We start from the raw sequence: 60,948 nt of genomic DNA on the forward strand, positions 1-60,948 counted from the left end.
AACAAACAAAAGATTCAAAACCTATACACTGGAAAAAGAAAGTATCTTCAACAAATGTTGCTGATCTAACTGGATTTCTGTATGTAGAAGGATGCAAAAAGATACGTATTTATCACCTTGTGTAAAACTCACAACCAAGTGGATGAAAGACCTCAAAGTAAAACTAGATACACAAAATCTAATAGAACAGAAATTATGGGATATCCTTGAACTCGTTGTTACAAGATGCAAGTTTTTGAACAAAACACCTATAATTCAGGCTCAGAGACCAACAATGAGCAAATGGGATCTCATTAAACTGAAAAATTTTGCAAGGCAAAGGACACCATCAGTAGGACAAAATGGCAGCCTACAGAATGGGGAAAGATCTTCACCATAGCTACAACTAACTGAGGACTAATATCAAGAATATATAAACAACTCAAGAATCTACACACCAACAAATCAAATAACCCAATTAAAATTGGGTACAGATAATTCTCAACACAGGATTCTCTAATGGACAAGAAACCCTTAATGGCTCAGATCAAAACCTCAAGTGACAGCACATGCTGAAAAGGATGTGGAGCAAAGGGAACACTACTTCATTGCTGGTGAAATATCAAACTTGTGCAACCAATAAGGAAATCAAGCAGGCAGTTTCTCAAAAAAAAATACAAATAGGTCTACCTCATGACCCAGGTATAATACTCCTGGGCATATGCCCAAAAGATTCTCTGAAATACCACAATGACACATGCTCCACCATTTTCATAGCACGATTATAGGTAATAGCCAGAACTTGAAACAACCTCGATGTCTCTCAATTGAAGAATGGATAAAGAAAATATGGTTCATTTACTATTTGCTATAAAAAATGAGGATATCATAAAATTTTCAGGCAAATGGATAGAACTAGAAACCATCATCCTGAGTGAGGTAACCCAGGGCAAAAAGGAGATGAATGGTGCGTATTGACTTACATGTGTATATTAGTCATAAAGTGCAGGATACCCTTGGTATAGTCCACAAACCCAAAGAACCTAAATAACAAGGAAGGCCCAACAATGGATGCTATAATCTCACACAGAAGGGTAAATAAAATAGTCATTGGAGTGGATCCAAGGATAGAACTTGGTGAGAAAGGAGAAGGGGATAGGAATGAGGAGGCATCAGGTGTGTGACAAGAGGGCCAGGAAAATAAATGGAAATAGTCAGCTGAGGGTAGCAGAACTATGTCTAGGACTTGCCAGAGGCCTGTGTTGTGGGATGCTGCAGGGAATCTGTGAGGGTGACTCTAGCTGAGAGCCCTAGCATTGTTGGCTGTGGAGCATGAAGTGGCATCTCCTGTAATCAGGCAGGAGGCATCTCAATGGAGGGATGTTCAGGATACAGTCTCACCCACAAAACCTTTGATCCAAAATGTGTCCTGCCTACAGGAGGTTCAGGGACAAAGACTGGGTAGAGACTGAGGGAATTGTCTACCAATAATTGGCCCAATTGAGACCCACCCATGAATAAGAAACAATCTGTGAGAATATTAATCATACTCTGTTATGCTTGCAGACAGGAGTTTAGCGCAACAACCCTCTGTGAGGCTCTACCTGGTAGCTTACTGAAAAAAACGAAAACATCCACAGTAAAATATTGAAAGTTCAGGAAGTCTTGTGGTAGAGTTGGAGGAATAATATATGGATCTGGGTGGAAAAGGAACATAATAAGACGGAGGAACAATATAGGAACCTGGAGGGCAAAGGAACTGCATAATAAGACCAACAGAATCAACAAACCTGGATACCTGGGGACTCCCAAAGACTGAACCAACAACCAAAGAGCATCTATGGGCTGGACCTAGGCTCCCAACAAATGTAGCAATATGCCAATTGGTCTTCATGTAGGTCCCCTAAGAACTGGATAGGGTGTTGTTTCTAACTCTGTTGCCTGCTTGGGATGTCTTGTCTGACCCCAGTCATAGAGGATGTGCCCAGTCTGTCAATGATTTGGTGTATCTGGGTAGATGGATACCCGGGGCATGTGCCACTTCCTCAGAGGAGAGTGGGAGAAGGAATGGGAGGAAGGGACTGTGTGAGAAGGGAATGGAGAGGATAACTTTGATTGGGATTTAAAGTGAATAAATAAATAATTTTTTAAATCTTCAATAAATGAAGGAATATAATATACATTCTCCTTCAAAAGGACAGGAATTAAGGTATAGTAAGGAGGGATCAAGCCACAGCAAGGTCCAGAACCTGTAGTTTTCCGCCAGTCCATCTCTGGCATCTAAGACTTGAAATCCTCCATGTTCCAAAGGCGTAGGCAGCCCCACTCCTCCAGCTTGGCTGCCTGTAGCACACATAGACTCTGCCTTGGGCTGCTCCTCACCACGTGCACACATTTCCTTGGCAGATGTCCCACAGTCCTGCGTCCCCAACATCCTGGGGTCTCCACTGCAAACTAGGCTTCACCTTCACACCTTCCTGCAGGGACTTGGACCCAGCCACACACTTCCTGACCTCAGCTGCTCTCCATGCCCCACCCCCAGTCCTTCATCCTTCAGGCCTTCAAATAGAGTGGATAATTCTGCCACAGTTTGATGCCAGCTTGGCAAGGAGCCTGCCCACTGGGTCTCCCACCTGACCAGAGACGCATCAGTTCTGACTCTGGGGAAGCATCTCCTAGGTGGTTGCTGTCAAGGAGCAAAGACTCAGTCCAGCCTTTCTTGTTTCCTGTAAACTTGCATCTTTACACATTGGAGCCTTTGATGGGTAGGGTTTTGACATCAAGTTGCTTTCTCCATTGTCACAGTACCAAGCACTAAGTTTCATGCACTAACCTCTTCAACAACTACAGGTGCTTCCCTGTGTATACACTGTCTAAACTTTAAACTTGCTCTCACCCCTATACTCTGCCAAGCCAATTAGTCTACTATTCTTACATCTGACATCACTCAAGTTCTCAGCACATAGGTATAATGAATCGAGTTTCTTGGTCCAAATACCACGCGAATGGCTGGGTTCTATCTACTTCCAAGTTGTTTTCCTCTGACATGTCATAAGCTAGGTGTCCAATGCCCACATTTCTCTCAATGTTCCGTACTCTGAGCTTCTAAGAAGTGGTGCACTAGGTTTTGCTTCTAACACATTGGAGATTTTCTATCCTAAAAGACTAAATTCTCTATTCTAACCATAGTCACTTCTGTAATGATATGAAACACATTCATTTTACCACAGCATGGTCAGGTTTTTCCCAGCAATGGATTTGCTAGTGGGTACCAATTTCTGGACTAGGCTCTTTTTTGGTGCTGTGATAAACTACCTTGAAGAAAGCACCTTGAGAAACATCCTTGGTTTGCAGTCCCAGAGGAATATGGCCAGAAAGATCGTGGAGAGGTTGCAGTAGACATGGTGGATTGAAAAGGGAGACTGATTCATCACATTCTAGATGCACTATAGAAGTAGACCACAGGACAGGAAGTCAGGCCAGGGTCCACAACCTCAAGACCCACCCTAGTGACCCACATCACCATGGCTCCATACCATGAAGGTTCAAAATCTTCCCAAACACCATTGCCACTGGGGACTGAGGATTCAAATACAGGATCTGTAGGGACAGATCATTCTCAAATCACAGAAATGGGGGTGGGGGGGCACATGAGGTAAGAGTATTGAAAACACTTAGCAACCTCAGTCTTTCAATTTAGAGTAAATTTATGGATTACATTGACAGAAAAAAACTAAAGAGCAAAAGCAAGCCATTTGTGGAGGATGCAACTGTTATTTTTTTACTTTCATTTTATCTGTGTTGGTGTGAGTGTGCAAATATCTTTCAAGTAAAGTTACAGGCAATTGTGAGCTATGATCTGATGCTGAATATTGAACCCAGACCCTTTGGAAGAACAGATAGTGCTGTTAACCACTGAGCCTTCTCTCTAGTGACAGACATGGTGTTTTCTCACAGAATATAAAACTAAGACAGTTTGAGGGAGGAATCCTATGCCTGACACTTAGATTTCTATTAAATAACTCATGCCTTTTGCAAGCATGATTTTTCTCCTCTGTAGGGTATCCCTGGCTTTGTTCCCTTTCACTATAAATTTTTACTGTATTTTACTGTATTTCCCTTTACTCCCCCAAACTGCATCCACATTTCTCATGTTCCATTTAATAGCCTCCTTCTGTTATTATTGTTACAGATGTATATGCATTCATATCTAGCATATGAAATATATATAATAAATTACATAAACTATTGTGTGCACACACAACAGGTGACATACATTCTTTTTTCCATTTATTTATTCATTTTACATCCAGACTATTCCCCCCTCTTTTTCCCCCTCACAAATCCCTCCAATATTCCCTTCTTCTTCTCTCCTGGGAGTGTGCAAGTTCCCTGGTTATCATCCTGGTGTACAAACTCTATGCAGGGCCAGGTGTTTCCTTCCCCACTGAGGCAGGGCAAGGTAGCCCAGCTAGGGAAATGGAATACCACAGGCAGGCAACAGATGAAACTCATTTTTGTTAGTGCCAGAACAGGTGTTTCTATGTGTTGCTAAATTTATCACTCTAATTATTGGCACCAATTACAAATAAGCAACAAGGCATCTCTAAAATATTCCACAACACTTATTATTACTATTTTATTTAAGTATAAGTGTGGGTATGGATGTGGATATATGCAGTAGTGCGAGTAATGGCATGCCACTACTCTTGCCCTCACAACATTTATTTTTTTTAATTAACTTGAGTATTTCTTATTTACATTTCGAATGTTATTCCCTTTCCCTGTTTCCGGGCAAATATCCCTAGCCCTCCCCCCCTTCCCCCCTATATGTATTCCTCCCATCCTCCCCCATTACCACCTCACCCCCAACAATTACATTCACTCAGGGTTCAGTCTTGGCGGGACCAAGGCTTCCCCCCTTCCACTGGTGCTCTTACTGGGCCATTCATTGCTACCTATGAGGTTGGAGCCCAGGGTCAGTCCATGTATAGTCTTTGGGTAGTGGCTTGGTCCCTGGAAGCTCTGGTTGGTTGGCATTGTTGTTCGTATGGGGTCTCGAACCTCTTCAAGCTCTTTCAGTCCTTTCTCTGATTCCTTCAACAGGGGTCCCATTCTCAGTTCAGTGGATTGCTGCTGGAATTCGCCTATGTATTTGCTGTATTCTTGCTGTGTCTCTCAGGAGAGATCTACATCTGGTTCCTGTTGGCCTGCACTTCTTTGCTTCATCCATCTTGTCTAATTGGGTGGCTGTATATGTATGGGCCAGATGTGGAGCAGGCTCTGAATGGGTGTTCCTTCTGTGTCTGTTTTAATCTTTGCCTCTCTATTTCCTGCCAAGGGTATTCTTGTTCCCCTTTTAAAGAAGGAGTGAAGCATTCACATTTTGATCCTCCGTCTTGAGTTTCATTTGTTCTAGGCATCTAGGGCAATTCAAGCATTTGGGCTAAGAGCGACTTATCAATGAGTGCATACCATGTGTGTTTTTCTGTGATTGGGTTACCTCACTCAGGATGATATTTTCCAGATCCATCCATTTGCCTATGAATTTCATAAAGTCATTGTTTTTGATAGCTGAGTAATATTCCATTGTGTAGATGTACCACATTTTCTGTATCCATTCCTCTGTTGAAGGGCATCTGGGTTCTTTCCAGCTTCTGGCTATTATAAATAAGGCTGCTATGAACATAGTGGAGCACGTGTCTTTTTTATATGTTGGGGCATCTTTTGGGTATATGCCTAAGAGAGGTATAGCTGGGTCCTCAGGTAGTTCAAACAACATTTATATTTTAATACTGAGAATTATGTATCATGTTACTTACACAACTCTTAGGTGCATAGAAGTTTTCATTCATTGGTTCTTGGACTACATGACAATGATTCATTATTTTGAGAATGCAGGGGCACTAAAAAGTTGGTTTAGCAGTTAAGAGCACCGACTGCTCCTCCACAGGACCTGTGTTTGATTCCCAGCATCCACATGGTGGCTCAAAAACATCTGTGACTCCAAATTACAACAAAAACAAAAGCTAGTAACTGCATTTAAAAAATCTGTGCATGCTGTCACACAACTTTAATCCTGACACTTGGTAGGCAGAGGGAAGAGAGCCTAAGTGAGTTTGAAACCCTTCTGGGACACATAGGGAGCTCCAGGCTAGCAAAAACTACATAAAATTCTATATACATACATACATACATACATATATACATAAATACATACATGCATACATACACTCTAACACACATGCACACATAGATATAATCTTGATCTTAAAAAGATATTCAAAATGTTTATTAAAAAACATTATTGCTCTCAGAATTTATTGTATATTAGCTATGAATAAAACACAGACACTGTGTGTAGATTTCTAAAGCAAAACCATTCTAGGTCTGTTGCTCTAAATGTCCTTATCATAAAAGTTAGCATGGGTGATCAATGTAAATTGAAACAGGGGAGATCAACATAAATGTGTTCATGGAGACAGGGTGCATACTGACAGACAGATCCATTGAGGTTTATTAAAGTCATTACTGAATTTTGGGGAAAGGTATTAATAAGGGAAGTCAGCAAGACATCTTTAAACAGCTTAGAACAGCTTGGAAATCTCTTTTATTGGCTATTTTATACATTTACATTTTAAATGTTATCCCCTTTTCAAGTTTCCCCTCTGGAAAACCCACATTACATTCTCCTCCCACTGTGTCTATAAGGGTGCTCCCCTCCAACCTTCCCACTCCCACCTTACCGCCCTGGCATTTCCACACACTGGGAAATTGTGCCTTCACAGGACCAATGGTCTCTCCCGTATTGATGCCAGATAATGTCATCCTGTGGTGCATATGTGAGTGGAGCCATGGGTTCCTCCATGTGTACTCTTTAGATAGTGGTTTAGTCCCTGAGAGCTGTGAGGGGCCTGGTTGATTGATATTGTTGTTCTTCCTATGGGGTTGAAAACCCCTTCAAGAGCTTGGAAATCTTATTGAGGTGACAATAGTCACACAAGCATCAAAGCAAGCATTAAATTGGCTCCCTCCCTATTTCAAAATTGTCATTAAATTATGTCACATTATAAAAACAGACCAACATTCTTATATAACTGATGTGCCTAAAAAGGAAAACCAATGAAATAGTCAGATTTATGTAAAATATTTACACAGATACAGCTGTACTCAAAAACTGCTGAAAGAACTTCCAGAGCAAGAGGGAGGCAAGTGCAGACCAAGCACCTGTATTGACTTCCACAGTCTGAGAAGCATGGAGCCTTGCATCAGAGCAGAAAGCTCTTTGGAAAGTCAACCCATCTTGACAGGCAGCCAGAGATGCTAGGTTCAGGAACAAAGTCCATCCATCTCCTGAGGAGCCAACATACATCTTCAACCCATCAGCTCAGTATGATACTATGTGGACAAAGGTTCATGTTCCTGTTCAGTCAATGAGACAAGGTAATGAGCATCCACCAGAATATCAATCCTGAAATCATCCGAGAGAGTGTCAAGACCAGCCTTTGGATCAGTCCACAAGGTGACCCACTTTCAGTATCTATATGCATCATCCCATATGTCTCCTCAGGGCCCCCATGACCTCCTTGTTCCTCAGGCTGTAGATGAACGGGTTCAGAACAGGGGTAACAATTGAGTAGAGCACAGCCACCACTTTGTCCCTCCCAGGAGAATGCAAGGAGTGTGGCTGGGTGTAGGTGCAGAGACCAGTGACATAGAACAGGCTGGCCATAGTCAGGTGGGAGGAGCAGGTGGATACAGCTCTACTCTGTCCCTTCCCTGAAGCCATCTGTAATACAACAACCAATACCTGAGCATAGGAAGGTAGGATGGCCAGGAAGGGTATCAGCACAAGGACAAGGACACTCATGACAATCATATGCTCATATCGGGATGTGTCTTCACATACCAATGGCAGAAGAGATGGAATCTCACAGAAAAAGTGGTTAACAATCCTAGATCCACAGAATGGAAGTTGAAATACATACACTGTGTGCACTAAAGCATTAATGGAGCTGCTACTCCAGGCACCGGCAACCATGGAGCAGCAGATCTTTCTGCTCATGAACACAGGGTAGTGCAAGGGCTGGAAGATGACTATATACCTGTCATAGGACATGAAACCCAGCAGGAGGGCTTCACAGCCAGCAAGAGTCAAAAACACAAAGACTTGGATCAGGCATCCTAGAAAGGAAATGGTCTTGGTGTCTGACAGGAAGTTAACTGCCATTTTGGGCACAGTGGTGGAGATGTACATCATGTCGATGATGGAGAGCTGGCTGAGGAGGAAGTACATGGGGGTGTGGAGTGTTCGGTCCAGCCTGATGAGATGGACCAGTGTGATGTTTCCTATGAGAGCCACTGCAAAGAGGAGGGTGATGACTGTAAAGAGGAAAGTGTCCATGTGTCCACAATGGAAAAGACCAACCAAGGTGAAGTCTGTCCCACAGCTCTGGTTTCCTGTCTCCATGACTTAGAAAGAACCATCAAAGCAGATAAAATCTGGAAAGGGCATGGCCTGGTGAGGACTGTCCTTGAGGATACATTTCTGGACTAGCTGTAGGGCACCCTCATCTATGCTTGTTTTAGACTTTAATCTATTAAAAAATAGTTCTTTCAGTTATTCTTATTTTTTCTAAAGTGACAAAATGGCTAAGAGCTACACATTCTAATGTAAGACTTTTCTGTTTCAGAGGGTGCATGAAGAATGCATGCATAAAATCATGGGATCCCCTTCTATATACCCTGCATTTCTCCTGGCTATTTTCTCTGCTTGATGTCTGCAAGCTCTTCCAGATCAAGGTCTTCATAAATACCAACACTCTGACCTCTTTCTAAGGGATTCATGTCACAATCACCTTTATTTTTAACCAGAGGAAGTTCTTGAAAAGGGCTTAGTTAATTGTTTTGACACAGTTATGTGTAGGTCGTGTTGGTTGTGTAACCAAGCATAAAATCACAATCTTGTTATCCTCCCTGCCTTTGCCTCCCACATGTTAGGATTATGAGTATGCATCATCACACACACTATATGCAATACTGGATCAAACATAGGTTGCTGCAGGATAGGGGACCACTCTTCTAGCTAAATTAAATCCTAGTCCTGCATAGATAACTTGAATACAACAGAGAATAAATTAACAACTTGACATTTGCCATGCAACAAGTCAACACACTTTACCTCAATGATAAGTAAATTATAATCAAAATGAGTTTTGTAAAAAAAACTGAGAAGCAGCTTCTCACGCCACATTAAATGTCATGCTAAGCCCATTGCAATGTCCTGGCCCCACATCTCTAGGGTGGTGATCCAGATCTATCTGCCTGTGAGGTCACAGCTAAGACAAGCAGCATAAGTTCAGCCATACATACATAGTCCTGTCCATTTGATCTTCACTGCTAGTCAATCCCAGACCTTACAGAGAGAGTGAGGTAATGCAGCATTTTCCTAATCATCACAGACACAGCATGGATTCCACTATCAACCTACTGAGCAGCAACTTGGAGATGTCCCCACTGCAGCACTGCCTTTTCTCACAGCCTCACTGGGATACAGGTCTGCACCAGTCACCTGCATGTTTAGTATGAATTTAAACACAGATGTGTCTGTCATTCTACCATGGAAAGGTTTAACCATATACAGTAACTTACCAATGCACCCAGGATCTGAACAAATGATGCAACTAGGGAAATAGCAATTTTCTCCCAGGAAAACTTAAAGGAAAATGAGTCAACAGTAGAATTAAATGTACCATGTATTATACAAATATTTATTATATTTTAGAAATGCCATAGGATCTCTTGCATATCAGGAATATGACAGACTCTAATTGTAGAATAACTTTAGTTTTAAAAACTGAAGTCAAAACAAGACAGATGTGTTTCCATACCCAAGAAGGAACCCTGTGAATCTGCCAGGTCCTGCTCCTTCAGGGGGAGATTTTGTTAGACTACCACACCTGTGCTCCCATGCCAGAACACTGAGACCCAGCTCTAATCCCCAAAACTGTGAGACAGTTACATTCTGCAGAGCCTGGGTAACTTGGCTATGCTCACTTTCACAATGCACATGTTTTTAAAGCAATACCTAGAAATGATTCTAGCCTGGAACAAATCTAAATCAGAACAGGAGGCAACAAGAAAAGGATGCAGTGTGCTGTACAAGGTGATGCCAGTCAGATGTACCTGATTCAGCAGGGTGGGGCCACTTGTGTCCTCTCATCAATTCTCACTCAGTTCTCTTCACTTGAGTGCTTCACTGGCTGCAGGATGCCTTGGCAGCTGAAGAAAGGAGCTGGAAACCAACCTTCTTTTCTCCACCCACCCCAGCCTTGCATATGGCAGAGAATGATGGGTACTTTCCTCTAGATGTCTAGGGATATGGGGTTTTGTGTTTTACCTAGGATAACCCATTCATTAATGGGTTATCATTAGTCATTCAATAATGACTATAGTCTATACAGACGTTTTGTTGTGGAAAAATCTCTCTAGGAAGTTTGCAGGGAGCAGACCTGCAAAGGCTGACTGACTGACAGTTCACCCCCAATGAGAGACAGTGAGTAGATAGTACACTTATGCCTTCCTCAATGGCCTTTTAAATGAAATTACCGTGTTTGTGGTCATTTAAAAAAAATTTAAAAGAGAGATTGAAAAGCAAAAGTGCTGCGATGTGATCTGAGAACGAAAACCCTTTGAGGCAGGTCATTTGATGTGGGAAGGCTATACTCCCATGGCCACCAATCTCCACTGTATTTTAGGAACTATGTCTACACTATTGTCGGGTCTGCACCGCCAGTGTATGAATATCGGGCGTAGGTCTGAGGGATTGAAATAAATCAAGTACACGGATCACCAGTTTTCAGCGAGTGCCAGCAAGGCTTTACTGAGATCTCCTTATATACCAGGTGAAAATCCCCAACCAGGAAAACAGGAAAAGTCTGTGAGGTGAAAATCTGGCCCAACCAGGAAAACAGGAAAAGTCTGTGTAGTAAAACTTCCAGCCCAATCAAGGGCATAAACAACTTCTTAACAACAACAAGCAGGAAGGCTCGGTGGGGAGGAAGGGTGCCATGGAGAATCCCAGCCCCAAATCAGGGGCTAAGAGCAGTTGCCAAGGGTGTAAACAATTTCTTGCTACAGCAGGCTAAAAAGGCTCAGCGAGGGGGGAGGGAAACACCAAGGTAGGGCCCAACAATTCCCCCTCTTTTATTTTTTTTTTAAGTAGCGCCTGTCTTAGGATCAATCTGGGGTTCCAAAACTCTTTCCCGTCTCTGAAAATCCTGCCAGCCTCAGGATTTTCTGTCTTAGGAGAGTATGGTCCCAGAAGATTGCCCGTCTTTGGCTAACTACTTGTCATACAAACTGAGCCTAATTTGGGCCAATGGATTATTCCTGGCCAATGAAAACCAAACCTGTTTGGTTTCAGCCTGAGACCGGATCTGTTGGTACTCTAGTACAACCCAAGGGTAGCTGCTAATAGCAAGCAATCAAGATAAGCATTCATCCCCAAGAGCCTTGCTGCTATTAAGGACCTTAACAGGGGTTACACACATAAAATGATAAAAGTCAGAACAAGATATAACATGGGTTTCACAGAGGAAGTCCAATTGAGAACAGTTCGTTGGTTGAGATGAAGAATGACCAACTGAATCTGAATATTAACGCTATTCTGCACAGCCAATGCCGTGGCAACTTCTCCAGAATGTATCCGTAGTCCCACAGTCCCAATGACAGCTGCCAATTGAGATATGGCCACACTGGCCACTGTAGCAACAGTGGCTGAAATGGTGATGGTAGCAATGACTGTCACAGTAATGCCAAAGTCTCTTTTATGTCTGTAGAGTACCACTGGGAATCAGCCTTTATCCAGAGGTATGGGGATCACACCAGGAACTCGAACAATCCATGTAGACTCCTTTTGTTCCCAGCAACTGGTCGGTAGGAATGGACCTGGAAGAACAATTGAGAATCTCCTCCCTTTACACTGTCCCAGCCCCATTCCGAACCAAAAAGGAAAAAGGGGTGCCAATACACATGGCACAGATTTTAGAAAATGTTTATTCTTCTCATTTGGGCAAAAATGTGAGGTTTCAAAAATATCAGATACACTTCAAGAGGCAGTACTTAGAGGTTTTAGGCCAGCACCTATGTGCTGGTCTAGGAGGCAGATAACTACCATTTCTAACAAGACTAATGGGGTACAAAATATCTCTCAAACCTATTAACACTAGAATTGGTAACAGTAATACTTAAAAATCAGCTATGGAAACATTACCAAAAGTAAACATGAATGAAAAAAGGAGCTATTTAAAGAGGCTTTATAAAAATCTTAACAAAACATAGACTAACCTTTAAGATAAAAAGTAAGGTTGAGAATCATTCGTTTTACCCTTGTGCGAGCTGCCATTTTACCTGCTGTGCGGTCTGTTGTGGTAACAGCGGGCTGTGTTCTGTTATGCATTCCCACTGGCATCAGGATTGGGAGATTCTTCATGAAGTTTTAGTATATCCCTGGGTGGACTGTCATCCACCGGACGCACACAACGCTCAGGAACCCAGACAGGGGCCTCAGCATCCTTGGGAAAGATGCAAGCTGAGCCTCTCACCCTGACTAGGATGGGGTCAGGCCCCTTCCAGGCTCCTGAAGCCAGATCTTTCCATTTAAGTAAACCATTATGTGCTCTGTCCTTCTTCCAGTGCCTGTCAGCTGCTGAGATACCAGTCTTGTCCACATTAAAAAATTTAAGATATAAAGAATAGTTGATAATTTAGTAGGAGGGGTTGTATACTCTCCCTATTTTAGTCTTCCAAGTTGTTTTTTTTTATGGTTAAATGGGCTCGCTCTACAATTGCTTGACCTTGAGAATTGTAAGGGATACTGGTTTTATGAAGGACATCGAAATAAGCACAAAATTGTTGAGATGTTTTGCTGGTATATGCTGGTCCATTATCAGGTTTTATTTGCCTAGGCACATTCATAAAGGCAAAGGCTAGTAAACAACGGCTTTTCATATCTTTGATCTTTTCTCCACTGTGAACAGAAGGAAAGATCAATCCTGAATAGGTATCTATGGACACATGGACATATTTCAATTTCCCAAAAGAAGGTACATGTGACATCCATTTGCCAAATATCATTGGGCATCAATCCTCTAGGATTGACACCCAGACTGAGTGAAGGCATTAACGGAGCACACGAAGGAGCTCCTTGGTGCATCCTGTCCGATGTTTTAAAGATTGTGAATTTATATGAAATTTTCTATGTAATTGAAGGGCCAAATCATAAGAATCAAGGGCTACAGCTATAAATTGTGGCCTACCACACAGCAGCAGCAGCAGCATTACCTTCTGCCAAGGGGCCAGGCAATCCAGAATGACCTCTGATATGCCCTACATAAATAGGCTCTCTGCGTCGCCACAATAACGCCTGCACTTGCAAAAGACAAGAGCAAATAGGAGACACAGGAGCAACATATGCAGCAGTTTCCAAAGGTAAAATAATATTAGATACATAAACACTATCAGTATAAATGTTGCACGGCTCTTCAGGAAACAAGGATAGCACCAAAATAAGGGCCTTTAATTCGGCCAATTGTGCTGAGGTGGAATCAAGCATCGTTTTCTCCACTTTGCCCTCTGAAAGAACCACAGCGTATCCCTTAGAAGAACCATCAGTGAAAACTAATCTAGCTTTACTTAAAGGCTGATTTTTTACTATAGAGGGAAAGATCACAGGATGTAACTTAAAAAAACTGACAAATTTTATTTTCAGGATAATGGTTATCCAATTGACTGGTAGTGGAACATGAAAAAATAGGCCAATCATCAAAAGTTCAAATTAAATTATTTACCTGTTCTTGATCGTAAGGTAGAATAATAAATTTAGGCTCTACCCCAAAGACCTGAATACTCATTTTTTGAGCCTTAAAAAGTAATTGCACCACTGCCTGGTAATAGGCCATCACCACCTTGGCTGGAGAGACCTGAGAATGGACCCATAATAGGGGACCATCCTGCCAAAAAAGTCCAGTTGGGGAATGTGAGGATGCAAAAATAATCAAGGAAAAGGGCTTGTTATAATCAATATAATTAAGATGAGCTTTCTCCAAAGCATCTTGTACTAGGTCTAAACACTTATGGCCTTTAGTTCTTAAGGAAGTTGGAGAAGATTCTCCCTTCAAAACTTCAAATAACGGTTTTAGCTGTTCTATACCAAGATGTAATGAGGGGCGAAGCCAATTTATATCTCCTAGTAATTTTTGGAAATCATTTAAGGTTTTCAATTTATCTAATCTAATTTGTAATCGTAATGATTTTATTCCCTTTTGCAGTAATTGATGTCCTAAATATTGATAAGGGAAATTCTTTTTTTTCTTTTCATTAACTTGAGTATTTCTTATTTACATTTCGAGTGTTATTCCCTTTCCAGGTTTCTGGGCAAACATCCCCCTAACCCCTCCCCCTTCCCCTTCTTTATTGGTGTTCCCCTCCCCATCCTCCCCCCATTGCCACCCTCCCCCCAACAATCTAGTTCACTGGGGGTTCAGTCTTAGCAGGACCCAGGGCTTGCCCTTCCACTGGTGATCTCTACTAGAATATTCATTGCTACCTATGAGGTCAGAGTCCAGGGTCAGTCCATGTATAGTCTTTAGGTAGTGGCTTAGTCCCTGGAAGCACTGGTTGCTTGGCATTATTGTTCATAAGGGGTCTCGAGCTCCTTCAAGCTGAAAAGGGAAATTCTGTTGTATTTTCTCAGGGGCAAGGACCAATCCTGCTGATTGCAAATCTTCCCGAAGGTCTGCAAAGGCCTCTAGTACCTCAGTTTTATTGGGCCCTGACAGTAAGATATCACCCATGTAATGAAAAATATACAACTGAGGACATCTATCCCTAAGGGGCCTTAGGGCAGCAGCAACATAAATTTGATAAAGGGTGGGGCTATTAGCCATACCCTGAGGTAAAACTACCCAATGAAAGCAATGGGCCAGTTCCTTGAAATTAGTTGAAGGCACACTGAAGGCAAATCTTTTACAATCTTTAGGGTGCAAAGGGATACTAAAAAAGCAATCTTTTAAATCAATAATTAACATGAACCAAGATTTAGGAATTGCTATAGGGGAGGGAAGGCCAGGTTGTGTGGCCCCCATAGGTTCCATAGTCTTGTTGACTTCTCTAAGATCTTGCAAAAGACGCCATTTTCCTGATTTTTTCTTGATCACAAAGATAGGAGTATACCAGGGAGATGTAGATGGAACTATATGTCCTGCTTCAAGTTGTTCCTGCACTAAAAAAATGAGCAGCCTCCAATTTCTCTTTGGATAAGGACCACTGCCTAACCCACACTGGTTTATTAGAATTCCATGTAATGGGTAAAGGTTGAATGCTTGGAGGCTGTTTAGCAGTGGCCCTTAAGATAAATTTCCCAGGCTACTCTTGTCCCAAGGATGGTGTATAATCTGTTTTTCCTCACTAATACTGTAGGATTTTTCCTGTAAAAAATTTTTTCCAGTCCGCTACCTGGGCTCTTCCCCACACTTTTCATCATTCTTTGAGCAGGTTGTGTAGTCAAGACAGCTCCCATATCATGAAGAACATCCCTTCCCCATAGATTAACAGGAATATCATCGATGATAAAGGGTTGAAAATATCCCATATGTCCTTCCTCGACTTTCCATTTAAGTATTTTACTACTCCTAAAGGGAGCTGGAGCAGTGCCAATTCCCTGCAGTAGTAACTGTGTAGTGTCCAATGGCCATGCCTTAGGCCAGAAACTCTTAGAAATGACTGTGGAGTCTGCTCCAGTATCTAATATTCCCTTGAAGGCCTTGCCTTCAATCCACAAGGTCAGTATGGGCCGCTCTGCCAAAGAGGAAGCCCAAAAGGCGCTAATACCAGTGGAGCCAAATCCTTGATTCCCTCTGCTGAATTTCCTTACTGGATTATCAGTGTTGAATTGAGGGAATAATATAAGCTGAGCTATATGGTCTCCCTGGGGGATAATCATCACACCCCTTTCGACAGAGACCATGATTTTAATTTCTCCTGTGTAATCGGCATCAACGACCCCGGACAGTATTCTGATTCCCTTCAAGAGGGCACTGCGTCCCTAAAGGCAGTGGCCCATAACTGCCCCCCACCCCACCCCAGTCCCTAAGGCTTGCAGACCCATTTGAGGTGTTAACACTGCCCTGCTGGAGGAACAGAGGTCTAATCCCGCACTTTCCGGGGTGCCTCTGATAAGGTCTAGGACATAAAGGGGTTGTTTTGAGGGGGGAAACGAATTTGATGTGAGGTGGCAGTATTCATGGCTCCATACACTCTGGTTTGGGGGCCCTGTCGCCCATTTCCCAACAGTGGGAGAGGGGGCCCCTCAACATCCATCTTGGAGTGGCATTTGTTCCTCCAATGATGACCTTTACGGCATTGCGGGCACAGTCCTGGTCCATTAATAACCTTATTCTTAGGACATTCTCTTCTAAAGTGCCCCACCTGCCCACAGGAGAAGCATGTCTTGCTTCTGTGATCCCCCTTTTGAATGGCAGCTGCCATCACCTGGCCCATATGATAAGCTCCGTCAATTTCCTTGCAAACCTTGATATAATCATTTAGGCTTTTAGATCTATGAGGCCAGATAGCCTCCTTGCAATACTTATTAGCATTCTCAAAAGCCAATTGTTTCACTACAGGCATAGCAGTATCTGCATCCCCAAAGAGCTTCCCTGCCAATTGTAACAATCTGTCTACAAATCCTTGGAAAGGTTCTGATGGCCCCTGAATAACCCTTGACAGCTGATCTGCTGCCTTATTGGGAAGGGACTTCCAAGCTCTGATGGCCGCTGTGGCAATTTGAAGATATACAGCGGGATCATAGTTAATCTGTATATGTAAAGGAGTATATTGACCTGTGCCAGTTAACATTTCCAAACTTCTATTGCCATGGCCAGCCTGGGCATTAAGCCTGCCAGTGGCAAGACATTGTTCTTGATATTCACTCCTCCACAATAGATAATCCCCACCACTGAGTACTGCGCGGCAAAGCTGTTGCCAATCACTAGGTGTCAAGTTGGAATTGGTGTAGGACTCGAGCATGGCCATAGTGAAGGGAGCTAGGGTCCCATAGGATGATACTGCTTCTTTAAGGGCCTTCAACTCCTTAAATGAGAGTGCAATGTGCTGTCGAACCATCTGATCTGGATGGCCAGGATTAGGGACCTCCATGACTGGATAAATATTTTTACTTCTTGAGGGTCGGAATATTACTCCCCTAAGGGAAGATTCAGAAGTTACAATTCTCCATTCCTCATCAAAGAGAAAATCATCATAAGCGGGGGGGGGGGTGAGGGCTCCAGCGGAGGGAATAACTCCTCTCTTCCCTTTTATCTTTGATTCCGACATTTTCTCAATTTCCCCCTCAATTTCTCAATCTCCCTCTCCAATGTTATCTCCTCATCTGCATCAGACTCATAGGAAGTTGAATCAGAGTCACTGCTGTCCCTACAAATTGACTCTTTAGTATGTTCATCCTGTGCAGTCCCAAATGTCCTTTCAATTTCCATCATCTGTTCTTTGACCCTCGCATTTTCACTAAGTAAAGCATCTTCACTAAACTACATAAGGAAAAGGTAGAAATTGGAATGCTCTCTGATCCCCCATCTTGGAGGGCCTTCTGTAAATCCCTTTTAACCTGTTTCCAATCTGGAATATTCAAACCGCCACTAGCTATAAACCAAGGACTGACTTGTTCTATAGTTTTAACAAAATCTTGGGCTATCTTTTCCTTAATGCCAGTACCTTGTTGTTTGAGTAAACTTACAAGCTGATCTACAACTAATAACGAGGAACTTGTAGTTCCCATGGCTAAGACAAAACCTTTGTAGCGCTACTTACTTCCAGTTTTGCCCCATGGTCGCCGCTTGTCCCCAATACGTTCCACTTCCTTGCCAGCCGGCCTTTTGGAACGATCCGGTCAGTTGGTTCTCTCTTTCCCGATCTCGGTGGAACCTCCAGATGTCGGCGCCTGCGCTGCCAGTGTATGAATATCGGGTGTAGGTCTGCGGGATTGAAATAAATCAAGTACACGGATCACCAGTTTTCAGCGAGTGCCAGCAAGGCTTTACTGAGATCTCCTTATATACCAGGTGAAAATCCCCAACCAGGAAAACAGGAAAAGTCTGTGTGGTATAAGTTCTGGCCCAATCAAGGGCATAAACAACTTCTTAACAACAACAAGCAGGAAGGCTTGGTGGGGAGGAAGGGTGCCATGGAGAATCCCAGCCCCATATCAGGGGCTAAGAGCAGCTCCCAGAGCAGCTCCCAAGGGTGTAAACAATTTCTTGCTATAGCAGGCTAAAAAGGCTCAGTGAGGGGGGAAGGAAACACCAAGGTAGGGCCCAACACACTATGAACTTGGAAGTTGTTGCTTTTGCCTTATATAAACAGACCTTCAGTCAGCACTACAAACTTGAGTGGAAAGTAGATTTGAAATAAAAACACGGTCTTCTTTTTTCATCCTGGCAAACGCTTAGAATGTCTCTAAGGATCTGGCTACCTGATGAAAGTTTGACTCACACGGATTCTATCTCATTCCCTTTGGGAAAACTAGTCTCTCATTCACAATTAAACACCCTGCATAGAACATGTGTTTCATTAGAGTTCATGTCAGCATTCCATTTCAGAAAAGCATTTAAAATAGAGTTCAGAATCAGTGCTCAAAATTTTGTTCAAATTAGCCACAATTGGAAGTTTGAAAACTCTGGTTCTAAGGTTCATGTGAGAGACACACAGTTACTCACAAGCAATGAACTGAGATGTATAGATAACCCAAAGCAACTGAATGATACTTTATGAGTTGAATAACCCAGGCTATTGTCTGTCCCAGCTATCACAACATCTATCCCTAAAACCATCTTGATAACTGAAGTAGATTCAAACTTCCCAGAGTTCCTGGTGCTGATACTTCATTGCATCCCATGGAGAATGAGTTGGGTTATTTCTAAGTGTCCACTTAATCTCTCCCCACTGAAACAGGTTGTTTAATTGAAGGTAGTTATTTTAAGACTGAATAACATGAATGTCCTTGCACACTGATGTCACATCAGTGACCCTTAACTCAGGTGGAAAGAGATTGAAGCAGGGCCTTGGCAGAGTGTTGACTGCTGTTGGGATCAAGAGAAAGTCACTATGGGTTCAGCCTGACTCATAGGCAGCTGGCTCCTATGTTCCTAGAAAATACACGTGATTTTAATCTCCTTTCCTTCACTATGAGATATACTACTATTAGTTTGGGCTATTTGTCTCTCTATGCTCTATACAACACTTTTCAACAGTGCCCATGGCAGGAATTTTCATTTTCAGTCAGTGCTAATGAAGGGTTTGGGTAGGAAATCCATGTTGAAGATATGTCTAGAATGTGGAAAAAAAACAGTAGATAATTTTGGGTCTTATCTTAAGAAGCAGAAAACAAAGTCAGGTACATTTTGAGAAGCACCTTAATCCATGTGAGAAGCCCTAGGGATTGCAGAGGGGCCTGGTAATGCTACAGATGACAATGTTCAGTAACAAAGCCATGGACTAGTGAGATGGATTAGCAGAGTGAGGGCAATCACAAGGACCAACACTGTTATCTCACCACCCATGTACCAAGCCTGGTATCCTGCTCGTACCTGTACCCTGGCTCCTAGCTGTGAGAGACAGGAGGATGACTGGTGCTTGCAAGGTTCCTGTGTACCTGAGAAAATATGATGCCCAGGGTCTGGGAGAGTCCCTGCCTCAAAGGCAGAAGAGGAAAGTGATAGAAAAGGAAATACGCACCTCATCTGTCCTCCATGTCTGTGCAGGAGTGTGGGGGTTTGTGTTTGTATCTCTGTGCCTTTGTGTGTGTGTGTGTGTGTGTGTGTGTGTGTGTGTGTGTGTGTTTATGGTTCCACATGCCTCTTCCCCAACATGTCTACATTCATACACACACACTTCATACACACACACACACACACACACACACACACACATACACACACACACACACACAGGCAAAAGTAAGTTATACCTCCACAAACAATAACCTATTGTGACAATAAACAATATCCCTAAAATAAAATGAAACCATTTGGAAAAAATACTGTTTCCAAAGAAATGATGGGTAGCCTGAGTCACTTGCCTCTTTCTTGCAAATACTCCAAATAAATTTTCTTCTCTTTTTTCTATTGGACATTATTTTTTACATTTCAAATTGTTATCCCCTTTTCCAGTTTCCCCTCCAGAAACCCATTATCACATCCTCCCACCCCCTGCTTCTATTAGGGTGCTCTCCCAGCCACCAACCCACTCCCTCCCATCTCCCTGCTCTGACATGCCCCTACCCTGGGGCATTGAGCCTTGACAGAACCAAGGACATCTCCTCCCACTGATGCCCAAGGCCATCTTCTGCTACATACGCAGCTAGATCCATAGGTCCTTCCCTGTGTACTCTTGGGATGATAGTTTAGTCCTTGGCAGCTCTGTGGTATCTGGTTGGTTTATATTGTTGTTCTTCTTATGAGGTGCCAAGCCCCTTCGGCTCCTTCATTCCTTTTTCTAACGGTTCCATTAGGGACCCTGTTCTCAGTTCAATGGTTGGCTGCAATCATCTGCATCTGTATTTGTCATGCTCTGGCAGAGCCTCTCAGGAGATAGCTATATCAGGTTCCTGTCAGGATGCACTTCTTAGCATCCACAATATCGTCTGGGTTTGGTAACTGTGTAGGGGATGGATGACCAGTTGGGGCAGTCTCTGGATGACTTTTCCTTCAGTCTCTGCTCTACATTTTGTCTCAATATTTCCTCCTGTGTGTATTTTTGTTCTCCCTTCTAAAAAGATCTGAAGCATCTGCATTTTGGTTTTCCTTCTTCTTGAGATTCATATGGTCTGTGAATTGAATCTTGGGTATCCTGAGCTTTTTGGCTAATATCCAATTATCAGTGAATACATAGCATGTGTGTTCTTATGTGATTGAGTAACCTCCATCAGGATGATATTTTCTACTTCCATCCATTTGCCTATAAATTTCATGAAGACATTGTTTTTTATGGCCGACTAGTATTACAATGTGTAAATGTACTACATTTTCTGTATCCCTTCCTCTGTGGAAGGACATCGGGGATCTAGCCACCTTCTGGCAGTTATAAGTAAGGCTGCTATGAACATAGTGGAGCATGTGTCCTTGTTTTGTGTTGGAATATTGTTGTAGTATATGCCCAGGTGTGTTATAGCTGGGTCCTCAGGTAGTACTATGTCCAATTTTCTGAGGAACCTCCAGACTGATATCCAGAGTGGTTATACCAGCTTATAATCCCACAACAGTATTCCTCTTTCTCCACATCCTCACCAGCATCTTCTGTCACTTGAGTTTTTTATCTTAGCCATGGTGACTGGTGTGAGGTGCAATCTCAGGGTTGTTTTGATTTACATTTCCCTGATGACTAAGGATGCTAACCATTTTTTGGGGTGCTTCTCCACCATTGGATATTTCTCAGTGGAGAATTCTTTGTTTAGTTCTGTACCCCATTTTTAACAGGTTTATTTGATTCTCTGGATTCTGACTTCTTCAGTTCTTTGTATATGTTGGATATTAACCCTCTATCAGACGTAGCATTGATAAAGATCTTTTCCCAATCTGTTGGTTACCATTTTGTCCTAATGACAGTGTCTTTTGCCTTACAGAAGCTTTGTAATTTTATGAGGTCCCATTTGTCAATTCTTGGTCTTAGAGCATAAGCCATTGATGTTCTGTTCAGGAAACTTTCCCCAGTGCCCACGTGTACTATACCCTTCCCCACTTTTTCTTCTATTAGTTTGAATTTATTTGGTTTGATGTGGAGGTCCTTGATTTACTTGGACTTGAGCTTTGTACAGGGTAATAAGAATGGATCAATTTGCATTCTTCTACATGTTGACCTCCAGTTGAACCAGCACCACTTGGTGAAAATGCTATCTTTCTTCCATTGAATAGTTTTAGCTCCTTTGTCAAAGATCAAGTGACCATAGATGAGTGGGTTCATTTCTGGGTCTTCAATTCTATTCCATTGATCTACCTGCTGGTCTGTGTACAAATACCACACAGTTTTTATCACCTTTGTTCTATAATACAGCTTGAGGTCAAGGTTGGTGATTCCCCCAGAAGTTCTTTCATTGTTAAGAATAGTTTTCACTCTCCTGGGTTTTTGTTATTCCAAATGAATTTTCAAATTGCTCTTTGTAACTATGAATAAGTGAGTTGGAATTTTGATGAGAATTGCATTGAATCTGCAGATTTATTTTGGCAAGATGGCCATTTTTACTATATTAATCCTGCCAATCCACGAGCATGGGAGATCTTTCCATCTTCTGAGATCATCTTCAATTTCTTTCTTCAGAGACTTGAAGTTCTTGCCATACAGATCTTTCACTTGCTTGGTTAGAATCACATCGTGGTATTTTATATTATTTGGGACTATTGTGAAGGGTGGGGTTTCCCTCATTTCTTTCTCAGCCTGCTTATCTTTGAGTAGAAGAAGGCTACTGATTTGTTTGAGTTAATTTTACACCCAGCCACTTTACTGAAGTTGTTTATCAGGCTTATTAGTTCTCTGGTGGAACTTTTGGGGTCACTTAAGTATACTATCATATCATCTGCAAATAGTGATATTTTGACTTCTTCCTTTCTAATTTGTATTCCTGTGACCTACTTTTCTTTTCTGAATGCTCTGGATAGGACTTCAAGTACTATATTGAATAAGTAGGGAGAGACATGTCTAGTCTCTGACTTTAGTGAAATTGTTTCAAGTTTCTCTCCATTTAGTTTGATGTTGGCTACTGTTTTGCTGTATATTGTTTTTACTATGTTTCAGCATGGGCCTTGAATTCCAAATCTTTCCAAGACTTTTAACATGAAGGAGTTTTGAATTTTGTCAAATGCTTTCTCAGCCTCTACTGAGACGATCATGTGTTTTTGTTCTTTAAGTTTGTTTATATAGTAGATTACATTGATGGATTTCCATATATTAAACCGTCCCTACATCCCTTGGATGAAATCTACTTGATCATGATGGATGATCATTTTGATGTGTTCTTGGATTCAGTTTGTGCGAATTTTATTGAGTGTTTGTGCATTGGTATTCATAAGGGAAATTGATCTGAAGCTCTCATTCTTTGTTGGGTCTTTGTGTGGTTTAGGTATAAGCATGATTGTGGCTTCATAGAAGGAATTGGGTAGTGTCCCTTTTGTGTCTATTTTGTGGAATGGTTTGGACAGTATTGGTTTTAGGTTTTCTATGAATATCTGATAGAATTCCTCACTAAACCCTTCTGTCCTGTTTTTTGTATGTCTGTTTGTTTGTTTGTTTTGTTGGGAGATTTTTTTTATTTTTGAGTATTTCTTGAATTTGGTGTTATTCCCTTTCCCGGTTCTGCAAACATATGGGTGAATTCCCCCAAACAGTCTAGTTCAGTCTTAAGGGCCCTTCCACTGGTGTTCTGATATTCATTTTCTGTAGGGTATGTATGTTTGCTTTTGTTTGTTTTGTTGGGAGATTTTTAATGACTGCTTCTATTTCTTTGGAAGTTATGGGACTAATTGGATGGTTTATCTGATTCTGATGTAATTTTCATACCTGGTATCTGTTTAGAAAATTGCCTATTTCATCCAGACTTTTCAGTTTTGTTCAGTATAAGCTTTTGTAGTAGGATCTGGTGATGATTTTTGAATTTCCTCAGGTCGAGAGTATTTTAGGTGAGTTGGTGTCCTTATCCCTCCACTGGGGATCATAGTTGGTTACTGCAGGTGGCCTCTTCACATTCCGTGTCCCCACAGTTAGGCTAAGATCACTTGCACTGGCTCCTGGAAGCGTCCTCTATCCCAAGTCTTTGACTTCTTCCTAGGGATTTCCCTCACCCCCCCAACACACACACACTACAGCTGCAGATTTCTATTCATTCTCCAGGCCCTCTGAGCCTATTTCCCTTCTCTCCCTGTACCCAATCCTGCCTTCTCATTTCCTAGGCACATATACACACCCAGTTCCCTCCCTCCCTCTGCCTCCTATGACCATTTTGTTTCCCTTTCTATGTGATTAAAATATCCTTGCTTGTGCCTTCTTCTTGTCTAACTTCTTTTGGTCTGTGGGATCTATCATGGGTATTCTGTACTTTATAGCTAATATCTTCTTATCAGGGAGAGTATACCACCATGCATGTCCTTTTGGGGTCTGAGTTACCTCATTCAGGATGATATTTTTCTAGTTCCATCCATTTGCCTACAAATTTCTTTATGTCCTTGTTTTTAATATCTGAATAGTATTTCATTATTCCATCATTGGTTGAAGGACATCTGGGTTGTTTCCAGTTTCTGGCTATCACAAATAAAGCTGCTATGAACATAGTGTAGCCTGTGTCCTTGTCATATGCTGGTGCATCTTTTGGGTATATGCCAAAGACTAGTATAGCTTGGTCTTCAGATAGAACGATTTCCAATTTTCTAAGAAACCAACAGGTTGATTTACAGAGTGGTTGTACAATCCCAGTAGTGATGAAGGAGCATTCCTCTTTCCCCACATCCTTACCAGCATGTGCTATCCCTTGAGTTTTTGATCTTAGGCATTATGGTTGGTGTAAGGTGTGTAATCTCAGGGTCATTTTGATTTGCATATCCCTGATGACATTCCCCTGTTGAGAACTATCTGTTTAGCTCTGTACCCCCATTTTTAAATTGCATTATTTGGGTTTTTGGGGTCTAACTTCTTGAGTTCTTTATATATTTTGAATATTAGCTCTCAATCAGATGTAAGGTGAATGAAGATCTTTTCACAATTTGTAGGCTGCTGTTTTGTCCTATTGACAGTGAATTTTGCCTTACAGAAGTTTCAAAAGGTCCCATTTATCAATTGCTGATCTTAGAGCATGCACCATTGGTGTTCTGTTCAGGAAATTTTGTCCTGTGCCAATTCATTCAAGGCTATTTCCCCACATTCTCTTCTATTAGATTCACTGTATCTGGTTTTATGCCGAGGTTCTTGATACATTTGGACTTTTGTCGTGTGCCCAACATCTTGCCAGTAAGAACGACGCGCGGCAACAGGATTCTTCTGCGAACAAGCCTTTACTGTACAGCTCTCTTGAACAGGGACAGGGGACCACGAGCGGCAAAGTCACTCGCCTTATATACTCAACAGTATGCTAATAATCTCTCAGGGATTGGTGGGGCACAGATCACCCCACTATCACCCCACTACTTGTCCTCCAGGGATTGGCGGAGAATGAATCACCTCACTAGCATGGTACCGCCCCTCATTAGCATATTAACAGCCAACTGACACCAGGTGCAAAAACCGCACATGTGCAGTACCGCTGTTCACCACTGGAGGGCACCCTACATCTCCCCCTATTTTGTTTAATAAAATGACTGGTCTAGATCTGGGTGTCACGTCAATCTTGTCATTGCTCCTGTCTTAGGTCGTTCTCATCCAAACTTGGCCTTACCCGTCGTAGAGTTACCCTATCGCCACCGGGCCCCATGTCTTAGGTTGGTCCAAGCTCGAGGAAAGTTGTCCGTTTCTGGATACAATGACTCCACATGACAGTGACAAAAATGATCTAGGGCGAACTCTTAATCTCTCAAAGAGGCCAGCCATATGTTGGGAGAAGCACCCTTTTTAATGGTGGTCATAGCCTGGTAAACAACCACTTTGTGTCTGGAATGTTCTCTTTTTGAATGGCCAATAAGCCAGAGACCTACTCCGCATCCCAGGAGGACAATAGCTCCCCAGGCAAACATGCCCGCCCACTCCTTAAAAAGGGAGAAAGCATTGGTAATCCATGAGGTAAAATCTTCAACTGTGATGGGGTCCAGCCTAGTGCTGTTGAGGACAGCAATCTGCATCAGCAACTGTCTTGATAGTTGCTCTGCTTTCATGGACCAGTTTCCTTTCAGATAATTCGAGATTTCTTCGCTCTGTTGAGAATGCTGAGAAAAGTTAGCTCGCAAAGGAGTAATGCATAAACCTCTAAGGGAGGAAACGCAAGACAGCTGTGTCATATGATACAGTGCTTCAATTTGTCCTTGAACTAAATCTATCCTTTTATTGGCTAATAGAAGGCCAGATGCCAAATGGGTATTAAATTCTTCTTGTATCTCTAGCGCCACTGCAGTTCTTTCTACAATCTGATTGACAGTCTCAGCCGTCTGTATTTGATTGGTCATAGTGATTGCAGCTGTGGTAGCTGCGTCAGCAGACAGCAAAATGGCTGAAATTATGGCTGCCGTAATTCCAAAATCTCTTTTGGCTCTCAGCAAATTAAGAATAGGAAAACTATCTGGGTTTGCCTCCACTGGGATTGGCACAAAGGAGGGAATCTTAACCATCACTGCGGTGTCATTGGTGCCATCCCAGCATTCAGCTAAATAGCAGACTACATCAGAACTATTACAATTTAAAACACCATTGCTGACATTAGTGCTTATCAGAAAGAAAAAAGGTGATCTAACACATACTGAAGTACTAGTGGCAGTATTATTTGCCAAGAGGTTATTATATTGAATATTGGTCAACCTGGTATCATTTTTTCTGGTAGCTGAAACATTATACAGCACGAAGTTCTCACCCATCAACCTAGCAAAGGGGGTCAGGGATGTATATGCCCCTTGCTCATTGGACAGCACCCATTGAAACCAAGGCCAGAGATTATGCTTGCCAGTCTTATTCTCAAAACAGTAGAATTGCTATGAACTGGCATGGGTACAACCAGGATCTGGCAATAGCCACAGGGTGAGTGAATTAACCTGTATTACCATTCCAGTAGTAATAGTAGGGTTCAGAAGTCTCATCTTCAGGAAGAGCAGAAGGCACTTTTTGAGTCAAGCGCTCAGGTACCCAAATTGGATTTTCTTGATTCTGCAGAAAAACATAAACAGCTCCCCTAGATCTTGAAATCACGGGATCTGGGCCACACCATTCATCAGTTAAGACATCCTTCCACTTTACTTCTGCATTAGTTATAGGTGTAGTAGCAGCATGGCGATCCGCAGCAGAGCGGCCATGCACATCCAAAATTAAGAAATTTAGAGTAAAAAGAGCTAAAGAAAGTTGTTCTTTTGGTGTTCGGCTGCTGGCAATTCCCTCTTTTTGTTTTTGTATAAGCTCTTTTAAGGTACAATGCACTCTTTTCACAATTCCTTGACCCTGAGGATTGTATGGTAATCCTGTAGTATGACCGACCTGTATTGTCTGGCAAAATGCCTGAAAGGACTTTGCAGTGTAGGTAGGCCCGTTGTCTGTCTTGAGACTATCAGGCTTTCCCCAGGCTACCCATGCCTCTAAGCAATGGCTAATGGCATTACGAGCCTTTTCACCAGTCATCAGAGTAGTGTGTATAATACCGGAACAGGTATCAACAAAAACATGAGCATATTTTAAATTTCCAAATTGAGATATGTGTGTGACATCCATCTGCCAAAGTTTTAGCGGGATCAGACCACAAGGGTTAATCCCCACATGAGGAGGGTGGTGAAATTGAACACAATTTTCGCAACGTAATACCACATCACGAGCTGCAGCTCTAGAGATTTTAAATTTTTGTTGAAGAGTAAAGGCAGGTACATGAAACTTTTGATGAAATTCTCTAGCGAGATCAACCAGAGCGGCATGAAAAATAAACTCTCTACGAGTACTAGCATCCACCAGGGCGTTATTACTGGTCATGGGACCAGGCAAATTAGTATGGGCTCGAATATGTTGTATAAAAAATTTATTTTTTCTGGCCCAAATCAAATTTTGTAATTCTAAAAGAATTTGACATACAGTACTAGTCGACCGAATTGGCCCTGCAATTTCAAGTGAGCGCACCACATTAACTACATAAGCAGAGTCAGAAATTAAATTAAAAGAATCATGAAATCTTTTGAAAACTTCCAATACAATTTTACATTCTGTAATTTGGGGGGTGCCTGGACTGTCCTACATATGAACGCATGATGGTGCGGTCTCTAATATCTAAACAAAGAGACATTGCCTTAAAATCTTATAGAAGCCCAGTTTCTAGGATAAGATTTCCATTGAAATATCATCCCAATTTAGACCTGTTTCCCTAGATTGGCTCATGCCACGTGTTGTCTAGAATGACTCCATCCAAATTAACAGTTTTATTTCAACTTTCTGTTACCAATGTTACATTTTTTTAACCATATCCAATAACTTAAAAGCCAATAGTCCATAACCAAGGCATGTAGAGAATATTTATACATTTAAAACCAATCAGAAACAAAATTGAAGTGGCTACACATACCTTTAATATTTAAATCAATCACCATTTTTACTTTTTCTAGCTGTAGTTTTAAGAGAAAAACCTTGTCATCTGTTGAGTCCAATAATCACAGTCAAAGATTTTTCTAAAAGAAACAGCCATCAGTTCCATTACCTTAGAAGCTGTGAAGCTCCTGGTGTCTTTAGGATCGGCTAGTATAAACATTTAGCCAGCCTCCTGGGGAGCTTGTCCAGCCGACTTAGGCTTCTAGCTACAGATGCAGGCTCCAAAAGCCAATTGAAACTTTTTATTTATTTGTTCCTTTCTTGAAAGGAGTTAAAGCTACATCAATGGGTGAATCAACCAGCATTTAAATTTTTAACCTTTTCTTTTAAACATGAAACATAAAACATTCAAGCAACGAGAAGCAAAGCCCAGACATAAATTGACATACATGGACAGCTTGGTGCACCAAGGACCAAGACAATAGACACAGAGGAAAAGAACTAGATGGTGTTCCACCAAAGGGACCCAGACATCCTACCTAAAGAACCCAGAACCAGAAATAAGCACTTCTCCAATAGGAGCCAGCAAGGAGGCAAGATGTCTCCCACCTCCTTCTGTTCCCAGGGAGCTCCAAAAAGTTTAAGCTCATTTCCTTCTTTTGCCAAAGCATCTGTGGAGAGTTCAGGAGGACTGTTTTTCTCAACCCCATTCTCTCTCTTGTCTAGGGTGTAAATTGTCTCTAGTCAGGGTCCAAAGACTAAAAGCATCTATGAGAATCAACTTTGCTTCTCTAGATTTTAACATAACTCTAAAAGAACACATATACAAAAACATTTTACCATTATTACCTTGTCACCTTTTGACCACTACCACTATCCCAAATCTTTATCTTTGCACATGCTTTCAATTTCTGAGATCCTTCTGAATTCTACTTACTGCAGCCTTTAAAATCTGTATCCACCACCTGAGTTCCCATTCGAGGGGTCAATATGAGTCTGGTGGTGGAACTGAGGTCGAGTCCTGCGCTTCCTTTTGTTGCACTGCGGGAGGCCCGGGACCCGATGGTTCTACCTTTAGTTTCACTTTCTCTAAGCTGTCGATTGTCTGACATTTCTAAGGTCAAGGCTTTTAAAGAATATATCTTATTTGTTTCCTGGTCCTGATTATCCTCTTTTTTTATCTCTGCCTTCTCTCTGTTCCTTTTATCTCCTTTTCTTTTCTTTTTTTCTTTCGAGACCTTTTCTCCCTCCAACATACTTTCTTGTTGCTCTGCAAGGACCCTCTGACCTGTTCTAACAGCTTCTTCACATCGTTTATCCTCTAAGCAGGCAGGGACCATTCGCCAAAGAGGTTTTGGTCCAGGCTTAAGCTTGCTGTCTGTGGCTTCTCTATCCCACACAAAGAAAAAAAGAAACAAAATTACCAGCCTTGCCCACAAAGGATCCATAACGTTCGGTTTCTTCACAGTGACTCTCCACCTAGGCCCATATCTTTCTTCCTCATATATGGCTGCCTCTTCCTCTAATTCCTCCTCCTCTGACTCTGACAACTCTTGCTCAGAGTCACTGCCAGCCAGTTCTAAGGCTTCTAATTCTTTTAATGGATACAAAGTATCCTCTCCGAATGACTTGTACTTCATCCTCCGGGGCACACCTATTTTTTCCTCCCGCAGCGTTTCTTCCGCCTTTTGTATCTCTTTCACTTTTGTTTTAGTAACCTTTTCCTTGACATGCTCTCTTCCAAAAAGGGGCATGACTCTCGAAGCTTACCTTTTAATTTACCTTCTCGCAGTTCTGAATCCTCTTCAGCACACTGAAGGGTCCCCTCGGCACCGGCGATGTTGGTTTCCGGGTTTCGGCACCACTTGTCGAGCACCCAATGTCTCGCCAGTAAGAACAACGCGCGGCAATAGGATTCTTCTGCGAACAAGCCTTTACTGTACAGCTCTCTTGAACAGGGACAGGGGACCACAAGCGGCAAAGTCGCTCGCCTTATATACACAACAGTATGCTAATAATCTCTCAGGGATTGGTGGGGCACGGATCACCCCACTATCACCCCACTACTTGTCGTCTAGGGATTGGCGGAGAATGAATCACCTCACTAGCATGGTACCGCCCCTCATTAGCATATTAACGGCCAACTGACACCAGGTGCAAAAACCGCACATGTGCAGTACCGTTGTTCACCACTGGAGGGCGCCCTACAGACTTTAGCTCTTTGCAGGGTGATAAATACAAACCAAGTTGCATTCTTCTACGTTCTGACTGCCAGCTTAGACCAGTACTATTGATTGAAGGTGATTTCTCTATTTCCACTGTATGGTTTTGGCTTCTTTATCAAAAATCAAGTATCCATAGGTGTGTGAGTTTATTTCTGGGTCTTTGATTCTATCCCATTAATCAACTTGTCTGTCTCTATACCAATTCCATTCAGTATATCACAATTGCTTTGTAGTACAGCTTGAAGTTACGGATGGTGATTCCCCTAGAAGATCTTTTATTGTTGGGTTGCAGAGAAATTTTCCCCTAATTGATTAAAATAATAAATACAAGAAGCCAATCACTGAGCAAGAAGGAGGTGGAACTTCCAGGTAGAGAGAGGAAAAGGGAAGGCAGGAGGAAGGGACTTCCTTTTGGACTGTGGGAGCAAGGCAGACACGATGTAGGCTGGAGGCTGTTAGTTCAGGGGATCTGCCACCAGAAAATTTCTAACATAGAACATTTGGTGAAACTAGGTTTCTAGATTTCTGACCCAGCAATTGTGTTGGTTGATTCTAAACTAGGATTACCTGATGTTTTCCTTCTCATGGATATTCAACTGAGCTCCAGGGAGGGTAATCCTGGCAGAGTGTGGGTTTGTGAGAGTGCACCCCAGCTAGCCTCTGGGATGCTGAGCAGATTTTGCAGAAGCCAGCCTCAGGGAAGGAAGCTATTTTGGGGCTGTGGAGAGACAGAGCCAACTTTGGTGGGACAGGCTTTGGCAAAAGGAAAAAATGAAGTCTCAGCCCATGTGCTGGGCTGGGAACAGACTAAGACCACCGACTGGTGCCCAGCAGGATTGTTTTCTAATATTACACGCTACCCTAGGTTTTTGTTTTTCCATATGAACTTGAAAATTACTCTTTCAAGGTCTGTAAACATTGTGTTGGAATTTTAATGAGAATTTCATGAAATCTGTAGATTGCTTTTGGCAAGTTGGCTGCTTTCACTATGATTTAAGCTTTAGGTTCATTTGTTTGTTTGTTTTTTACACAAATGTGGATGCCCTTCCATCTGGGGCATAGATGTTGAGAACTGAGATGTCCTCTTGTTGGATTTTTCCTTTGAGTATGAAGTGTCCTTCCCTGTCTCTTTTGATCACTATTGGTTGAAAGCTTATTTTATTAAATATTAGAATGATGACTTCAGCCTGTTTCTTGGGCCCATTTGCCTGGAAAATCTCTTTCTAGCACTTTATATGGAGAAAATGACTACCTTTGTTACTGAAATACGTTTCTTGAATACAGCAGAAAAATGGATTCTGTTTTCACATTCATTTTGTTAGCCTGTGTCTTTCTATTGGGGAGTTGAGTCCATTGATGTTGAGAGACAATAATGACCAATGATTGTTAGTTCCTGTTATTTTGATATTGGTGGTGTTGTGTGTGTGTGTGTGTGTGTGTGTGTGTGTGTGTGTGCATGCATGTGCACATTGGGTTGGAGTTTTCCTTCTGTAGAGGTGGGTTAGTGGAAAAGTACTGTTTAAATTTGATTTTGTTATGAGATATCTTGGTTTCTCCATCTACAGTGATTGAGAGTTTTGCTGGTTATCGTATCCGGGTCTGGAATTTGTGTTCTTTTAGGGTCTGGATGACATTTACCAAGGATCTTCTGGCTTTCACAGTCTCTGGTGAGAAGTTTGGTGTGATTCTGATAGGTCTGCCTTTATATGTTACTTGGCCCTTTTCCCTTGCAGCTTTTAAAATTCGTTCTTTATTCTATATATTTAGTGTTTTAATGATTATGCAGTGGGAGGATTTTCTGTAAGCTTGTACCTTTGTAGCCAACTTTTCCTTTATCTTAGGAAATTTTTCTTCTGTTGTTTTGTTGAAGATGTTTTTGAGGCCTTTTAACTAGGCTGCTGCCTCCTCCTCCTCCTCCTCCTCCTCCTCCTCCTCCTCCTCCTCCTCCTCCTCCTCTTATTCTTCTCCTTCTTTGATTCCTATTATCATTAGGTTTGGTCCTTTCATAGTATCCCAGATTTCCTGGATGTTTGTGTCATGAACTTTTTAGATTTTGCATTTTTTTCTGACTGATGTATTGATTTCAGTTATCATATCTTCTATACCTGAGATTCTCTCTTCCATCTTTTTTTTTTTTTCGGAGCTGGGGACCGAACCTAGGGCCTTGTGCTTGCTAGGCAAGCGCTCTACCACTGAGCTAAATCCACGACCCTCTCTTCCATCTCTTGTATTCTGTTGGTGACGATTGTGTTTGTAGTTCTTCTTCTCTTCCCTAGGTTTTCCATCTCCAGGATTGCCTCCGTTTGTTTTCTTTATTGCTTGAACAGTTTTATTCATATCCTTCACCTGTTTGATTGTGTTTTCCTGTATTTCTTTATATTTATTTGTTTCCTCTTTTAATGTTTCTACCTGTTTGAATGTATTTTCCTATATTTCTTTAAGGGATTTATTCATGCCCTATGTGGACCCTATTTTGCAAGCTGTGTCCCAGTGAGACCTTTTCTAAGGAGTATTTTTTTCATCTTACATCACAGAAAGTTCACTCTCTCATAATAGGAATTCTATTGTGTTTCATCCGAGTTTTCTATTCCTGAGATCCACTGAGCATCTTATGGAAGAGCTTGAGTCATGGTCCATATTAAGCAATGGGAACTGTAATGGGTGGTTTCTTTTGAACCTGGAAGTGTTGGTACATACACCACCATTTCAATACATTGGAATTTTGCCTTTGAAATTTCCCTGGGTAAATCTGAATGGGCAAACTAACTTTTGTATAGTAAGATGTTTATGTAAACATAGCTTAACCTTTAACAGTTAGTGATACTAAGAAATAGTTTAATACCTTGACTGTATTGACTAGCCCAATAACTTTATGAATATAGAGTCTTAAGCTAAATGTGAAAGTTAGTTAAGACCATCAGTTTACTGATCATGTGCTTGCAAACTAAGACCTTTGTTCTTTCCTCCTAGTATGACAGACAGAGGTGGAGCACATAAGAAGAAAAACACTAATTACCTGATGGAGACAGGGAAGAAACATGCTGTGTATTGAGTCCCGGGGCTGACAGTTCTTCCCCTGGAAACTGGAGTAAATTCACAGCTTGCACTTTGCTTTGTTCTCTCTCTCTCTCTCTCTCTCTCTCTCTCTCTCTCTCTATATATATATATATATATATATATATATATATAATGATATCACCTCCGTATAGATCCATACCATAACATGCCAAAGCATTCTTTCCCGCCACCATCATCACCACCACCACCAACAGGAGCAGCAGTACAACCACCACTACCACCTCTACTATCCTGCCACACCCATCAGGTCTCTGCACACTGGGTTTTGTGTACCGAGACACAGTGAATGAGTTAGTTATTTGGAACAATAAACAAAGAGCTATCGTTTTATTTTCTGTTTTGCACGCGCGCGCGCGCGTGTGTGTGTGTGTATGTGTGTGTGTGTGTGTGTAAGAGAGAGGTGTGGTGTAAGAGTGAATGCCACAGAGCCTATGTAGAGATAAAAGGACAGCTCTCAGGAGCAGGATCTCCATCTGCTTTGTTGAATCCAGCTCTCTTGCTTTTATCACATTGTATATTTGCCCTTGCTGGCCCATGAGTTTCTGGATGGCTCTTCTGTCTCTGCCTGCCATCTAGCTGTAAGAATGTTGGGATTACAGATGTGTGCCACCACTCTGGGATTCTTTTCTTTATGAGTTCTGGAAATTGAACTCAGGTCCCCAGGCTTGGACAGCAAGTGCTTTTACTATCTCGTGAAGCCCAAAGAGTGGACTTATTTCTGCATTTTATTTCCATTTGCATAATCCCTGTTCTCTTCTTGATTGACATGACAGCCGAGTTTAGGGACATTGGTTTGTTCTCATTTCTCCTGATGCTCCTGAAAGCATTCTGGTAGACATGAAAGTATTCCAAAGAGAGACACTGTGGCCCTCACTTTGGCTGTCAGACTACTAAAACAATAAATGTAAAAAATTGGAATTTCCCCCAGGAATTCTACACATGGGAAGAGATAGGCTGAAGCTTGGGGTTGGCCAGAAGGAGCCCGTGTATCTCAGAAAGATATTTCATACATTTGCAACAACCATTAGACCAGCTTGCAGGAGAGACTAGCATCGTGACAATGATGGGCAAGCCAGAAAATGCTTTGGTGGGAATATTGGAAACATAAACCACCAGACTATGCAGAAGCCAATGCTGAATGGTGGTCCTAAAGAGACATCTTGTTCATGGGAATAAAACACCTAGCATGTGATTACAAAGTTTAAAAAAAAAAAACAGGGTTGGCAAGATGGCTCAGTGGGTAAAGGTGCTTGCTGCCAAGCCTCTTGACTTGGTTTGGCTCTTCAGGACCTGTACGATTAGAGAGAAGCAACTCTGCAAGTTGTTCTCTGATGTCCACATGTGCACTGTGAAACATGCCAGCCACACACACACACACACACACACACACACACACACACACACACACACACACACACACACAAAGTAATCAAAAAGAAGTTTAAAACAAGTAAATGGAATAAATTTCTAAGAAAAGTTGTGTCCTACTTGGCACCAGGATACGAGTTGGTAGAGTTCATTTATGGGTTCATTAATTAGCTTTACTGTTACATTAGTTACCTTTATGGTTACATTAGTTGCCATTTCATTGCTATGACTAAGTCACTTAACTTTGATAAAGAAGTAACACTCTGAGGCTCGGGTTCCAATGGTTCTGTCCATCTTGTGGAGAAGACGTGGCTGGCCGGGCCGAGTTGCTCTTTACCTCATGGCAGCCTGGGAACAGCAGGGAGATGTGGCTTCCTGCTTGTTTCTTTCTTAGTCTTATTAACCATCTGGGTGCAGAGCCACATTCAGGATGGGTTCCCCCCACCTCAGTCAATGCTCTACAAACATCCTCACTGACCCACTCTGAGGGTCTCCTAGATTCTAAACCTAGTCATGCTCACAAGAGGGATGAGTGAGAATACTCCTTATTGATTCATGGCTCATCACGGGGTAGAACAGTTGGGAAACCTAATGTTCGGTTCATTCACAAAGCAAATGGTTTGGGACCTTATACAGGATTTTAGAGAGTCCAGAAGATGCCAATCAGTGGAGAGCTGCCCACTAGAGTTGATCAGATCCAGTTCTGCCAAGACTACCCAAGGCCTTACATGTAGTGACATCCAGGCCCGGAATGCCTGGTCTTTCCATACCCCTGATAGCAAAATAGGGACATATGTGGGGACAAGAGAGCATAGATGCTTATGTCCGTAACGGTAAGGCCAGCTATCCACAGTCACACTACCCTAATCCCCCTAATGTAAAAAGTGCACAGAGGCAACTGTTGTCCCCCGTCCCTTAACGGGAGAACACATTTCACCATGTACAGGATAACACTACACCAATTTAGGGACAAACTCTCAGATATGTATCTTTCATGGAAAGTCTGTTTTAACCACAAGGAAGAAATTTAAAACACACACCTTCCTCATGACCACCAAATACCAGAACCCTTTAAGAATCCAGAATGCGTGTGTCCCAGGACAGCCTGAATTTTAACCCAGTCACTACAGAACATTTTCTCTGCCCGCCCCCCTTCTTTTTCATTAAAACATTTGCCTGAGAGCTTGCGTTCTCTCAGTATTCACTGCCAACCTCACCAAGACAGCTTGCCTCTGGTCTGTCTGGAACCAGCCCTTACTTCCCCTATCTCTCGGCTACCCAGCAGCAGCCTCCTGAGCGCTCCCTTCACCTCCTTGTTCCTGAGGGTGTAGATCAGAGGGTTGAGGAGAGGGGTGACAATGTTGTAGAAGAGGGTGAGGAACTTGCCCTGGTCCTGGGAGGAGCTGTTCCCTGGCTGCATGTACATGTAGATGATATTCCCATAGAAAAGCGAGACCACAGTGAGATGCGAGCCACAGGTATTGAAAGCCTTCTGCCGCCCTGCAGCGGAGCGGATTCGCAACACTGCTCTCACGATGTAGCCATAGGAGACCAAGATGAACACCAGGGGTGACAGCACGATACCTATTGCCAGGACGAAGACAGTGCCTTCCACTGCGACGGTGTTGACACAAGCTGTCCTGATGAGAGCTGGCATCTCGCAGAGGAAGTGGTCTACCCTGCGGTGCCCGCAGCGGGGTAGGCTGAGGGTCACCGGAGACATAGCCAAGGAATTGGCCACCCCGCAGCTCCAGGCCACTGAGACCAAGCCCATACAGAGTCTGGGGCTCATGATGACCATGTAGTGCAGGGGCTTGCAGACTGCCACAAAGCGGTCATAGGCCATGACAGCCAGCAGCAGGCACTCCACACCCCCCAGGCCCAGGAACAGGACCAGCTGCAGAGCACAGCCCACATAGCTGATGGTCTTGTCCGGCCCGCTGAGGTTATAGAGCAGCTGTGGGATGGAGCTACTGGTGAAGCTGAGATCCAGGAAGGACAGGTGTGTGAGGAAGAAGTACATGGGGGTGTGCAGATGCGGGTCCAGCCTGGACACCAGGATGATGGTGCTGTTGCCTAGCAGGGTCAGGAGGTAGGCGGGCAGGATGATGGCGAAGAGGACCCTCTCCAGCTGGGGCCGGTCAGAGAAGCCTATAAGGATGAAATGGCTGAAGGTGCTGTCGTTGTCGGCGCCCATCTTTAGCGCACCTGAGGAAGACATCAATGCTAACAGTGATCGGAGCGGACAGAGCTTCAGTTATTTATTACTTGTTTAATTCCAACAAGGATGTAGCAATGCTGACAGACCAGCAAACTGCGTCATGTACGTGGGAAGCCAGTTGTTTTGAGTAGAATGTGACAGGGTTGGCTTTGACCCCAGCAATTGCTCCTTAGTGTATCTGCCTCACTCCCTCTACTCTCGCCTCTAATTCCATAAAGCGAACCATACTATGGTCCAGATTTTTATTCTCTCCAGACCCACCACCCCAAGCTGTCCAAAGGCAAAGAACACAAAATTCAGCCCAGCATAATCAACCAAGCGCATTTGAAGATGCCCAGCACAGATGATGGGAAATGGGGACTTCACCCATGTGAGCCCATATGGGTTGACTCCCACAGAGATGTATTTTAAATTAAATTTCTGGGTTTTTTTTTCCTTGAGATTTTTGATAATTTGGTAATTCAAGGACAGACTGGTGTTACCTAGAAATATGTTTAAATTTTTTACAAATGTATGATATATATATATACATATATATATATCATACATTTTATAATCTACTGAAAAATGTAAAGAAATCTACCATAAACCATTAAAGTTTATCAAGACTGACAAGAGCAAAAGCATCTAGAGCCTTGTTCCCAGCAGAGAGGAGCTTAAATGTGGAGGTGAAGCACCATCCTCCTCTGGATCAAATGAACTGTCATTTGCTTGGGATGCATGGGACACATTCTGTTCTTTTGATTGTTATTTGTAGTGAATTTTGGATTTCTGGATAGAAAAATGGCATAGGAGACAATGGGTTATCAGTGAAACCATGTGCACGAGACCTCTTTCTGGGCCTGCTGTCTCGGCACCATGGTGCTTGCTTTTTTTTCCCCAAAGGACATAGGAAATATTGCTTTAAAGAAAAATTAGATCCCAATTAAAGTTTTGTTTTAATTTCATGTGTGTGTGTGTGTGTGTGTGTGTGTGTGTGTGTGTTAGCTTACCTTAGCAAGTACAAAGACAACTTTTAGGAATCAGTTTTCCCCCTTCATCATATGAGCTCTGGGGATCAAATTCAGGTCATCAGGCTTGGCAGGGAAAGTCCCTTTCCCACTGAGTCTTCTTACTAGAACAGGAAATGGGGAAGGCCCAGGGTCCAGGTTCAGATCCTGCCGGGAAAAGATTGGTCAACCCACCCCACAGCTAAATAGCACATGCATAGTCCCTTGCTTCTGCAGCACGTTACTGGAAAGGCAGAGAGAAATGGAGGTTCTTTCCCACCCAAGCTTGGTCAAAGTGTAAACAAACCCAATTTCTCTACCAATTTCCACCCCCTAATCTCTTTGGTATACAGGAAAGCTGAGGTGGCCTATATGCCCTGCACCAGTGCTGCATGGTCACTGAAAGGCATGAGACATTAACCGTTTCGCGCATGCTTGATGAGGGTTTAAGTTGATATCATAGTTCTTAAGAGATCCCCACTTCTCTGTATACACTTCAAGGCTGTGTATGTTGTTTTAATAAAAGAAACATGTTTCTGTTACAGAACTGAGAATTGAGTGCTTTTCTCTTTGCCACCATAATCTCATGTGTAGGAATCAGTCCTGAACCCCCTAGTCAAAGGGTACACACCTTCCAGACCATCTTCACCTCATCAAAAGACAGATGGTTTGCAGAACAAGTGCGTGTATGTAGTTAATAACTTCTAGTTAACAACACTAGTTATTTAACAGACAATGGTATTATAAATGGGAAACAAGCAATTGCTAAAATCAGATGAGCATAGGCAGGTGATATCACTTGAAATGTTCACCACCCAGATATTGTAAGTTCAAATATGTAGAAAACAAAATATGGGGCTTGGGGTTCACTTTTGCCTATCATGCATTAAGTCCAAGTTTCATCCTCAGCACCATCCAGCACCATGTAAATAAAATGTGGTGTATCCTAGTGGTCAGGAGACAGGCAGGCAGAGTCAAGGCCATCTTTGGCTACGCATCAAGCGCAGAGCTATCCTGAGCTACACAACAAAGCAAAATGTATTATGAGAACACACACATAACTGAATAACTAAATAATAAATAATCTCTCTCTCTCCCTCCCTTCTTTCTTCCCTCCTTCTCTCTCTCTCTCTCTCTCTGAGACAGAGTGTTACTTTGTAGCCCCACTTTGCCTAGAATTCACTATGGAGATAAGGCTGACCTCAGATTCACAGAGATCCTCCTGCCTTCCAAGCACAAGAATTAAAGGTATGTACCACTATGCCTGCAAATAAATAATTTTTTTCCAAAATCATTCATTGCCATGTTTTCTAAGTATTTTATGCAATTTGCAGATTTCTCTTAAATATATAACTCATTGTTATTGGTGATTGTAAGTCAGTGCCTTCATGTTTTAAATTTCAAGCCCTCGGTCATCAATAAGAACAGTTCTCATAACAGGACCCTCTTTGGGGGAATTAGAGGAAGGACTGAAAGAACTGAAGGGGCTTGCAACACCATAAGAAAAACAATGCCAACCAACCAGAGCTTCCAGGGACTAAGCCACTACCAAAAGACTATACATGGACTGACCCAGGGCTCCAACTGCATAGGTAGCAATGAACAGCCTAGTAAGAGCACCAGTGGAAGGGGAAGCCCTTGGTCCTGTCAAGGTTGGACCCCCAGTGCAGAGGAATGTCGGGGGTGGGGGCAAGGGGGTGGGGTGGAGGGAATACCCGTATGGGGGAGGGGAAGGGGATGGGGGCTTATGGACAGGATACAGGGAAAGGGAATAACATTTGAAATGTAAATAAAAATATATCTAATAAAAAATTTTTAAAAAGAACAGTTCTCATGTTTAAAAATCGCTTGTTTATAAACCTTTTGTTTTCCTACAAGTCATTTTATTTCATTCTGTTATAGTTTTTTGAAAAGATGTAAAAATGGATCTCTCTTACTTCACACTTCACTTTACAAGTGTGTCCTTCCAGAGATACTTTCTAGTTCAAGAGTATAAGCATCTCTCTCTGTCTGTCTGTCTGTCTGTCTGTCTGTCTCTGTGCAGGTGCCTGCAGAGGCCAGAAAAGGACATGGGATCCACTGGAGCTGGAGCTATAGGTGGTTGTGAGCCTCCTGACATGGGTGCTGGGAACCTAACACAGGTCCTCTGCAGGAGCCGTGAGAGTTCTGAACCACCAAGCCAGCCCTCCAGACCCAGGAGTGGTGAACAAATGCCAGCCTATCTTTTTATCTTTGTCATTACCTTCTCAGAGATCAGGACCCCAACTCTCCGTTGCATTCTCCTAAACATGGAGACGAGGGAGGAAAAGGAAAGAGGGCTGAACACACAAGCTGCTGCAATGGGTCTCCAGTCACTATAGCAACAAGCTGGTGCTTCCAACAGGGTCCTGGGAACTAAGAAACACATCCTAGCACAATAAAAAAAAATGAATGAATGAATGAGTGAGTGAATGAATGAATGGTTTGGGTCTGATTTTTCAGGACAGCCTGAGTTCAGATTTCCTTCCCTGACTGTTTATTCTCCTGACTGACACAGTCAAGAACGACTTTCCCCTGGGAAGAATTGGTGACTTTCTATGTTCATGTCTAACGGGAATGTTTACACTAGTGCCTTCCGTGCCATCAGATCATAAAAGGCTGCTTTCCTGGCACTGTTTTAAAATAAATCAGCTGGCTCTCATACCCTCAGGCTTGTGTCTCTGTGAGGTCTGAAGACATTACCAGAGTACCTAGATTTCACACAATGCACTACGTCAAATTTGATTCTACTGAGCTGTTGATTTCTCGAACATGAGTTTTTTTTTTCTTTCTCCATGAAGCCAAAACAATATTAAAGCACAAGAAAACATTAGACCTCAAATCAAGACAGAGCACCATCCTTCCAGCAACTCCACAGGGCTGTCCCACTAGCGCTGGCCTTTGTGAGGAACTGGCATTTAACAGGTACAGGACACCTTTGCTGTCTGAAAGGGCACACCCCTTATTTTTTCTGAATCAGACTCTGAAGGGATATTCTTTCCCCTGCTGCTCCCAGCACCTTACCTTAGGTCCAAGATTTCAGCTCTCTGTGCAAGTACTTCTTGTCCAGAGCAGCATAATTGTTGTTGTATTGATAGAACTTGATGGAGAGAAAAAGAGAATTAAAAGAGCCGTTCAAAGCCAGCTCTTCCCAGACCAATTAGAGGTATATGCCTATGTGTGCCAGCTTCATGGTCAAAATTTTCTGAGCCATAGCTGACCAGATCCTTTCTGATGTAGACATGGGTGCCTTGGACATCTGGTCACCTCCCTGAGACATATGAACACTAACACAGGGACCTCCTCTGAGACAAATAGCATTCTCAGTCAGCAAGTCACTTTACAAATGACTTAGTTAGTTGTCAATAACACCCTTTCATTTAGACACCAGGGGCTTTGCTTGTCTAGACAAAGCTGAAACCTCCTTAGACAAGGGGGAAAATCTTATTTCGCCCATAGGGAGACAAGCCAGAAATTGAAAGGAAACAAGACTCCTCCGAGGACATGAGAAATGGGTTGTCCCTCAGTGAGAAATGGGTTTCCGGACCCTAGAGCCCTCTCCCAGGACAGCTGCTTACAGGCCCTCCCTGCTAAGCCTGCCTACTCAGAAAGAGTGGATGTTTTTCTTTGTCTCTATTTCTTCTTTCCAGGTACTTGCCAAAATCCACTCTTGCTCTTTAACCAAGCGCTCACCCAACTCAAGCAGCTGCTGAGAATCCCTGCTGAGCCTGCTGTTCTGATGACCTCTAATGTAAAGAAACCTGTCTCCCTTTCCCTCCCTCTTCCCTCTTTCCATCCCTCCCTCCTCCCTCCTTCCCCCCTTCTCCTCTCCCTCCCACTCTCCCTTCATTCCTGTCTCTTCCCAGCAGCTGCTGAGATCTCCATCTTTCCTGCCCCTTGGTTTCGTAAACTACAATAAAATAAAACTGTCCTTGAGTTTTCTTCTGGGTCCATTTTTAAATTACCTTATCTACAAGGCTAATGATCAACAAAAAGGACCCCATGTGTCTCAGAGACATTAAACCAAATGAGATCCCTTTGCATGCAACACACAGAGCTCCCAGTGCTGGCTTGCCTTAGCCAGCACATCCTTGCAGGGTTCACACCTAGACACAGAGCAAGCAGTTACTCATGGCTTAACTGGGCCTCACGGCAGGGTGGGTTTTCTTGTCTTGGAGAAATAATTCCTCTTTCTCTTCTTTGCTCTGAGGGAAACATGGATAGGACCAGACACTAAGTTGGAGCCCTGAGTTCTCCCTACATGGGTTGAGGTGACAGGTAGAAAGGCCAAGAGGAGACTGAAGATGGTGTTGGAAACAGCAGAGCTGTTCGTCTGCACAGAGAGGTCCTTTCCCTGTAAAGCATCTCTGTAGTTTGTGTGTTTGGGAGCATGAGCAGACAGTGTGTCACATTGATGTCACCTGTGGGTGCTGACAGTGGAGGTCTCCTGTCCCCATGGGTGCAGCTTCATCTCAGAAATGTCTGCACTTGATTGGAGTCAAAGCTGTGAACTTTGGCCAGATCCTAAGGGGCTGGCAGTATTCAAAAGGATATACTCCCACTTACTTGAAAATTAAAAAAATTTTAAACAAAATTATTTTATCATTTAAAGACCAAAGTTCTTACCCACCACCACCCCAAGTTTGACTATAACAATGGTGTACAGGATACTGAATTACCCTTTCAGAGCAGGGAACCTGGGTCATCCAACAAGGAGCCGATATACATTTCATTTCTGTTGTGGGGTTGGGTAACCCAAATAAAACTCGGTCCTCAGATCTCATTTTCTTTTCTTTTCTTTTTTTCATCTGACAAAAATCAGTTTTTCATTTTCCTACAAACTCTAGTTTCAATATTAAGACACAAGGAAGCCCATATTTTCTGTGTTTGTTCAGCACTTTTAGACCTAATCCTGTAAAAATGGCGCATTACTTACAGTTAAGCAACACAATGTGTGTCCTGTGCTTCTGCTGCTGTCCTGCCTCAGTACTCAGAGTTACCTTCCCCCTCACCAGGAACTAGCATGAGGTAGCTGAGCACTTTACTGCTGAGCTAAGCCCACAGCTTGTCTTTGTTTAACAAACCAACTGAGAAGTGCAAATCTCTGAGATCAGCTCTCACATTCAGGACCTACAATGCCACGGTACCTGGGTGTGGCTAGTGTACTACACGCCTCAGTGCAGAAGGTGTGGCCCCACAGATGTGCAGTGCCTTCCCCATTAGATGCACATAGATGCAGCTGGAGTCACTGTGGAGAAAATCAAGGTGATATTCCTGCCATGACATCACCCTCTGTCTGAAGGTCCTGAGGTTTGCAGATCAGAAAGCTGTAGTTGCAAAGACGGTGTTCCCCAGAGGAGCCCGGAGAGAGTTCCATGAGACTCTGAGGCCATCAGCATCCATGAGGGAGGCCAGGCCAGCATCCCTCGGTATCCCCACGCTCTAGGCAATCTTCTGAACCCACCAGGGTCATTAGCACGTTCATTTGGTTGTTGTCCTGTGCCACCTCGGTGCTCCAGTCCCCACAGATCCAACCAGGAAATGAGAGCCATGAGAATTTGTCCCTTGATAGAAAATAATTTAATATAGCACGCAAGTAAAATGTGGGCACTAATCTGTTGTTCAAAGGACAGAGATACATAGGGACTGCTTTTCTTCTTTCTCTTGTTCACAAGAATTGCTGGGTGGCTTTAAAGTAATTAAAAAAAAATCATCTGAGGAACAACCAGACCAATTCAACCCAGAACAGGATCACACACCTTTTAGAACCCAAGATCCATTGAAAATCAGTCTTTTTTTTTTAAAAAAAAAATCTTTAATCAATAATTTTATGTGAAGAAAGATCCTGGTTTTCTAGACATTGGAAGGATGTCGTAAGTAAATGGTTTAACAGAAAGACTCAGTTAATGAGTTGTCAGGCGATCTTCTATTTCTTTAGTTTTACTATTGAACTTGGGGAAGGGTTGGCGTACGTGGATTTATATTTTAGCTTCAGGAACTGATCATTTTCTTAAGCTCCCTGGTTTCCTTGTAAATACATATATATTTATTGCTTCTCTCTGGTATTGTGAATAGACTCTAGGACCTCATATAGCCAGGCAAATGTTGGCCACTGAACGACCTCCACAGACTTGTGTCCCTGTTTTTAATATTACTGTGGAGGGAAAAATAAATAGGAAAATTAATAGAAGCTGAATCCTTCAAGTCATCAAGGCCATGCTGGGGCCCAACAGACAGAATGGGGCAATTGGTAAGGAAGGCATCAATATGGCGGAAGAGGCCCTCTTCACTAAATGTAGCTTCAGCTACAGAGAATATCCTCTGCTAGCAACCGTGTGCCTAGGTGAGTCCCCAGGTGAGTATCTGCACACATGCTGGTATCTACACCCTTTCTTTCCTCCTTTACATGCAGTAGAACAGAGCGTCAGACACCCAGTCACAAACCGAGGGGCTGACGTGGGATAGAGGACAAATTTAACAAATTCTACTGCCTCAAGTTTCTCTGCCCTGTGGGATGCTGTGAGTAGGGGCTGCCACTCTGAGTGAGACTAGTGGATAGGGCCAGTGCCACCCGCCATCTTCCAGTGTGCTGGGAAAACTGGTCTATTTATGTAGTTCACATAATTCACTGATAACAGACCAGGTAATTCACTGGTCTATTTAAGTAAAAACGTGTGACTTGATTCAGGAGAGTAGGGCTGGAGGAGAGGAAAATATTTATGAAATTAGTTCTGTAAAGAACTCATCTAGTTTCCTGGAAATGCAAGTGTTGATATTCATAGACACAACTTGAGATTTGTAGCTTAGGACAAAGGGTTCTAATGTTGGGGGGTATAGTGAGAATTTTGACTTCTTTGAAAATCACAGAAATGCTGTGGGGCTCTGGTTTTGTTTCAATCAGGTGTGAGGGGACACAGGGCTGCTTCACTGCAGCAGCTCACTACAGTCTGCCTCGTGCTCTAGCAAAGGCATGGTTTTGCCAGCTGCAGACAGTTTCTACAACCTTTCGACACTTGGAATTCTGGGAATTTTTCAGATGGTATGTAAATGCTAGGGCCCCAATAGCTGCTTGGCCAGCTGGTGGTTGGTCGCAGTCCGTTGCAGTTTGTCAAGTAGTCATGTACAAAGGGATGAAAAGAAGAAATTAGATACCCTGACATTGAGGCTCAAACTTGCCCTAAGGAACTCAGCCTCCCTAATCAGCAGGAAGCTGTGTCAATAACATGATTAGAAGTAACAATGTCAGCATTAAAATTATCCATGAGAAAGGGGAAAAAACCTTGAACTTTAAAATAGAGAGGAAGATGAAAATATTTGCAGAATATCGAAGACACAGATAACCAAATTTGTCAATAATTCCTCTAGGGTTGGAGGTTCAGAACTTGGCGTTTTAACATTTGCTTAACACTTATTTAGCAGACACAGATACAGAGAGGTGACAGGAAGTGGCCTTCAGTGACCTTTAGGGGTTTCATTAAAAAAGAAGACAGAACACTTTACTGTAGAAATAAATCAGATGTCATTATCATTTATGTACATAGTATTTAAATAAGTTCTGGCCTCTCATCAGTGATAACCTCAAATGTCTCCATTATATTACAACAGGTCATCTGTGTTTCCTGCCTAGGATCCACATCCAGCCTGGGTGATATGATTGAGGTCTTAACAACCAGTACCATGTGCAGAGGCAGAAAGCAAGCACATGTTGTCCCCATGCCAAGAAGATGTACCACTGTGAGTGAATAGAGTGTAAATGGAAAGTCTGACTTCAAGCCAGTTACTTAGCTATTAAATCCTGAAAAAAAAGTTTAAGAGAATGAGAGATTTTTGCCTGTTTAGGTGTTGAAGATTAAATTCAGGATGACAAATAAGATAACCAAATGCTTTTACAACTGAGCTACACTCTCTGACTTCTTTGTTTCTTTCTTTCTTTTTCTTTTTGTCTTTTGTTTTGTTTTGTTTTTATTTTGTTTTTTGTTTTATTGTTTGTTTGTTTGAGGCAGGATTTTGCTATAGTGCCCACACCACCCTCAAAGTCTTGCCTCTGTCTTCCTGATGCGAGGATGACAAGGAGGCACCACCACTAATGTGAGAGCACGCGCTTCCTTTAAAAATTTAACCCAGGATAGAGAGATTGCTCAGTATCAAACAGCACTTGCTGCTCCTACAAAGGACCAGGGTTTGGTTCCCAGCACCCACATGGTGGCTTGCCACTCACTGTTTATAACTCCAGTTCAAGGGAAGCTGATGCTCCCGTCTGACCACCTGGGGCATGGCACACACGTGATGCATTAACATACATGGGAGCAAAACACTTATACACATAAATCTCTTTTAAACATAGTTTAAAATAAACAATGACTCTAAAGAAAAAAGGAAAGATCTAAGAATCGGGGATACTGGGTTTAGAGTAATGGATTTCAAAATCATTGAGAACTGATCCAGAATAAAGGGGTTTGGGACTGGAGAGATGGCTCAGTGATTAAAACTGCCTTCTGTTCCATTCCCAGCACATGTTGGGCAGCTCACAGACACCTGTAACTCCATCTCGAAGGGAGCTGACACTCTCTTCTGACCTCTGCCAGCACGGCTGTGACATAGCAGACACACGGACATGTGCACTTGTACACATAAAAAGGATAAAATCTTTAAATAAGCAACAACAGGAAAGATTATTGAACATAGTGCCGGGAAATACAAACCTACATTTGGAGTGATTCCAAATGCATTAATCTACAAGTACTGTAAGACTAAGTAGAAACAAGACTAAGCAATAGAAACAACACAAAACAATGAGAGGAGAAGAGGGAGGGGGAGGGAGAGAGGGAAGGGGGGAGAGAGAGAGAGAGAGAGAGAGAGAGAGAGAGAGAGAGAGAGAGAGAGTAAAATAAAGGAAGTAAAGATTCTGAATAATTATGGACCTCAGTAGAATAAGGTTATTTTGAAGCAACCTTCTTTCTAAGCCAAGCCTTGTGGCACACATCTGCACCCAGGACACTGAGTTTTGGGGATAACCTTGGCTATAAAGGGAGCCTGTGTCTCAAAAGCAAACATAAACAGAAATGAATAGAATTAATATTCCCAAATCTCCCCGTATGGAGGGTTGTAGACGCAAGGAGAATAACATTTAATTCTAGCTTTTCACTGAGAAGAGGCACCGAGAAAATTTGAAACCTCTGGCAACAGTGTTTGATGAGCAGGCTGCCTTTCCTGAGTCATCCACTCCATGTAGTTCCTCAGTATGCAAACCACCCTGGATCCACTCATTAGTCCTGCAGAGTGGGCATTGACGTGGTTTGCGGACGCGGGCACAGCCCCCCCCCCCAATCTATCCAGCGCCTCTCTGAAGAGCAGCACTTCTGGGTGGGTTTAGTATTCCTCACTTCTGGCAGCAACAGCAAAATCAAGGAGACTCCTGGAAGTCCAGTTTCCAGGCCCTGCTTCTGTCATGGGTGGCAAGATAAGAGGAGTTGTGTCACAGACGAAGAAATAGGGCCTGAGAACACCGGAGAAGAGGTGGTTGAATGTGTAGATGTAAGACCCATTTGTGACATTGTAGAAGGAGATTTGGCCGGCTTCGTAGTCCAAAAAGATCCCGATGCGACGAGGTCGCTCATCTTGGAGCACAGGCACCGAGGGAGAGGACAGGACCATGTACTCGCTCCCTCTCAGCAGCCACATGGCCCAGACGCCATTCTCTGGGGACGGTGTGGCCTCCCCTTTTCTAAGCACTGAGTCTTGGCAGACCCCTAGCCCCCACTCTGCTCTTTCCCCCACAATGACTTCCCAGTAATGCCTCCCGGAGGAGAAGCCCTGCAGGCCCAGGATGCAGGGCCAGGTGTCAAAGCGCTCAGGGTTGCTCGGGACATCCCTCCAGACCTCCGCATCCTGCACACTGCGCAGATCCGTCGTTAAGAGCAAGCTTGGGTGGGCAGTGGCCGGATCGAGTTTCACGTCCACTGTGGAAAGGGTTTTGCAGAGCATGAGAATAAACAGAAATGCATAGCAAAACCTTACCAGCATGAGAATAAACAGAAATGCATAGCAAAAGCTTACCAGCATGAGAATAAACAGAAATGCATAGCAAAACCTTACCTCTCCTCCCTTCCTCCCTTCCTCCCTTCCTCCCTTCCTCCCTTCCTCCCTTCCTCCCTTCCTCCCTTCCTCCTTCCCTTCCTTCCTTTCTTCCTTCCTTCCTCCTTTCTTCTTCCTTCCTTCCTTCCTTTCTTCTTTCCTTCCTTCCACTGCTGTGCTGAGGATGTGCCCTAGGGCCTGTGTAGTATCCCTGAGCAACAGTACCAGCCTTTGAAACCTTAGGCACTACTAAGAACCCTCAAGGTTTCTTATTTCTCTCATTCAGAAAAGCCGAGCCTGGCAAACACCTTGATTTCCACCTCACAGAACTCTGATGTACACAATGGGACTTCCAGAGTCCCCCGAATGCCATAGTTAAACCTTGTGTATGAACAAAAAAATAAATAAAAATTAAAAAGGAAAATGTCAGAATGTGGCCTCCAGACAGCTAACCCCACAGAGGTTCCTGGAAGGAGTAGACAGAATTGGGAGTGTATAGTCAGGGTGGGACAGAAGCTGAACCTCTTCTCCTTGCTCCCTACTCACCTTTTCTGTCTGCCTGTCCCTCTGCATGCTCTGTGACACCTTCACATTAAATGGACAAGGGAACTCTCCTGTGTTCTGTAAGCTGGCCTAGCAAATTAATTGTATTAATAGCTCCTGAGGAGGGGAGTCTGAAGAAACTCCACTGGCAACTGCTCGATCAGAAGTAGAGGCCAGGGCCAGTGACCTGCACTACTTCAGGATGCCACCAAACTCTCTCTGTGGAGCCAGGATCACCCTGACGACAAAGTGAGAGAAGGGCGGCACCACAGAAAGCTGCAAACATCCATAATGAAAACAGAGGCAGAAAATGTTAGTAAAATACCTCCAAGCCAAGTTCAAGAACACATTAGGACTGTTCCATTGTTAAGCTGGTTTCATTCTAGATAGGAAGAGATGGTTCAATAAACACAAATCAACATACCCAACCCAGCTATGCTGCCCAGTCTTACGTCAGCATGACACAGCCAGAGTTATCTGGAAGGAGGGGATTTCAATTGAGAAAATTCAGTCATAAGGTCCAGCTGTAAGGCATCGTTCTTATATTTTTGGTTACGAACCTTTAGAGACTGAGCCATCTTTCCAACCCAAGCGTTTTCTTAATTAGTGATTGATGTGGGAAGGCCCAGGCCATTATGGGTGGGGCTACCCCTGAGCTTGAGGTCCTGGGTTCTATAGGAAAGCAGGCTGAGCAAGCCATGTGAAGCAGAACCGCTCCATGGCCTCTGTGTCAGCCCCTGACTCCAGGTTCCTGCCCTACTTGAATTCCTGTGCTGACTTCCATTGTTGGTGGACTGTGATGTGCAAGTGTAAGCTGGATAACTGCCCCACCCCCAGCGTATTTTTGGTCATGACATTTCATCACAGCTACGGTGACCCTGACTAAGACACCAGCACATAAACAGACCTAAGGACAGAAATCACATGATCATCCCAATGGATACAGGAAAAACATTTAAGAATGCTAAAAGTGCCCACCTGGAGTAAAGCCATGAAGAAACTAGGAACAGAAGAGATATATGTCAATATAAGTTAATATAATAAAGGTTGTAAGATAGGCATAGCATTTTTTTTAAAGTTAAGGCTGAGACAAGAATACACACTGTGTAAGACTTGAAGTCTTAGCCAGAGCAATAAGGCAAGATAAACAAATTTGGGGAAAAAATAAATTATCCCTACTTACACATGGTACAATCGCACACATTAAAGGATTTTACCGGGGAACTTTAGATCTGATCAACACTTTCAGTAAAGCAGTGGAATGAACAGCTCGCATATAAACATCAGTATCTGTTCTGTCTACAAATTGATCTGGATGAAGAAGAATACTATTCATGATAGCTTCTAAAAGGTCAAAATAAGACAAAAATAACAATAAAAGCCCTCCTCAAAATTCTGGGAATGAACCTATCCAAGGAATGGGGGAGCTTCTACAAAGAAAACTTTGAAGCAGAAAAGGAAGAAGCTGAAGGCACCATTCAAAGATGGAAAGCCGGCCCTGCCCACAGACTGGCAGAATCGTTATGAAAATGGTACGGTTGCTTAAAACACTCTACAGATTACAGTGATCCCACAAAATCCCAGTGGACATCTTAGACAGAGGGAAAACGAGCCTAAAATTCATATGAAAGCACACAGGACAGAAAGCAATCCTGAACAGAAAGAGCAATGCTAAAGGCACCACGGTACCTGATCTCAAATTATACCACAGAGCCATAGTGACACAGTCGGTGTGGTGTTAATACAAAGAGAGACTCGTGGAACAGCAGAATACAAGAGAGGACCCAGCTGTAAACTCACACAGCTACAGCCAAATGAGTGTTAGCACGAAGGCCAGAGTCCTGCACTGGGGAAGGTAGTCTGTCAGCAAATGGTGCAGAGGAAACTGGATATCCACATGCAGGAGAGTGCAGCAACCTTTCACCTGACATACAAATCAACTCAATATGAATCAGACCTGGGCTGAAGCCCTGGAGCTCTGAAGCTGGAAGTGGGAAATATGTAACCTTCGTGCAGATTTAGTGTATGAAAGCAGAAGGGGGAATATTTGAGTGAGGGACAAAAACCAACCGGGGTTAAGGCCACAGCGGGTGATGGGGTTGAGAATGAGCAAAGTGCAATGTCGCATGTACATGAAAATATCATAAAGAATACATTTCTGGGTATGGGAAGGTATCTCTGGGGTTTGGTTCCCAACACCCACATAGTGGCTGATAACTATCTGTAACTCCAGTTTCAGAAGAGCCCTCTTCTGGCCCTAGAAGGGACTGTACATACATAGTGAGGCAAAACACACTCACGTATAAAACAAAACTAGAGAAAAAAAATTAAAGAAAAAAATCCATTATTTTGCATGCTTACCAAAACAAACAAACAAACAAACAAAAAACAAAAAACAAACTTTTAAATGGCGCTACCAGCAACCCTCGGGCAACACAGCCCACAGCCCTCAGCCTGCTTGCTACTGGCATGGGAAGAGTGTCCGTCCTGTAGGGTGATCTGTTAGCCTGATTCCATTTCTGGGCTGATCTTACCATAAAGTGAACTGAGTTAGATTCTCAGCTGGAGAACCCACTGGGGCATCGATCAGCTGTTGCAGGAAAGACTCTAACACATTTTGGTGACCAAAGGCTCTGGAGTCATTGAGAGATCAGGGGGGAAAAAAGATGGTTTCTGTTTCATTTGCCCTTTAACTTGATGACGCACCGAGGCAGCCTTTGCTGACTTCTGCCTCTAGGATTTAGGGCTCGGTCTGTGACCACTGCCTGATGTCCGCAGTCAGCTGCACTCACAGCCTGGCCCAGGCATCAAGCCTCTGTCTACAAAGGCTGCTGCGGGTAAGAATAGAACAGAAGCCTCGGAGCCAGAGAGGAAGAGGCAGATCTTACAGCTGAATCTGCGCATGTGCACACCCTGGTCTTAGTTTATCTTTTAAACACATTGAGAGACTTACAGGCAATGTGGAGAGGAATTGTGAGTTTATCTTTCTCCAGTTCTGGCCCAAATTAATTTCCTATGACCTATTCTTGTCTCCCGTTCTTTTCGAAAAGCGGACCGCGCAGGGGGCCTGGCTACCTACCTTGGAACTTCCTCAGCATCTCCCTCATCCCAGGGATGCGGCACACGGTCTTCAGCTCCATAGGGACAGCCTCTGGTTCCAGCCTGGTCATAGCTTCGCTTCTAGAAATATGCAGAGCACACAGGTGTCAATGTGGTCTCCAGGAACCTCCCTCTGCACCAACCACCCCACAGTGATTCAGAAATGAAACTTACCGCGTCAAGACTCCTCTCGCTCCCTGGAAATGAAAGACATACTAGGATGAGTCGGATCTCCGACTTCTTTCTGAAGTCAGGCCGGACACACAGAAAGGACGTCATTAGAAATATTTGAAAGTTGCTAACATCTAAGATGAAACTTCAGGGGACAATGAACTTTACTGCAAATGCTATTTACAGTAAATAAATAAGACTTTACATAATCAATCAGCCACAGTCGGGACAGAACCGAGTTGCACGAAATTTTTCTCCATTCCCGATAAACCCATCACCACAGCTATTTCCTGAATTGATAATTCTACCTATCGGCTGTTCTGATAGAGTTGGAGCTTCTATCTAATGAAGATAGAAATGGGGAGGGGCATCGAACATTTGAAGAATTTATTTGAGGTAAACACACACACACACACACACACACACGTTACCATTAATGCCTTTCTAAGAGAATACTAAATATCTTTGAAGCATCACACTAAAGCTGATCATTTGATCTACACCGATAAAGAAGGAAGCCATTAATATCTGGCAGCATTTTTCTCATTTAAGATATGCATGTGAATATGAGTCACCTGTAATCTAAAGGTAGTCAGCACATAACTTCCTGCAAACATTCTTTTGTTTACTGTGCGTCATTTAAGTTTTTGTATTAGTGTGAGCTATCTGGCCCTCTAATGTCCTCTCTGATTCACAAGCCGTGCGTACCAGTTTCTACACGCTTTTACTAGAGTGAGCATGCCTAGGTGTTAGTGATAAGATCCACCTCTGTCCCTTGGCTGCACACCTGCCTCTGTCCCCCCTGGAGCTCGTCTCACCTCCAGCAGTGCTACCGCTGGCCTCTGACTCATCTCCTCCAGCTCTTCAGCCAGTTCCTTCAGGGCTTTGTTCTGTTGGGCCAGCCGGTTCCTACTGTCACGCAGTCTCTGCAGGGTTGCTCGCTCCTCCTCTTCCAGTCGCCTCAGCTGCAGCTGCTCCTCCTGGGCCAGAAAGCCCCTGTGTTTCTCAAACTCCAGCCTGAAACGTTGTCTCTGCATCTCCACTTTCTCCTATGGGGGGACACAGCAGGCAGGGGCATGGAGATGAAGTGAGGTGCAGCAGGGGCCTCCTGCTCTCACTTGTGGAGCAGTGGAGCTGGGAAGACAAGCCCAGAGTCCTCGCTGCTCTCCCATCCATGAACTGACCGTGGGCTGTACTCTGCCTGTATTGGCTGTATTCTAACAGCATGAAGAAGCTGGAGACCATTTGTATGAGGGGAGTCTGGCAAAGCACCAGTTTGGAAAGGATGCTGGACCCAGGATCCCAATTTGACACAGCTTTGAAGCATTTCTAGATACAAGATTTAGTATCAATAGGCAAAATAGGAGAGAGGTGTAGCAAGGGGAGGTCAGTGACCATCTGTCTGTCTGTGAACAGTGTCCAGCATAGGCTCACTATTTACTATGTTACTATTTGTCCTACTAGGACTAGCCACTGTGTCTACTAGAAACAACAGCAGAAAGATTAAAGAGACCTGGACTTGTAATTAAGAACAGATGTTCTTTTAAAGGCGCCTATGCGCCCACGTGTGTGTGTGTGTGTGTGTGTGTGTGTGTGTGTGTGTGTGTGTGTGTGTGTGTGTGTGTGCAGGTGTGTTCACCTGTGAGAGGATATGTAGAGGGGCAGCCAGAAATCTACTTTAGGTGTCTTCCTCTATTGCTGTCTACGGAATGACAGGGTTCCCCCTCGAACCCAGTACTTACTGTTTAAGCCAGGCTGGCCAGCAAGCCCCAGGAATCTGCCTGTCTTTGCACCCCCAACCCCAGCATGGATGTTTCAGGCACGCACTGCCACACTGAGCTTTAGATGTGAATGCTGGAGATCTGAGTTCAAGTCCTCGTGGTTGCACGACAAGCACTTTACCCACTGAGCTGCCTCCCCAGCCCTGAGCATTCTTCACTACATGGTGATGGTGGTTAGCGTTTCCTGCAGAACCAAGCAAGCACTAAGAGTCCCTCGGGCGCTGGCTTGCATGAGCTCCGCATTGTTGTCTTGGTCTTCACCTAAAGATCTCACATCTACAACTCCTGAAGTGATCCGAGGAATAGATTTTGCTACGGGCTACTGTGTCTCAATTTGATTCTCATCAAATTAGTCTTCAGGAAACCAGCTGTTAACTGAGTGTAAGAGGCAAATTACCCCCAGAGCATCTACCTCCTGCTTCTAATGTTTATAATTTCCTGGTTTCACTGAAGGACAGGATGCTATTCTCCCCCTTAGAACTGGCTGTATCAACAATCTCTTGAGACAGTGCCTTCCTCAGATGTTTCATCCTCCCTCCCCATCTTCTAAATCCCTCCCTTCCTATGGTCACGATCACCTTCTAAAATCAGGTGGATTGGAGTTTCACACCTTCATTTCCTCAAGGCCAGGCTCCTTTTACATATATGTAACACTCTGCCCTGTGGGAGGCTACACTACTAATGTTGAGCCAGACTGAGAGCCTATGTAGTTGTAGGGTTATAGTGGGTCAGGCTCAGGGTGGGGAGACGGAGGCATAATGGTGAGGAGAGGCATCTGCAATCCATCTGTCCTCACTTCGTCCTTCTGTGTGTGAAAGTTACAGGTGCTGAGACGGGAAGATCATGGTGGTATTTATCAAACTTCTCTTGTTGCCTGTGAGTCCTGTGGTCACCTTACTGACTGTAAACCACTCAGGGACACTTGTCTTCAAGTAGAAATCTTGGCATCACATCTATGTCAGCTAGCTAGCCACTAGAGGGTCTAGATGTGGGGACCCTGGGCTTGCTCCTGAACTTGGCCTGATTGCCTAAGTCCACGGGGAGGTCAAGATCAGGAGCAAGTGACTTGAATTATAAACCTGGATATCATTAATTTTAGAACCAATGTTTAACTTCACTCAGATTGGATACTGTGATTAGAATGGAATAAGATTTATCCCTGAAGAGAAATGTAGGGGAGAAACAAAAAACAGAAACCAATTCTTATGGGGTCAAGGAATCATCTGTATATAAAGGACTTTCAACCAAAACAGGAAGGGAAGATTCAGAGAGATATAGAAAAGGTTATTTGTAGAAGGATGAAAATAGTGTATCTTGGAATATGTCTTGGCTATCATACAACACATTGCATATATTATTTCTAAGTTGCACAGTCTGATACCACTGAGAGTCTGATCAGGTAGCTCTGTCTCAGGTATGGGTAGAATATTGAACACTGTAGCGGGTGTCCAGCCAAGGGCCCATAGGCCAGCTGCTAGTGTGCTAGGGCAGCTGTGCGGCCCAATGCATTTGTAGGTGAGTGTTTTGTTTCAATGCAAGGGTGGGACAACCCTCCTGCAGTGTTCAGCACCATTCCCGGCTGTGCCCAGTAGATGGCAGCAGCGTGCTCCAAGTTGTGACTCATCCTCAGGTTTAGAAGCAATGCGCCTGCCGGTATGCAAATGAGATGCATAAGAAATAAAGTGGGCTGTTGAGGTGCAGAAGAGGAACGCGTGGGTGGATGACTGCAGACAGCTGGTTGTCCTGTGTACAGGATGGTTGCTGCTCTCTGCCCTCTGTTATACGTGCTGTGTAACATTGATTATTTTCATTCATCTTACAGATCTGCTTATGAATTGTGGGCTGAGGTGATCGGGTTCCAGTAGTGAGTCTGACCATGAGATTCAGATAGCAAAACTACTTACTTACGTCAGGTCATATGAAGAGGATTTTAAAAGGGACAGGTTGGCCCAGGAAGGCACTATCATGCTTTTCTAGAGGGAATAATGAGTTGGAACACGAGTGGGAGAGAGTTGAACGTGATGGAGGAACGTCTCACATTATTGACCTGCAAGGTCCCTGAAGCCACAGCTCTGTCTCACCTTCCAGATGATGGTCTTCTTTCCCACGTTGGCCTCATGGGTCAGAGCCTCCTCCATTTCCTTCTTCACAAGTTCCAAAGCCACTTGGAGCATCCTCTGTTTGGGAAGACAAGACCCTTGTAGATGTGCCCTCTCAGCCCTTAGAGTTTGCTCAGATGTAAAGTACAAAGATCAGCCAGGGAGTCGCCAACAGAGCTCTGGACTCACGAAATTCAGCAGACACCTACCTCCTCCAGTGCCCAACACCAGTGCCCAACACCAAGATGTGCCTAAAATTTGTCATTATGTCACTCTTTCCAATAATAACCAAAATGTTAAAGTGTGAGTTAAAAAAGAAAAATATTTAGTGGTCAGAAATACAATTGTAATGACAAATAGTTGTGATCTGTAAAACATAATGCCACTTTGAAAAAAAATGTTTAATAAAAACAATGTTGCAGCAGAGGAAAAGCTGTCTGCTATTGACAGACTAAAGGGTTATTTATCATTTAATATAAGGGCTTTAGAACATTTATTTAGTGTGTGTGTGTGTGTGTGTGTGTCCACAAGAGTGCCCCAGACACATATGGAGGATAGATATGGTGTGCAGAAGCCAGATATCCTTCCATCACATAGGTTTTGGGATCAATCAAGATTGTCAGGGTGGCAGCAAGTGCCCTACCCAAGGAGTGGAGAGGACGAAAATCTCTCTTTTCAGCACCAGGGCCCTGCTAGAGGCACATGTGGATACTTGATTGCAGAGGACACATGCACAGAGATGTTTTTGGAAGAAAAATGTATGAACCCCACCATAAAAGCTACCCAATAACCACTACACACACACACACACACACACACACACACACACAGTTCACACTTGAAAGGCAGGCACTATAGGGCTGTGTAGAATGTGCATAAAAAATGGCCTTGGAACTCACGGTAGTGCCTGACAAGACTGGGTGGGATTTGCTTTGCTGTTGAAACATTTAGCTCAGCAGATGGGGTAAAGCTCCACCAGGCCCAAAGAAACCCTGCCTGAGCCACACCAAGGAGGTGACAAACAGCACAGCCGACCTAGGGACAACAGTGACAGAGCAGATTCTGAGGGATCTGTTTGGTTAGGATAAGAGCTGTACACACTTAGCACAGGGCCTACAGCTGATTGGCTGAGAGGTCGAGATGATGTTTGTTTGGCATTTAATTGAGAAAAAAACTACAGAATAAATATAGAAAACAGTATCAGAAATGTATCACTAGCCAAGCTCTGTGTGACATTTTCAGGACTTAAGCAGGGGGGCGATCATAGTTCTAAAATCTGACTAGAAAATAACTCATGCCTAAATTTTTACAAGGTTGAGGGAAAGCAAGCAATAAAATCGAGAGGAGAGAGAGAGAGAGAGAGAGACAAAGACCCTAATTTTTTTTTTTTTTTTTTTTTTTGGAGCTGGGGACCGAACCCAGGGCCTTACCGCTTCCTAGGTAGGCGCCTCTATCTGAGCTAAATCCCCAGCCCCCTAATTTTTAATTTTAGAGAAATCAACCCAGCAAACATCTTAAGAAAGCTACTGCCCGGTGCAACGCGGTGGTCAAGTTTGTCAAGGAAGGAAACCACGCTGGTGTCCCTTGTGTTCGTTCCTCAGGAAGAAACGTAAATGTTCTTAAAACGAGTCTAGCAACTTCGGAGGAAGAAGAGGGAGCCAGCAGCCTTCTGCTTTTGCCAAGATAACACACACAAGAAGCGGTAGGAAACCCCTCCTTAGAGAGTGGAGTCTGTGCTCAGCAGGGGGAGAGCCGCGCACAGGCGCTGCCCTTTAAGATAGGAGGTTGGATTTAGCATATGCCCAACCCCCGGGTTCCCAAGAGTGAAAGCCACCAGAGCTTCTGTGAGTGTGAGCTAGTAAGAACGGGGAGGAGACCGGAGGAGGAAGGAGCTTGGGAGTTGTTTAGTTACTAAGCATGCAGTAGCACGGTTTGGCTCTGTCTGGAACATGTCCCTTTACATTCCGAGATCATCTGCCCAGTTTCCAGATGAGAACCTGAGCAAAGGCTCGCTCACCTGGTAGCGGCTGGCTGCCTCCTGCAGCGGCTCCGTGCGGTGGCTCCGGTGCTCAGGGCTGGTGTCGCAGACCCAGCACACCATCGCTTGGTCCTCTTCACAGAAGCGGCTCAGGTCCTCACCGTGCCTCGAACACTGACGCGACCCCGCGTGTCCGGTGCCCAGCCCCAGCTGCCGCACGGTGTCCACCAGGCTGGCCAGCTGCCGGTTGGGTCTGAAGCTGGAGGGCCTGAAGGGACCCCTGCACTGGGGACAAGCATAGACTCCCTGAGCGCTGTCCGATTTCTCGCAGAACTCCGATATGCACCGCAGACAGAAGCTGTGGCCACAGTCAACGCTGATGGGCTCCTGCAGGAAGTCCAGGCACACTGAGCACCGTGCCTCCTCCTGCAGCCGCTCCCCGGGTGCTGTGGCCATGGCCCTAGCTTGTGACAGCAGCTCCTATTGCCCTAGCGGTCTGCATAGAAGGGAAGAAACCCAAAAGGAGGGGAGCAAGCCCTGAGGGTGTTATCTCCTGGGCTGGCTCGGATCCAGCAGCCAAAAAGAGCCACTCCTGGTGACAGCAACAAGTCCAATGATTGTCACCTCCTCAGAAACCCAGCAGCTCCTCTTCCGTTTTCTCCATTTCTTTCTTCCCTAGCTTTATTTTGAGCCTGACGGAATGCAGCATTTACGCTACCCTAATTCTCATTTAGAGGCGATTGAAGCTTGCAGCGTTTTGTAGTATGGATGGAACCAGGGCTTCCTTCCCACAAGCCAAGCCAGTTCTACCACTGAGGAACATTCCCAGTCTCTTTTTACCTTTTAATTGGAGACAGCGGAGCTACCAAATTTGCCTAGGCTGGCCTCGAAGTCACCTGTAGTCCAGGTTGTCTTTGAACTCACGCTGTCTGAACACCCAATTCCTGGCTCAGTCTCCCACATAACTGGAAACAAAGAACTATACCATCAAGGCCAACAAAGTTGCATATATGTATGTGTCTGTCTGTCTGTCTGTTTGTAATCTAAAGCCCATAAGATGGGTTAGTAGGCAAAGATGCTTGCCATTAAACCTGACCTGAATTTGAGTCTCCAGATTCACATGGTTGAAAGAAGAAAAGGCAAAAGTTGTCTTCTGGCCTTCATGTTGGTGTGACAGCACACACACACACACACACACACACACACACACACACACACACACACCTCACACACACAAACTAAACTTAAAGATTAACAAAAGTTCACAAATTTTCCTGAAGCACATAAGACCTGGGTTAGCTCTTGAGTCTCTCTGCACACATTACACATGAAGTTGGCTTGGGGTGGTCACTGTGCTAATAGAGGAAAACCAGAAACAACCTGCCTCTTAGGAGTCCCTCATACACATCAGCCAATGTGGGACACACCTGCCTTCTACCCCCCTACACTCACTGAATGGTACCATGGACTTCTCCTGTTGTAATCACTATTAAAAGATTAAAAAAATCCACTCATTCTTCTCAATCTTTCTTTCTCCAAACTTGAGGTTTTTTTACTTTCAGAAATAAACTACCGCTTGAAGGACAGATGCAAGGGATGACGTGTGTGGTAATGGCAGGTGGGCAGTCCAGCATGGATGAGAACAAGTTAAGAGGTGCCCTTCTGCCTGAGGATGCCAGAGAAGGCCTGGGATCCCCTGGAGATCCAGGTGCGTGTGAGCCACTTGCCTTGGGTGTCAGGAATGGAGCCCAGGTCCTCTGTAGGAGCAGCAAGACCTCTTTGACCACTGAGCCATGTCTCCAGCCTCTGCGAGGAACAATTTCAAGTCCAGTCCATGAAAATTGCACATGCTGATGCAGGGAGGCTGAGGTGATTTCATAGAAGATGTGTTGGCCCCACGAGGAGGCAGGATTGGGGTGAGCATGGTGACGTGTTAATATCTGTCACCTGAACGCTTTAGGACTCTATTGAGGGTCAGTTTGTTTGGTGGCTGGCACCCTTCTAGCACAATTCATCCATCTGTCACCAGCATACATGTGTTTGTTGGGAGTCTTGAGTCTCAGGGGTAGTTTTGGATACTAAGGTGCAAGGAAGAGCTTGGGGGTTTAGACCTCCTCCCTCCAGGAGCCTTGTGTTCGACTGGTGAAAACCATCTCTGAATCAGACAAACATACTGGCAAGTACTAACCAGGAGAAATGCCCCTTACTAGTCCCGCAGGAGCATAGCACAGGAGTCTAGCAAGCAGTGCCAGAGGTTGGACCTCAAAGGCCTCTGAGCTTACAGAAGAGCAGTGACAACCTGGAAAGGAGGAAGCACCTGTTCCAGGCTCTGTGACCCCAAGGGGTCCTGGGCAGAGGGGCTGGCTACATCCAAATGGCTAAGAAGCCTCCAGAAAGGCTGGCCCTGACAAAAAATAGCATAGAAGTTTGCAAGGGTGGCCATGCTGTGACTCAGGACCTGGCAAACTCCTCTGAAGTTTGCAGAGCTTTTCTATGAGGCAATCTTGGCTTGGAGCTTTGATGGCGTGAGGGTCAAGTGTTCTTGAGGCCATCTGTCTAGGGGTTAAGTGAATAATTGAAATGGAGTCTTTAGATCTAAATGCAGAGAACATTAAAGATGTGACATCAGAGAAGAAAGGAGGGCGAAAGGCTTAGAGGGTGCAAAGTAAAGCCTAGTTCCAGACGGAGAACAGATCTTGCTGAGTGGCTTGGGGTCACTGCTGCATTTCCTCTCGCATACAAGGATGTCAGTCTTAAAGTATTCTATCTGAAGTGCCTTGGGGTATTAAATAGGTACCACACACTTAGTAGAGGGTTGCCACATAGCAACTGTATGCAACTGAAGAAAGGTCAAAGAGATTGGAACACAAATGAAAGGATGAATCAGAATCTAGCTGTGTTAGTCCTGAGGGAATTCACCTCAATCTTGTTTGCCACTGTATCCCTGAAACTTTGCAGATTGAGCAGTGGAGCATATGGCCACTCAACAAATACGAGCAGAATAAAGAAGAAAGTGGACACACAGAGTCAACACAGGTTATCCCAGACAGCCTGTATGGAGAGTCCAAGGGTGA

General features: G+C 43.7%; 3 protein-coding genes across 3 annotated transcripts; all 3 read right to left on the reverse strand.

Moving 5' to 3' along the window:
• Positions 1-7,528: 7,528 nt before the first annotated feature.
• On the reverse strand, positions 7,529-8,449 carry LOC116909902 (olfactory receptor 2AK2-like). Its single transcript, XM_032913653.1, has one exon. The coding sequence runs from the start codon at positions 8,447-8,449 to the stop codon at positions 7,529-7,531; it is 921 nt and encodes a 306-aa protein (XP_032769544.1).
• A 27,665-nt stretch (positions 8,450-36,114) lies between these two features.
• On the reverse strand, positions 36,115-37,098 carry LOC116909567 (olfactory receptor 2W3-like). Its single transcript, XM_032913185.1, has one exon. It carries the CDS (start codon positions 37,096-37,098, stop codon positions 36,115-36,117), a length of 984 nt encoding a protein of 327 aa, XP_032769076.1.
• Positions 37,099-47,498: 10,400 nt separating this feature from the next.
• Trim58 (tripartite motif containing 58) lies at positions 47,499-58,330 on the reverse strand. The gene is made up of 6 exons (XM_032913820.1): positions 57,914-58,330; positions 55,879-55,974; positions 52,835-53,065; positions 52,020-52,042; positions 51,826-51,926; positions 47,499-48,088 (listed from the first exon to the last, which is right to left on the reverse strand). The coding sequence occupies exons 1-6, from the start codon at positions 58,328-58,330 to the stop codon at positions 47,499-47,501; spliced, it is 1,458 nt and encodes a 485-aa protein (XP_032769711.1).
• Positions 58,331-60,948: the final 2,618 nt, after the last annotated feature.

The sequence above is a fragment of the Rattus rattus genome, chromosome 9 (genome assembly GCF_011064425.1).
Source record: "Rattus rattus isolate New Zealand chromosome 9, Rrattus_CSIRO_v1, whole genome shotgun sequence".
Classification (NCBI taxonomy): Eukaryota; Metazoa; Chordata; class Mammalia; order Rodentia; family Muridae; genus Rattus; species Rattus rattus.

Bases quoted from the DNA above. Each gene is read 5' to 3' on its own strand.
- LOC116909902 (XM_032913653.1), bottom strand. From the start codon at position 8,449: ATGGAGACAGGAAACCAGAGCTGTGGGACAGACTTCACCTTGGTTGGT.
- LOC116909567 (XM_032913185.1), bottom strand. From the start codon at position 37,098: ATGGGCGCCGACAACGACAGCACCTTCAGCCATTTCATCCTTATAGGC.
- Trim58 (XM_032913820.1), bottom strand. From the start codon at position 58,330: ATGGCCACAGCACCCGGGGAGCGGCTGCAGGAGGAGGCACGGTGCTCA. The intron at 55,975-57,913 runs GTGAGCGAGCCT...CTTCCCAAACAG, and splicing joins AGGCAGCCAGCCGCTACCAG to AGGATGCTCCAAGTGGCTTT. The intron at 51,927-52,019 runs GTAAGTTTCATT...GCATATTTCTAG, and splicing joins GCGAGAGGAGTCTTGACGCG to AAGCGAAGCTATGACCAGGC.